Raw genomic sequence first — 66,748 nt, forward strand, 5'->3', positions numbered from 1 at the left:
ACAGATGACTCAGAACAGAACAAGCTGAATACCTCGTACTACTGTCAGATAAAGTAACTAGACAACAATTCAACGAATATTTGTCATTTAATGCATTTAATACGACCATTGGGATCGAATACTATACATAACTGATCGAGTCAGTTGAAGAAGGTTGGTGAAACGCATGAAACGAACAACCTACAATCTTCAGTCAGTTACGATACATTTCTAGATTATTTTCTCAGTTTACAGATCACATACTCAGCATTAAATTAGTGTATTTATTTGTAGCATTCAGGCTACCAGTTAGAGAAATTCAGTTAATCACTGTAAAAGTATTGACAGACAGTGTTTCAATTTGGCAAGTGTGTAAGACTAACTAAAGTGGATTAGTACAATCTGTTGTAATATATCAAATGCTTATAGTAAAAACCTATCCTCTTGATAGAACGGTGACGTAGGAGCATTTAAAATCTTCAAACATTCATAAAAATTCATGTGTTCATTTCAGCTTTATTTCAGTTTTATATTATATCATCCCTCAGTATTCAATCTATAATTCAGTCTATTTCCACACCACTATTATCAATTGACTGATTTATATCGACAAACAAGATTTTAGTATCAGTTCCTCAAAGAATTGATTCATATTTAAAAGGGAAACAAAAATCCAGAGTGTTTATTCAACCCCCTTCTAAACGCTTCAGCTACATTAATCGTTCCTATCAAGTGGTATCATAGCAGTTAATCTTGTCTTGAACACTCTTTCATGCTCAAACTATTACTGAAAATCATGTTATCATTCAACAAGATTCCAATGTTCTCCAAGGAAGATTTTGATGACTGGAAGATCAGAATGCAGTGCTCATCTAGCTGCTCAGAATGATGACATGTGGTATGTCATAACATATGGACTCACGAAGATATTGAAAGCCAACACAACTGTTGCTCTCACTGATAGAGTACCACATCGAATAGAAAAAAGCCACGAGATGAGTGGACTTCTATTGATAATAGAAAGGCTAATCTGGACAATGTTTGTAGTGCCCAAAAACTAATACACGTAAACCCCATGCATAATCATAAAATTTATTTTGATTAATTAATTATTTAAATGGTGCATGATACATGATTAGATTATTTTAAATGTTCATATGCTCATGTTTATATAATTTAAAACGTTTTCTCGAGTTTTAACTTTTCAGGCGCAATTCGATGTCGGATCGGAGAAAGGAGACTGAAGACGATTAAGGATACAAATATTTAAGGTTGTATTTTATTTTAAGCCAACAAAATAATTATTTTAAATGATTTACGATTTTAGTATTTTAAAGTATAATTTAATTTATTAGATGAATTATAAAATTTTAAGCGTTTAAAATATAAATTTTAAAAATTAGGATTTATTCCTTAAATTTGGGGTAAAATATTTTATAATGATTTTTATGTCATAATTAATTAATTTAATTATATTTAAGTTGGATTAGTATTTTAAGTATCTTATTCAACAATTTTCAAAAAAAGAAGAGATATAATCTTGCAAGCATTGGAGACTAGGATTTGTACTTTTTCTTGGTCCTATCATCACCGATCACTCACCCACATGTAGCATGGTGGATTCACGTCCCTTTTACGCAAGAAAAAGCAACCAAAATGTCGATCCGATCGCCCACCGCTTTCCCTGCAACGATATTCGACGGTTCGAGCGTTTAAAATCGCAAAGGCATGTCTAAACCCTTATTTAACGCATCAGTTATGTTATATATTGATATTTGATGATAAAAGTGCATGAGGAACAATTTTATATGGCTTCATATGAATCAAACGGTTTTAAAAAGATTTTGGACATTTGTGCTTGGAACTCACGTTTTCTTCCAAATCTTGGTGGCGTGTGCTTCGGCTGGGTTCCTGGGACATGCTGCTACTGTATGGGTATGATTTGGAGTTTTTTTAGACACTGTTAGATGGTCTGGAAAAAGGTAGGAGCCGCTGGTACAGTAAGAATCCGTGGGCTGGATAGGCTATGCGTGTTTCTGCATGTATGGGGCTGTAGGTGGGTTGCTGGTGTGGTTCAGTTCATGGACTCTTTAGGGGGATCTTGGCTATGGTTTAGGCAATCTCTAAGGGTCTTAGGATGAGTCTTTTTATGGCGGTTCATGGTCTGTAGTGGTAGCTAGGTGGCTGGAACTAGAAAACTATAGTTGCACGTAATTTGTTCTCATGTGAGGGGCTGTCATGGTCTTGCTGGTTCGGTTCAGTGCATGGGATATTTAGGGGCTCGTGGCTATGGTCTGGGAGGTGTCTTAGGGTCCTAGTATGAGTCTTGTGGTGACCAATGAGTAGGCTCGGGCCAGTGACAGTGCAAACCCGAGAATCGTGTAGTTTAAGTTATATTATTACTCGCGTTTTTAAACTATTTACTCGGAATTTTATTTATTAGTATTGGTGACTAGTAAATTAAATTTATAGTTTTTTTTAGACTATTTTAAAATTAAATTAGTAGTTTATGTATTTTTGGAATTAATTATATGTTGGCAATTTATTCTTAATTTTGAATGCGTGGAGATTCGTTATTTTAAATTTAAGAGCTCTTTTGATAAACAATTATTTAATAATAAAACTTTAAATATTTCCACAAATTTAAAGTATTACTATTTCAAGACACGATTCGTCACAATTGGCATCAGAGCGCAATGTTTCCTTATTAGGGTTTTTGCCACTGCTGGTTGCGAGAAGCTCATGAAATCACACTTCAAGTCTGTAAGTTTTTACGGTTTTAAATGCATTAAGTACCAAGTACGAGTTTCTTTAAACCGCATATTTAACTTAATAAATCTTTTTAGCATGTTATATGAGTAGTTCGGTTATGCATGTCGGTTACGTATAGGGTTAAATTGTGGAACAGTATGTCTCCTAGACGTGAGGATTGACCGCGAGAGCCGTGAGGCTTGTGATGAGCAGCAACTACGTCCACCACCAGACCTTCAGGCTCAGATGCTTGCGAGCATGACTCAGTTCTTTACGTAGTTTACAAGGAACAATACTGAGGTGGATAGAAGGACGAGGCCTGAAGCAGTATATGAGAGATTTCAAAAGAATGGACCCTAAGATTTTGGGGGTACGAATGATCCTATGGTGACTGAGGGATGAATAAAGTCCATAGAGGTTATCTTTACCTTTATGGAGCTGCAGGATACTGACGGAGTTAGGTGCGCCACTTATATGTTGAAAGATGATGCTCGACTATGGTGGGAAGGAGCATCAGTGTCGGTGAATCTGCAAACCCTGACTTGGGAAGGTTTCACGGAGGTATTCTACTCCAAGTACTTCACTGATGAGGTATGCTCCCGACTGACCAATTAGTTTACGATGTGCAGACAGGGAGACCACAATGTGGTGGAGTTCGTGAGGAAATTCGAGCAGGGGTGTCACTTCGTGCCCCTGATAGCTAATGACGCCAGGGAGAAACTGAGGCACTTTTTGGATGATTTACGGCCGATCTTGCGCTGTGATGTTCGCATAGCTAGACCTCCTACTTATGCCGTTGTAGTGACCAGAGCTTTGGCGGCTGAGCAGGATCAGAAGGACATCGAGATTTGCAAGCAGGGCAGGAGGCCCCCTCAGGCGCCACGGTGACAGTTTCAGCAGCCAGCTAAGAGGTCGTTTCAAGGGTATATCAAGGGAAAATTACAGCAACCACCAGAGAATAAGGTTGCTCAGAAGTCTGAATATCTGGTGTGCCCAAAGTGCAGCAGTAAAAAAAAAGAGTGTCTATGGGGTTCTGACAAGAGCTTCAAGTGTGGACCCGCTGATCATATGCTTAAGAATTGTCCACAATGGTAGCAGTCGACTCAGGGCCGAGTCTTTGAGATGCATGACGAGGAGGCAGACCCAGACACTACATTATTGACAGGTAATCTAATTTATTTAGCACCATATTAATTGTTAGAATTTATTATGCATGGTTTGAATTTTTAGGTATACTAGTAGGCTATTTTCGAAATTTGCGTGAGAACTTTAGGATAGTGGATTTAGCCTGTGTAGGAGATTAAGTTTAGTCCTTTCTGAGAATTTTTGGGTTGAGTGCATGCTAATAGTATCTCAGAGAGGATCAATATAGCGGGGTAGCCACAAATGCTCTACTAGATTCCGGGGCTACTCATTCTTTCAAATCAGATGGCTTTGTGAGATTTTTGGGAGTCAAGCACACTAAACTGGATGTGAGTTATTCTGTGACCGTTCCATCTGAAGAGATACTGTCTACTTCTAGTGTGGTAAGAGACTTGAGTCTTGAGCAACAAGGCCACATAGTCTACGCTGACCTTATTGTATTGTCGATGCCCGAGTTTGACATCTTTCTAGTAATAGATTGGTTGTCAAAGAATGGAGTGACAATGGACTTCCAATGAAAATCTGTGAGGGTCAGACCATAAGACAAGGAGAAGTTCGTATTCGAGCCAAGTGGACGCAACAACATGCCGCAGATGATAACATGTCTTCAAGAGAGGAAGCTTATGCTTAAGGTGTGCCGAGCATTCTTAGCGAGCATTATTTCACCCCTGCTGCTACCAGTCAGACAGTAGCAGACGTCCCAATTGCCAGAGATTTTCTCGATGTATTCCCTGACGATATCTTGGGTATTCCACCTGACCGAGAGGTTGTTTTTTCTATTGATCTTATGTCGGATACCGTGCCAATCTCCAAAGTACCGTATCGATTAGCACCCACAGAGAAGAAGGAGCTCAAACAGCACATACAAGAGCTATTGGATAAAGAATTCATACGCCCTAGTTGCTCACCTTGGGGCGCAACAATACTCTTCGTGAAGAAGAATGATGGAAGCATGAGGCTTTGCATCGATTACCAGGAGCTGAACAGAGTTACAGTGAAGAATAAGTACCTACTCCCTAGGATTGAGGACTTATTCGATCAATGGCAAGGAGCTTCTGTGTTTTCTAAGATAGATTTTCGCTCCGGGTACCATCAGCTCAGGGTGAAAGACGTAGATGTGAACAATACTGCCTTTAGAACTCGCTATGGACATTACGACTTCTTAATTATGCCGTTTGGACTGACGAATGCTCCAATGATTTTCATGGATCTAAAAAATCGTGTATTTCAACCTTACTTGGATTAGTTCGTCATTGTATTATGTTGGAATCTTAATTTTGGAGTTTGACAAACTGAACGTAAAAAGGTTGCAGAACTTATTAAGTCAACTGAAGATAACTGAACTGAAAACACGTAACTGATAGTTGTCCGAGCTGATAATTAAATGCGTATATATTCGAAGGCAACTAAAATGATCAAAGCTAATTGAAGCTTCGTAGTCAACTGGACGATCAGTTAAGACTGATTAGTTACACAGTAATCAGTTTATCCTATCGGCTATAAAGAGTCAACTGATAAACCAGCTTGGCACATCATCAGTTATGACCGAAGCCAACAACCGACAGTTTGTACAAAAACAGTCTGCAACTGATAGTGGGAGAGCCACATATCAGAATGCCTCAGTGTACGACTGTCAGAAGGATAATGACGTGTCCATACAAGACAAATCAACGGATATAACTATTTGAATGCATTCATTGTTACCGTTGGAGAACAAAGCCTATAAATAATGAGAAGATCAGTTGAGAAAGAGACTTTAGCGCGTACATTCATTCTTGAGTTAAATTTTTTTTGAAAGATCAATTACAAGAAGCTCTCACTTATCAGATTTATTCATAGCGTTAAGGCTATATTTTGAGCACCAACTTAAGCATTCATTATTATCTTATTCGATCTTCTTAGATTAGTTGTACTTAGAAAACATATCAGTTGCGTACTGATAAAAGTTGTAAAGATACTAAGAGTTTCAGTTTGGCAGTGTTAAGTCCAAACTGAAATGGGTTATTACAGTTACCTTAATTAATCAAAGTCTTTTAGTAAATCTCATATCCTTGAGATAGAAGGGGTGATGTAGGAGCGTTTGAAGTCTCCGAGCATCCACAAATCTTTATGTTCTTTATTCCTAAGTATTCAATCTGTTTTTAAGTTTGTTTCCACACTTTAAAGTTAACTGATCAACATTGACAACAAGATTATCGAATTCAGTTTATCACTAAATTGATTCACTCTTTCGAAAAGATTGAAAAATAGTCAAGTGTTTATTCAATCCCCATTTAAACAATTTTATCTACCCAACCGATTCTAACAAGTGGTATAAGAGCTTGAATCAATCTTGTTTTTGAATAATTTCTATATATACAATCTGATTATCATGTCATCCTTCAGCAAAATTCCAATGTTTTCTAGAGAAGAATTTGATGATTGGAAAATAAGAATGCAGGCTCATTTAGCCGCATAAGATGATGATATGTGGTACGTCATAACTGACGGACCAATGAAGATATTAAAGGGAAACACAACAGTTGCCATAACTGAAGGAGCTCCCCATCGCATAGAGAAACCACATGAAGAGTGGACAGTAGAAGTTAAAAAAAGCAAATCTGGACAATGTGGCTAAAGACATTCTGTACAAGACTCTGGACAAGATTACTTTCAGCAAGATAAAGATGTGCAGAATAGCAAAAGAGATACTAGAGAAGTTGATTCATCTATGCAAGGGCAATGAGGAAACAAAAGAAAATAAACTCTCAGTTGTTGTTCAGAAGTTTGACAACATTAAAGAAGACTAGAGAGTCCATGAATAAGTACGATGAAAGAGTTAGCGGCATTATAAATGAACTGAATGCACTTGGAAATGTATATTCAAACAAAGAATTTGCTGAAGGTGGTTAGAGTGTTGGAACACTTAATGTTCGCAATCTTGATTTTGATGATAACAAAACTTGTTATTTTGTTTATAATGATTTACCTAAGTGATCAAGAAGCTGGAACTGATCAAGGCTTCGAACTGATCAGTTAAAAGAGCCAAAACTGAAGCTAAAAGATGCAAACTGAAAATGCCAGCTGATTGCCCAAACTGAATCAGTACAACTGAAGTATCAAGAGGAGTTCAACTGATTGTCCAGTTGAAAGGTGGTTCAGCAGAAAGCTTTCAGAAGCCCGGCCAGCTGATTAAGTGTTCAACTGATGAAGAGTCCAACTGACTAGTTCAAATGAGTCAGTGAAATCAGTTCAACTGACGATTCAACTGATTTCATCTCACCTGATCAAGATCAGTTAAAATGACCAGTTTAAAGAATCAATTTGGAATTAATCAGTTTGCAGAACACGACAAACTTATCAAATGTGGAATCCAGCCGCGCACATTAAAGAAAGGTTATTGTACGACGAAGGTACAATAATGGACCTTGCAGTAACATTTAAAGACAAAATTTCAAGCATAGATGTCGAAAACTTCAAGACACGAATCTCACGTAACACATTCAAGCTGCAACAGATACAATTATTGAGTCTACCTGTACGATCAGTTTTCCCCCTATAAATAGAAGATCGGTGAAGACCAATATAGAACAAGTGAGTGAAATAACAATAGAAAAGGCACACTTATTGCATATCAGCTATGAAGAAGCAATCTGCCTAGACGGAACACTTCAACATGTTATCAGCTTAAGTTTAGAAGCACATTTCCCTCGGTGTGTGAGAACACCTTTCAGGTTATTTTCAGATATCAGTTCTCACATAGACACGCCACCCCTCAAATACAGTCTTGCACAAAGACGTAAAACTTGTGTATGTATTTTTTGACACAAATACGTTAAACAAGTGTTGGCTGGAAGGTGATGCCTTCAGTCTAGACTAGGAGTTCAGTTAGGCAGTGGGTAAGTCCTAAGCTAGGTGGGTTTGTACAAGATGTTGTATAAATCAAAATCTTCTAGTGAATCCTAGCCGAGGTGGTATAAGGGGTGACGTAGGAGCAGTTGAAGTTTCCGAACATCCATAAACATATCTTGTGTATTTTATAATTGTTTAACTACTGTTTTCAAACTGATTTGGTCAGTTAGAGCATCCGTCAGTTCAGTTTTCAGCATAACTGAACTGATATATTTCATAACTGATTCCCTTTATTTTCGTTATTCAGTTAAACATGATATAAATTATATAAGTATTTCTTAACGAAGTATTACTTCGAGTATTTTCGCTTGGTTTTAAACTAAACTCGATCTAATTCATCGGTGTACTCATTCTTAGAACACGATCTATTGCAGATCTTGGAGAATATTGTGTTTGAAGCACCTCTAAGGGTTCTAAGAAGGACATTTGAAAAAGACTAAAATTATTTTACTTTAAAATAGTTTTAAATGATATTTATAAGTACTTTATATTATTTTCAAAACTATTTGAAAATGTTTATCTATCGCTCATTGTGAAGAGTAGAGAGGATTGGTTCTAGAACTATATAGCCACTTCTCTCGACTCAGAGCTTCGGGGTTTTAATCAGCCTGCAGGGGTATGTGTCCTACCTGTTGGCTATTCAGCAAAACTGATCGGAAGACAAGGTTTCAGCTGCCAAACTACCAGTTGAAGCTGATCAACAGACGAATCCTAGCTATGTTGAGATGTTGGATGATTAAGGTGGAGCTTAATCATCAGTAGTATGCCGTAGTTTAACTGCCATATCATATCAAGTAGATGATCAATGCGGTTAAACATCAGCTGAGTCCAGTTTGAATCAGCCCAATCAGTTTGGCAACAGAGAGATCATGTCCAAGGCTGCTAGCTGTTTGTCTGGCAAGGAGACTCAAGATCGTTGCAACACTTCAAGAGTTCAAGGCAACCAGTTTTTGGTATATTCAGCTCTATCATGAATAAACTGATTAATAATTGATGTTGTTTAAAATATGCATTGTAGTAGGAATTTTCCCTTAAAACTGATGATGTACTTAAATGTCTAATAAAGGGAGATCTTATTGATTAAATAAACATCATGTTTATCCAATTATGTTTTTATGTGATTGAACTGAATACCTCCAGAATTTTTGTCTAAAATACTTGAATGATTAAAGCTACTAAATTTTGACGTAGATAATTATTTTTAAAGAAAAGTTTTCAATTCAGTTAGTGAGGGGGAGCTTTATTTCCCTCGAACTAAAAAATGTTTTAAACTCGTTTTTAACCCAGTTTTAAATTCAGTTATTGAGGGTGAGCTTTCTTATCCCTCGAACTGAAAATCAGTTCTTTCAGTCTTAAATGTTTCTGATTTTCACAAAGTGGGAAAATCGGTTTTAAAATTTTAATCGCTTTAATTGTTCATATTTTGTGATCATCAAAAGGGGGAGATTGTTTGAACATTTCATGTTCGCAATCTTGATTTTGATGATAACAAAACTTGTTATTTTGTTTCTAATGATTACCTAAGTGCACAGGAAGTTGGAATTGATCAGGCTTCGAACTGATCAGTTAAACGAGCCAAAACTAAAGCTAAAAGATGCGAACTTGAATGTGTCAGCTGATTGTCCAAACTGAATCAGTACAACTGAAGTATCAAGAGCAGTTCAACTGATTGTCTAGTTGAAAGGTTGTTCAGCAGAAGACCTCCAAAAGCCCGGCCAGCTGATGAAGTGTTCAACTGTTGAAGAGCCCAACTGACCAGTTCAACTGAATCAGTGAAATCAGTTCATCTGACGAGTCAACTGATTTCATCTCACCAGATCAAGATAGTTAAACTGACTAGTTGAAAGCATTCAGTTTGGAATTAATTAGTTTGCAGAACACGACAAGCTTATCAAAGGTGGAATCAAGCTGCGTGCATTAAGGAAAAGTGATTGTATGATCAAGGTAAAATAATGGACGTTGCAGCAACGTTTAAAGACAAAAGTTCCAGCATAGATGTCGGAAAGTCGAGACACGAATCTCAAGGAACGAATTCAAGCTGCAACGGATACAATTATTGAGTCTCACTTTATGATCAGTTTCCCGCTTATAATAGAAGATCAGCGAAGACCAATATAGAACAAGTGTGTGGAAAAACAACAGAAAGGGCACATTTATTGCATATCAGCTTTGAAGAAGTAAACAGCCCAGAGGGAACACTTCAACGTGTTATCAGCTTAAGTTTAGAAGCACATGTCCCTCAGTGTATGAGAAAACCTTTCAGGTTGTTTTCAAAGATCAGTTCTCACACACACACACCACCACTAAAATACAGTCTTGCACAAAGATGTAAAACTTGTGAATGTAGTCTTTGACATACAGACTGTTAAACAATTGTTGGGTGGAAGGTGATGCCTTCAGTCTAGACTAGGAGTTCAGTTAGGCAGTTGATAAGTCCTAAGCTGAGTGGGTTTGTACAAGGTGTTGTATAAATCAAAATCTTCAAGTGAATCCTAGTCGAGGTGGTAGAAGAGGGTGACGTAGGAGCAGTTGAAGTTTTCGAACATCCATAAACATATCTTGTGTATTAATTGTTTAACTACTGTTTTCAAACTGATTTGATCAGTTAGAGCATCTGTCGGTTCAGTTTTCAGCATAACTGAACTGATATATGTCATGACTGATTCCATTTATTTTCATTTATTCAGTTACACATGATATAAAATATATAAGTATTTCTTAACGAATGATTACTTCGAGTGTTTTCCGTTTGGTTTTAAAGCAAACTCGATCTAATTCATCGGTGTACTCATTCTTAAAACACGAGCTATTGTAACTCTTGGAGAATATTGTATTTGAAGCACCTCTAGGTGCGCAAAACACATTTCTTCAATTGGTATCAGAGCTAACTGTTCTAAGAAGGACATTTGAAAAATGACTAAAATTATTTTACTTTAAAATAATTTTAAATGCAATTTATAAGTACTTTATATTATTTTAAAAATCATTTGAAAATGTTTATCTATCGCTTATTGCGAAGAGTAGAGAGGATTGGTTCAGCAAATATGTTGCCACTTCGCTCGACTCAGAGCTTCGGGGCTTTAATCAGCCTACAGGGGTATGAATCCTACCTGTTGGCTATTCAGAAAAACTGGTCGGAAGACAAGGTTTCAGCTGCCAACCTACCAGTTGAAACTGATCAACAGACAAAGCCTAGCTATATTGAAATGTTGGATGATTAAAGTGGAGCTTAATTATCAGCAGTATGTTGTCATTTAACTGCCATATCAGATCAAGTAGATGATCAATACGGTTCAACATCAGCTGAGTCCAGTTTGAATCAGGCCAAACAGTTTGGCAACGCAGAGATCATGTCCAAGGCAACTAGCTATTTGTCTAGCAAGGAGACTCAAGATCGTTGCAGCACTTCAAGAGTTCAAGGCAGCCAGTTGTTGGTATATTCAGCTCTATCATGCATAAACTGATTGATACTTGATGTTGTTTAAAATATGCTATTGTAGTAGCAATTTTCCCTTACAACTGATGATGTACTTAAATGTCTAATAAAGGGATATCTATTTGATTAAATAAACATCATGTTTATCCAATTATGTTTTTATGTGATTGAACAAATACCTCCATACTTCTTGTCTAAACTGATTGAATGATTAGGTACTAAATTTTGCCGTAGATAATTATTTTTACAGAGGAGTTTTCAATTCAGTTAGTGAGGGGGAGCTTTATTTCCCTCGAACTGAAAAATGTTTTAAAATCGTTTTTAACCCGGTTTTAAATTCAGTTATTGAGGGTAAGCTTTCTTATCCCTCGAACTGAAAATATTTCTTTCAGTTTAAAATGTTTTTTTATTCTCACAGAGTGGGAAAATTAGTTTTAAATTTTAATCGCTTTAACTGTTCAAGTTTTGTGAATATATAAAATAGGGAGATTTTTTGAACATTTCATGTTCACAATCTTGATTTTGATAATAACAAAACTTATTATTTTATTTCTAATGATTTACCTAAGTGCGCAAGAAGCTGGAACTGATCAGGCTTCGAAATGATCAGTTAAACGAGCCAAAACTAAAGATAACAGATGCGAACTGAATGTGTCAGCTGATTGCCCAAACTGAATCAGTACAACTAAAGTATCAAGAGCAGTTCAGCTGATTGTCCAGTTGAAAGGTGGTTAAGCAGAAGACCTTTAGACGCCCGGCTAGCTGATGAAGTGTTCGACTGATGAAGAGCCTTATTGACCAGTTCAACTGATCAATGAAATCAGTTCAGCTGACGAGTCAACTGATTTCATCTCACCAGATCAAGACCAGTTAAACTGACCAGTTGAAAGCATCAGTTTGGAATTAATCAATTTGCAGAACACGACAAGCTTATCAAAGGTGGAATCCAGCTGCGCCCATTAAGGAAAAGTGATTGTACGATCAAGGTACAATAATGGACGTTGCAACAACACTTAAAGACAAAAGTTCCAGCATAAATGTCAGAAAAGTCGAGACACGAATCTCAAGGAACGCATTCAAGCTGCAACAAATACAATTATTAAGTCTCACTTTACGATCAGTTTCCCGCCTATAATAGAAGATCAACAAAGACCTATATAGAACAAGTGTGCGGAATTTTAACAATAGAAAAAGCACACTTATTGCATATCAGCTTTGAAGAAGCAATAAGCCCAGAGGGAACACTTCAACATGTTATCAGCTTAAGTTTAGAAGCAAATTTTCCTCAGTGTCTGAGAACACCTTTCAAGTTGTTTTCTGAGATCAGTTCTCACACACACACACCACTACTCAAATACAGTCTTACACAAAGACGTAAAGCTTGTATATGTAATCTTTGACACACAGACGTTAAATAAGTGTTGGCTGGAAGGTGATGCCTTCAGTCTAGACTAGAAGTTCAGTTAGGCAGTGGGTAAGTCCTAATGTGGGTGGGTTTGTACAAGGTATTGTATAAATCAAAGTCTTGTAGTGAATCATAGCCGAGGTGGTAGAAGGGGTGACGTAGGAGCAGTTGAACTCTCCGAACATCCATAAACATATCTTGTGTATTTAATTGTTTAAAGACTGTTTTCAAACTGATTTGATCAGTTAGAGCATCTGTTAGTTCAGTTTTAAGCATAACGGAACTGATATATGTCATAACTGATTCCCTTTATTTTCAGTTATTCAGTTACACATGATATATAATATATGAGTATTTCTTAACGAAGAATTACTTCGAGTGTTTTCCACTTGGTTTAGACCAAACTCGATCTAATTCATCGGTGTACTCATTCTTAAAACACGAGCTATTGCAGCTCTTAGAGAATATTGTGTTTGAAGCACCTCTAGGTGCCCAGTACACGATCCTTCATAGAGGTCTCCTTAAAGAATGAGATGTCAAGACCATGGCTATTAGAGAGTCAAAGGACCTGAATAAGGTTGAATTACCTAATTTTTTTGCTGATCTCAAAGCCTATGAGTTTGAACTGCAAACAAGATAAGGAGTGCCTTCTACCCCACAAATCACAACTGGCCCTTAGTGCTATCAAACTGGAACCTATTGGTTCAGTTGAGAAAACAACAGATCAGCTGAGCAATGACGTCATGTCATTATTTGTGAAGAAATTTGGTAAATTCATGAGAAGAAACTAGGGTTCATTCCAGAGGCAATATCAGAAAAACAACTCTAAAGAAGAACCAAATTCTTGCTATAATTGTGGCAAGCTAGGACACTTTATTGCTGATTGTCCTAAACCGAAGAAGGACAGTAGACATTCAACTGAAAAAGGGAAGAAATAATTTGAATGCAAAAGAAGAATATGAATGATAAGAGATCATTAAAGAAGAAGCATGAAGTCCTGCTAGCTGAAGAAAGCAAATCAAAATGGGCAGAGACTGACAGTGAAGAGTCAGAGGCTGAGAGCTCGAGCATTTATAGCGATGATGAAGAAGTTAAATGCTTAATGGCAGATGACGCAGAACTGGAGTCAACAAGTTAACATCTATTTGACTTCAGCTCTATTGATTTTACACGTGAAGAACTCATTTCCACACTGCATGATATGATAAATGAGTATCACAAACTTGCTCGCTATTTTGAAAAAGCCAAAGATGAGAAAACTGATCCCAAAGACAACAAAACTAAAACTGACGAGTCAGTTAAATTGTTGAGTCGGAGAAGGGAGATTGCAAAGCAAAAGGCTGAAATAACCGAGAATCAATCCTTGATTCAGCAGTTAAAAACTGAAATTTCAAAAAAAAAATTGATCTGATTCAATCATGGAACAAGTCATCAGTCACTCTGACTGAAATGCAGATTTTACAAAAATCAGTTGCTGATAAAACTGGTTTGGGCTTTAATAGCATTGATGAAACCTCTGCAAGTGATATCATGCCAAAGTTGAATGAGCACAAAGGGAAATACATTAACTTTGTGAAATCAATCGTGGTACAAGAAATCTTTGAATCAAGTAAACATATTGTCCAACAGATTGAACATAAGAACAAAGCTAAACAGTTTGGAATTGGCTATAGCCCCGAGAGTCCAACTGATTCACGAAGCTGGTTACCTAAACGGTTCAGCTACAAAAGTTATCACTATAGGAATGACTATTACAATTATTACAACTGTAAGCTATTTCAGAAGAGACATCGGTCGAACAATCAGTTGAAAATGGATAAAAATCATATTGTTTCATCTACAAACAACACACCACACACACAAGTCAAGAAGAACCATTTAAAACACAGCAACTGGTAAATCAGTTAGACTGATCCAAGTATGGGTTCCTAAAGGACTAATCAATTTAGGACCCAAAAAGATGTGGGTACCAAGATTATTTATTGTGTGTGATTTCAGGTGATATGTACAACAAAAAATCAATTTGGTACTTGGATAGTGGATGCTCGCGACATATGATAGGGGATGCTGAATTGCTATCGCAACTGATTAAACACTCTGGTCCAAACATCAATTTTTGAGACAACTCTAAAGGTGTGTTTGGTTGATGTGATTAAATAAGGATAGATGAATAATCACATACTTATCTAATATTTGGTTAAAATTTTAAGATATATTAATAACCATTTTGACCCGGTTTAAGACTCAATTTTATGATTAATTATTTGATTAATAATCTAACAAATTAAGTGGGATAAGTTATCAACACACCACAAATTACATTTTTATCATCTTATCTCTTATGAAAATAAATATTTATTAAATTCTAATTTATTGTGTTTAATGATTACCGTAATATTTTCAAATATATTTCTAATAAATATATTTAAATTAATTTTAATAAACATAAATTATAATTATAAATATTTAAAAATATTTAATTATTTATTTAATTATTTTAAGAATATTTATAATTATTTAAAAAAACAATAATATTATAATATCACTAAACTTTTTTAACATTAAAATTAATATTCAAAATATTACTAATATTTTAATTATTAATTATAAATATTTAATTATCTATCAAATTATTTTAAAAATATCTATAATTATTTTAAGAAAAAACAATAATATTGTAATTATTACTAAAACTTTATTTAACATTAACATTCAAAATATTATTGCTATTTTAATTATTAAAGTAAATGCATATTTACAAATTTATTTCTAATAAGTATATTTAAATTAATTTTAATAAATATAAATTATAATTATAAATATTTAATTATCTATCCAATTATTTTAAGAATATATATTTAATTAGTATTTGGGGCATTTTGGTCATTACAATAAAATTTACAAAATTAATCCATCATTTTAAAATCATACCAAACACCATGTTATTTATCCCACCATATTATTAATCCATATATCTCATTTTTTAATCGCTCTAATTATTAATCATTTACTTATCCTATCACACGTACTAAACGGAGCCTAAAGGTATAACTTGTGGGTAAGAGTAATCTTATCCATGGTAACATTATTATTAATGATGCCTTATTGGTTGATAATTTGAAGTATAACTTGATTAGCATCAGTCAGTTATGCGGCAATCATTTTCCAGTTCAGTTCAACAAACACACGTGCACAGTTAAGAACTCAACTGATGACATCATCATAACTGGAAATAGGTATAGTAACACTTATAAAGTGAGTTGGAATAATCAACCTAATGCACCACTGTGTTTTGTAGCTTCAAAATCTTCTAAAAACTGGTTGTGGCGTAAAAGGTTGAACCACTTGAATTTCAAATCCATTGCTCATCTGAATAACCATGATCTTGTAACTGGTCTGCCTAAAATAGATTTTTCAAAAGATAAAATTTGCTCGGCATGTCAGTTTTGTAAACAAGTAAGATCATCTTTCAAAAACATGGGTAGTAAATCTTCCACCGGATGCTTAGAATTGTTGCATATGGATCTTTTTGATCTTATACCAGTCATGAGTTTAGGGAGAATGAAATACACCTTGATAATTGTTGATAATTTTTCAAGATTTACTTGGGTTATATTTCTTAAATCAAAAGACCAAATTGCTGCATAACTGATTAAGCTTTTCAAAAGATTATTAAATAAAAAATCAGTTGGAATTGACAGAATAAGGTCTGATCGAGGGACTGAGTTTTTCAATCAAAATCTTTCTCAATTTTTAGAAAATACTGGAATTAAGCATGAGTTCTCAGCAGCTAGAACACCTCAGCAAAATGGTGGAGCTGAAAGAAAAAATAGTACACTTAAAGAAGGAGCTAGAACGATGCTTGCTGATTCTGTTATATCTCAAAGATTTTGCGCATAAGCAGTAAACAATGCGTGTTATACTTAGAACAGATCAATGATTAATAAAAATCATTTGAAGACACCGTATGAGATCTAGCATGGAAAAAAAAAGTGTGGTGTCCTACTTCAAATATTTGGCTGCAGATGTTTTATCCATAATAATGGTAAAAATCATTTGAAAAAGTTTGATGCTGAATCTGCAGAGGGAATATTTCTGGGTTACTCATCAGTTAGTAAAGCTTATAGAGTGTTTAACAAATGTACTTTGATTGTAGAAAAGTCAATTCATGTTGTATCTGATGAATCTGCACTAAATGATAAGCCAATTGATCCAGTTGAGCTAACTGATCTCTTTACTGAAATCAGTTTGGAGGATGATAGTGAAGAAGAAGTTCACATCAATCGATATATCCTTCAAACACCTGAATCAGAGATAGTGGATCAAACAGCTAAACATGAAACTGTTCCTAACACTCAGTTGGTGGAACAACGCGATAATATTCAAATCCCAACTGAAGCCGTTGCAACTGAAACTAATGTTCAATTACAAACTGAACCAGTTGCTGAAATTGATCTGACTAATCCCAACAACAGATGGAAGAAATCACATCCACAAGAATTGGTGATAGGTAATCCATTTGATCCGGTAAGAACTAGAAACCAAATGTTCAATTTATTTGTTCATTCATCATTTGTTTCTCAACTATAACCAAAGAAAACTGATGAAGCTCTTGTTTATCCTAACTGGATAAATGCTATGCAAGAAGAGCTAAATCATTTTACTCATAACAATGTCTGGACTTTAGTTCCAAGATCAGTTTCTAAAACCATTATAGGTACAAAGTGGGTCTACAGGAACAAACTAAACGAAGACGCTTCAGTTGTGCGTAACAAAGCGAGTCTTGTAGGACAGGGATATAGGTAAGAAAAAGAATTGATTATGACGAGACATATGCACCAGTTGCACGACTTGAAGCAATCAGAATATTCCTTGCCTATGACTCATTCAAAGACTTCAAAGTCTACCAAATGGATGTCAAGAATGATATCCTGAATGGTCAGTTGTAGGAAGAAGTCTATATTGAACAACCACCATGTTTTATTAATCACTCTCTTCCTGATCATGTTTATCTCTTGAACAAAACGTTGTATAATCTGAAACAAGCTCCCAGAGCTTGGTATGAGACTTTATCAAAATTTTTAACTGATCATGATTTTACTGTTGGATCATTTGATAAGACTTTGTTCAAATTTTCAAAGAGTGATCATATTTTACTTGTGCAAATATATGTTGATGATATTATTTTTGGGTGAACTAACCACAAATTGTGCGAGAAATTTGCGAAGTTGATGCAGGAAAAATTCAAGATGAGCATGATGGGTGAACTGATATTTTTCCTTGGTCTGCAAGTGAAACAACTAAAAACTGGTACTTTTATCGGTCAGACAAAATATACGAAGGAACTGCTCAAGAAATTTGTCATGGAGACATGTTCAGATGCAAATACTCCCATAAGCTCATCGATTAAATTAGATAAAGATGAAGGGGGAATATCAGTTGAGGCTGCACTCTACAGAGGTTTAATATGTTATTTATTATACCTAACTGCTAGCCATCATGATATTACATTTGCTGTTTGTATGTGTACTAAATTTCAGGCAGATCCTAAGCAATCGTATTTTTCAGCTGCCAAACGAATTTTAAAATATCTTAAAGGCACACAAAATGTGGGCTTATGGTATGCTAATGACTTATATTTCAATTTAGTCGGCTATTCAGATGCAGATTATACAGGATGTAAGCTTGATCGTAAAAGCACCAGTGGATCATGTCAGTTTCTAGGGGACCGACTGATTTCATGGTTCAACAAGAAGCAAACATCTATAGAAACTTCCACAATTGAAGCAGAATATCTAGCTGCTGCGCTCAACTGCTCTGGATTCAGCAACAACTAAAAGATTATGGAGTCATTGCAAAAGAATCACCAATCTTCTGTGATAATACAAGCACAATTGCAATTACATACAATCCAGTTCTTCATTTAGGACCAAACACATTGATGTAAGACATCACTTCATCAGAAATCATGCTCTAAAGAAGGAAATCATGCTGGAGTACATATAAACTGAACAACAAGCAGCTGACATCTTCACCAAACCACTTCCCCAAACTAAGTTTTCTTACTTTCGCAATATTCTTGGCTTAATTGATTTGTGTTAATATCATTCAGCTTGAATATTTTCTTGATGATATTTAGTTATTATCAGTTGAATAATTTCTTGTTGATAATCAGCTGTTATCGGTTGACCACATTCTTGTTATTCAGTTAGTACAGCTTGAATGCAGAATAGTAAAGTAGTAAAGCAATAAACAACAATGAATAAAATATAAATTTTATTGATAATAACATTCTACTACAACACGATTCATTTCTCTCTACTTCATCCAGCCAAAAAGACATCCATGCGAATAACCTACCGGTGGCAGTCCTCAAGAATTCTTCTGAAAAGGCAATCCTTTCCAAAACTCTTTGCTCCTTCAGAAGCATTAGAAATTAGAAACCTTCATCTGTGAAGATGTCTGAAGTATGAGCGACGATGAGATGTCTCTTATACTTATTTTCAGTTGCCAATCGTTTCCGAGTGACATTCAGTCCCAATTCTCAGAAGGACTGAAGATCCTGGATCTTTGTCCAGGTTGAAAATGTATTTTCAAAGACAAGGTTTTCTATATTTTTCTTCCGGGATGCTTCTATTTAACGTTTAAATTCTTAAGCAAGGTCTGGCTGTTGTAAACTGCTTGCTGCATCCATTTGCTGCTACTTTAACTTGTTTATCTGCTGATATTTTCAAGTGCTCTTGTGATTAACCATCTTACTCTTATTTATAGATAAGCTTCAAATCAACTGGAGAGTCGAATTTATTATCTCTGACGATTCATCTTCTAAGGATAAGATTTATTTTATGTTTATGCATATATTTAGGGGGAAGTTGATTTTTAAATTGGTTAATTGATAAGACAATTATTAGTTGATCTTCAATTGAACTGATTCAGTTCTCAACTGATCACAAAGTTATTGACCTAACTGATCTTATCATATAGGTTAACTTATTATCAATGAAATCCCACATTAAGTGACGTGACTGTTAAAATTACGCATTTAATTATGTCATTCATTGAATAGTGATTGGTAACGTGGCCCCACGTAGTCCAATCGACTTTTATTCACGATTACACTACACGTTCACACATTTTTAAGTCAATTAATCTTGGACTGACATGTGTCCAAAAATTTGAACAGTCACCAACATAAGTAATTTTGTCTGCTCCATTTCAGTTTCTTTACGAGCATTTCTAACTCTCAGATCAAATCAAACACTTAGAGCTTTTCTTCCTCGTAGATATCCAAATACTCAGAAATGGCAAGCCAAACACCCGCTTATATTCTTAATGCAATGGATATTGACTTCGAGTCAGTGCTTCCTGTAAAGGATTAAGCTGTTCGAAGCGTTTTTCTCAAATTGGAAGCTGCTGGACTGAAGAAATTTCTTGGGCTATCAACTCAGGAAATTTATCTCAAGGAGATTCAAGATTTGTATGCAAATAGCTTCATATCTTCTGACGGTAAAATCACAACAACCCTCAAAAGTAAGATGAAGACTCCTTCAGCACCATCTTCCAACTGCCTTCTGATGGATTAGCTCACTTTTCTGAAGCGAAGCTCTCCGATATTGAGAAAATGCAGACATTATTATCTGCTGATGGATGGAAAATCAAGATTTCCGATCCAAAGAAGGAGCTGAAGCCAGAAATTCAGTTGCTGGCAAACATTGTGGCCAAGGGTGTACTCGCCAAGGCAGGCTCGTATGCTGCCCTCACCCTTGAAAAATTTCAAGTTATGACTGCTATCATGACTGGACGAAAATTGTACTGGTCAGCTATAATTTTCAATATCTTGAAGAACATGCTTCAGTCCTCCAAACAGTCCAAAAGTTTTGCTGTCACTCAGCTACCTTCTGAAGAGCAAAGGTTTGGTGAATGACTCTACTAAGAAGTCGTCCAAATTCAAGGTCTTCACTGCCAAGAATGTTCAACAACTGAAGACGAAGTTGGACATATCTCATGAGCAGTTTATTAAAGCCAAAAAGGAGATTGGGACACTGGAAGCTCCAAAATCAGTTAAGAAGACCAAGGACTTGGCTAAGAAAAAGACAATCAAGAGGAAACTGATTGTCAATGAGACTGAATCGGAGAAAACCCCTTCTCCAAAAATAATGAAGAAGCCAAGGTCCCAAAAGATCAAGCAAATTGCTACTGTGGAAACTCTCCCAGCTGAAAGATTGAAGTCAACTGGAGCATAACAACCCCTCTGTCACGTAACGTACTTCTAAACATGCTTAAAATTTACGGAAAGTAAAATTTTTCTTAAATAAGTAGTCATCTTTCAAAATTCCATACAAATAAATTGTTTAGCAAAATATTTGGAATGTAAACGAACTTGCAACAAGTATTTTTTAAAAAATAACATAAGGTAATTCGTTAAAAAAAGATCAGAGTAAACAATTTTATCATGCATAAAAATAAAATCCTTGAAAACTAAGGCAGTCCTCGGGTTAGTCCACCACATAATCTGAGCCAGCTCCCCGATCCCCGCCTCTCGTCTCCTCATACTCGTCCTCACCTACATCGATCAAGTCTAGCGAGTCTAAAGACTCAACATGTATAAACTGAGAATAGCAAGTAACGTATAATAAAACCACATGCATTTTAAAGTAGCACATACATAACTTAACTTTGAACATACTTGCATAACATAGATGTGCCATAAATTCATAAACATTTTCATAAATGCACTTGCATCATACATACTTAAACACGCATAGTCATCATCATTTTGCGTAGCAATATGTTTCAAAGAAAGTGACTCATAACATAGTGCGCTTGATCAGACTAAACCACAGTACTGAGCTGGTAGGGATGTCCACTACCACATACATAAGATCACCGGTCATACTTTACCGGGTGGATTGATCCCTGATCATACTTTACCGCTTTCCAATCCTGATCAAAACCCGGTCATACTTTACCTGGGTGGAGAGGTCCCCGGACATGTTCTCCGGCTTCCAAACTCGTACATATTTGGTCACAAGACAATTATGGAAACGACCTCGATTTTTTTTTCTTTCTAATCTTAAATCATAAATTATAAATTACTGAATAATTTAACATAATCAGGAATCATAATAATTTAACAATTTAAATTCTCAAGTGCATAAAATAAAATCATAAATCATCGATTAACCAAAATTCCAAAATCGACCTTTAAAAAGATCAACTAACAATAAAAATAAAGCATAAAATATCTCTAATAAAAATTATTAACATAATATTTAAATCCTTAATCTAATAAGCTAGTGCGGAAACATAAAGGCCCTCGGGTGTGTACTGCTGCACTCGATCCACTCAAGCGTCAGCACCTCCCATAAATCATCTAAACCTGCATCATACAAACCTAGTGAGTCTAAAAATCAGCACGTTCTAAACATGGATATCAAATAATACATATACATTCACATGCATTAAAATCATATTTTTATTTAAAATATCTTTTGAACATAAATAAATCATTTAAAATCATTTTAGCATAATTAAATCATAAATCATAAAATCATTTTAAAATACTTTAAGCATAAATAAATCTTTTAAAAATCATTTAAAATAAGCTTTGAGCATAAATAAATCATTTTAAAACTAATAGCTTTAATCATTATCATGAATCATATATCATAAAAATAATTTTAATCATAAGCTTTCAATCATATATCATTTTAGGTGAAGTTTGATCTTTGAAAGTGACTAGCTTTTATCTTTTGGTCGACTGCAGTCTTAGCTCCACATGGTCCATGGGGGTGTGCACTAGGCTCCACCGTGGAAATATGATCGTCGAGGTCCTCTGGGGCCTTTTCCCATACACGGGGTCCCTCTGGGGCCTTGGCCCGTAAACGGGGTCCCTCTAGGGCCTTGTCCCTTACGTCATCCCCACAAAATCATATATCATATATCATATCTTTTATCACAGTCAATTCACATCACTCAAAAATATTTTTATTTTTCTTTAAAAATCAAAAAATAAGACAAGTTTCCAAAAATATCATTTTAAACAGTATAAATTACACCTTTACCATAAATCATAAAAAAACATATTATTATCAAAATCATCATTTTACATCATATAATATCATTTAACATACGTAATGATCCTTCTGGATGGTGCCAAGTGTTTTCGTATTTTCTTAAGTGTAAAATTACTGTTTTGCCCCTGGACGTAAAAATTCTCGAATTTATCCTTTTCTCACTTTTAATGACACGGGCTTACCTTAAATAATTATTTAAGCTTAAATATAATTTTTCATAATTTTATGAAACTTAAAACTAGGCTTTTCAATTAATTTTTTATTTAGCATTTTGTGCAGCGATAAAATCTCGGATAAATCCAAAACTCAATATTTTGATCCTAAATTTTAAACATAGCATTTTTATTATTTATTCTACCTTCCAAATCATGTGCCACACCCGTGGACCCATGGATTCAATGTTAGTTCTTAAATTTTCGAAATTGACACGTTATCGAACCACCTGAGCCATCTCCCAATTTACTCGAGCCACACCCGAGCCACCCCGAGCCACCTCGAACCAAACCCAAGCCAACCCACCTAGGCACTCTCCTGACCAAGCCCATCCCAAAGAACAAGCCCCTAGCTCGCTCAAACTCTCCTGGACAGATGCACCAACCTGCACGGTGGAAGGAAACTCACGCTTATAGGTTCCTAGCCCACTACGACTCTTCCAGCCCTTAACCACCGAGCCCCACCTGAACCTCGCCATCCGTGGACCACGCCCAGACGCAGCCCAGACTATCCCAGTCCCTGGAACTCCAAGCACGAAGCTCTGAATCAGAGAACACCAGCTGCGCGTCCCAAGTTCCCTCACGGTTCCATCTTTTTGTTTTTTTTTCTCGAGCCAACAGCGACCCAGTCGCCCCAGCCCCTAGCCCGACCCCTGCCCATGACCCTTTGACCCTGATGGACCTACCCTGATCCACCCAGCCCCTGCAGCAAGCCCCCTTGGCTGCTGTCCCTTCCAACAGCTCGCGCGAGGAGTCCCTGCTACATGGGACTCCTCCAAAGCTGCGCACCAGGGGTCCTAGCCACCAGGTCTCGAGGCGGGCTCGTGTTGGACGTGGGCATGCTAGGACCCTTCCTGACCCTGACCCACGTCCAACACGAACCCCCCTTGAGACCTGGTCGAACCCCAAGCCCCCATGCATAGTGATCGAACCACTTGAAGATTGCACAACCATGAACCTACGTTTCTAAAGTCTGAATTTTTACCCTTCGGTTCCAGCCTTGTTAACTCAATTATTTTGTCATGTCATGTTCATATTTTACCATATTTTATCATGTTTTGACAGCGCACTCGTTGGATTCAAAAACGTTTTTCATAAAAGCGTAAAAACATCGTATTTTTGAAAATAAACGTTCTACCGTAAAAATATTCAAATACCTATTTTTTCATGTATAAACAATTAAATCATGTATAATATGATTTGTATGATGTTTAAAAGGGTTTAGAAAACGTGCCTTTGCGTTTATAATGCTCGAATATACGATCTTTAGCGAGGGTGCGACGTTGGATGACCGGACGACGAAGAACACAAGCTTTTCTTCTCCACAATATTTTAGAAATTGATGTAGGTGTGTGCTTGGTGAATTCGGCTGATTGAAGGGTAAATTATGGTGTTTATGAAAGCCTAGGATACTTATTTATAATTAATTAACAAGTTAATGGGCTTTGGTTTCGGGCTTGCAAGCTTAAGGGTGATTGGGCCTAATTAAATTAATTAAATTGGACCCAATTACACTTAATTAATTAAATAATAAAAGTTTATAAAATTAGTTTTCATAAAATAATATTTTTTATTCTTTAAAACTCCTTTTTTGCCCAAAACCGACTTCCGGAGAAAAATCGAGCTCGACTCGTAAAATAATTCGAACTCCAACATTTTTAGGAAAATTAAATCATTTTTAATCATATTAGGAAGCCTTGCTTTTATTTAAATAAAAATACATATTCTTGTCTTGGTCGTCCCCGGTCTCCTTTCCCATGCCTATTATCGAATATTTAGGTAAAATCCTTAATTTCATGAAATCATGTCATATTATCATTTAATCATGCAATCCTATCATATAATCATATATTAAATATCATGCTAGCATTAAAATAAATTAAATAAAACAATTAAGCAATTAAAACAATTTTGCATGCATGTTGTTTACGTGAACTGATTTTTCGGACGTTACAATTCTCCACCCCCCCCCCCCCAAATAGAATTTCGTCCTCGAAATTTTCCTTGACTTGATGTTTGCAAAGCTTAGATTCCCTTATCCACCTCAACTTAACCTCCAACTTAAATCTTACTCTTCGATTCGGTCCTCAAAATCTTGAAAATTGAATTCTAACCCAAAAATTTCCCAAAGTTGACTCCTAAATCCTGCTCAAGTAGTGCATGCACCATATTCTTCTAAGTTCTTCAATATCCCAAACAATTCCCCTAACCCAATTTAACATTTCAGGCAAGAAAAGCATCGAAAAAAATGTTAAACAGCTAGGTTACCTCGAAATCAGTGTAATGCCGGCTCTGTCTCATCCTCCGCAGCTTGCATCACATAGACTCTTCCAGTGTGGGTTGCTTGAACGTTGGGCAATCCTTAGCCTTGTGTCCCAAATCTCCGCATTTGAAGCACTTGTAAGTGCCCCACATGCACTTGCCATAGTGTGGATGATTGCACTCCTTGGACAGTGGTTTCTCATCAGCCTTTGGAATGTTCCCTCTAGGTGGTTGTCCTTGTGGTTTTGGTGGTTCTGGTTGTTTTTGTGGTCCCACATAAGGCTTCTTGTTACTCTGACTAGCTTGCTAAGCACGATTCCTCTTTCGCTGCAACTCCCAATCAATGTCTTTGTGTGACTGCTCGGCTCTAAAAGCTTTGACAATGGCAAGTAGTGTAGTCAGTAGGATCTCTGAGCATCACATCACGCCGGATAGTCGGCTTCAAACCATCTAGGAAGTATCGTAATTTTTCAGCAGCATCGTTGGCAATCAAGGGCACAAAGTGACAGCCCCTATCAAACTTCTGCACAAATTCAGCAATAGATCAATCTCCCTGACGGAGACTCATAAACTCCATCTTAAGCCTAGAACGAACATCAGCTGTGAAATACTTGTCATAGAATACCCTTTTGAACTCCTCCCAAGTCAACGTCGTCATATTCACTCCTCGCTCCGCTCCCTCCCACCATAAGGAAGCGTCGCCCTTCAACAGATAAATGGTACATCGAACTCGGTCAGCGTCCGCCATGTCCATGTAGCGAAAAATCACCTCTAAAGATCGAATCCATCCCTCAGCAACGAATGGATCAGTAATGCCATGAAACTCATCGTGGTGCATCATCCTAAAACGCTCATAAACAGGCTCTGGTCTAACCCTCATATTATATATAAATGATAAATTTTTATATATTGATGATACAATGTTTTATTATTCAAATTTTTGTAAAATTTGAGTCAAATGTTAAACAATATACCATGCTGTTGAATAATAAATATGATAAATGGCACATGCTCAAATGTCATCTAAAGCATGAAAGCAAGAATCAGTTTGACAAATATAAAACGGGCCAGTTTAGAAATTTACTTACTGAGACTTATCCAATATATCAATTACAGACAGACAGTTCAGGAAACAGTAATACTATAGATACATAACAATATATTCAATCCATCAAGCAGATCATTATACATTTTGTACATCTAATTTCAAAATCAAGAAAATTTACTCAGAAGCAGATAAAAAAGGGTAGAAGATGATGATAATGATGAAAAAGGGTCTCGTCTATAACAAAAAACATACCCGATGACTACCTTGGCGATCAACTTCTATCATGGTAGCTTGAGTTGTTTAAATAAAATTACAAACATTATGACTGCATGACCTTATTTTGCTTAACAGAGGCTGTGGTTTTGAATGCTCGGCATTTCCATGTAGATGCTTCGACGACGGTCATCAAATTAAGCTTCTCTTTGGGGCTATTTTGATCCCTGATATTACAAATGCTCAAGGGAAGTTTTTTCTGCTTGATTCTTCCCCTCTTTTTACTGATACTATCCAATGATTCAGAAAATGAACTCTTTAAAGGAAGTGTCTCTGCTTGACCATTTTTTAACTTTAATTGGCCAGGTTTAATGGGTCGCCATTCTTCCTCATTACTCGCTCCCAGTTGCTTGTCTTTCTCAAATTTTGACAAGTTCAAATCCACCATAATCATGTCTATTTCTTTTATGGGACCTTCAGTTTCTACCCCTGATACTACTCCATTACCATTACTAGTCACCATACAAGGTTGACGAGAAAAAGCAGAGCTCTTCAGCTTCTTATGCTTGTGCATCAATGTATCAGAACCTGACGAGTTCTTCAAGATTCTTGGGGAGCTATTAATCACTTGATGCAACTTGCGGGCCAATTCCTCATCTGTTCTACACTTGGTCGTCTCTTGGTTCTTATTGTACAACGCTTGAACAGGGACGTGCTTCTTCATCTTGTTCTTTTTCAGACATTCATCTTCGTCAGCCATCTTATCTGAAAGAATGTCGACAAGTTCCAAGGCTAGCTTGGCAGCAGCCATAGCCTTTGCTGCTTTCGCTGCTTATATTCAGCATTAGCTCTAGCAGCCTGTGCAACCTTTGCAGCTTCTGTAGCAGCGAGTCTTGAGGATTCAACGATCTCCTCAATTGAAAGGTTAGAGTTAATCGACTGGGATCTCAACATGATATTAAGACTGGAATCAAATTTGTTCCCACCACTACTAGAAGTAGATGGCACATGGGAATTAACATCGGAATTTTGTCTCTTTAACTCGGCCAGGAGCCGCTTTCTAGGTGGCAAAAGTGCACTAGTATCCAAGTAATTAACATCACACGCATTCGCCTCCATTACCCTCTACATCCACAAGAAACGGATCGCTCCAGCCAACTTTTACACTACAATAATCAACAGACCGAAAACTCAAGCCTTCACCAAGTAATAATCCTCAGTCACACAAATCCCGGATTAAGATTTTTCAAACTTTCCCAAAACAACAAATCGGATTTGCGTAGTTTCCCCTAAAATAAACATAACAAAAAAATTAAATACAAGACGTTAGAATTAGATATAAGATAGAAAAATGTTCATTCGTAAACAGGATCTTTCCAACACCTTAAATGAATGAAAAATATTCATAATTTAAATGCATGCCAATATTAAAGAATCATAAAAAATCAGATTGAGCTACAAATTAGATATCATAACTGATCAAAATATAATAATCAAGAACAAATTAGATGCAATCAAACCTTAAATCTCAGCAATCCCTGATCTTTTAAAGTTCGATAGAGTTAAATTAGGGCTTCTAGAGGGATAAGATATAAGGTGCGAAGAAAACACTAGGGTTTCTACAGCAACCATGGATCTGCCTAAAAAGTTTAGCGCCAACCATAAAATTCAAAGGCAGATTTCCTGTCCGATGATGATACAAAACAATCAATAGACAAATTATAGATAGATCAAAAGAAGAAACCTGATTTCCATTCATATACCTTCAAAGCTCCGGAATCAAAAATCTACCCAGAAACAAACCGATTTTAAACAATCCATCCTCTTCATCCAGCGCTAAACTCTACCAAAATCCTGCAACAACAAAAAAACATTCATTTTTTTCAAAAAAGTAATTCGAACCCTGAATTCATTCAATTCCCCCAGGTTTCCAATTTCCATTCGAATCATAAAAACCACGACGTACGAAGAATTCGGGAAGACGCGGCTCCCCGCCGTGATTGAATCGAAGTACGGCGAACAACGGCCGTTTGATCATTTACGAACATTTGAGTCGAAATAATCCGTTCATCAATAATTAGGGTACGAAATCCGTAATTCTGTATATTTTTTCCTCGGTTTGAAAGATTTGTGAGAATTTTGAAGATTGTGTGATCAAGATGTGGAGGATTGATTTTATATCACCACGTATTCCAGGTAGTTTTTTGTGACGAAATTGCCCTCCAGGGATTGATTTGGTTGATAGTACCGGAAAAATCTGCCCCTTGCCCTAAACATCAACATCTCCTTCTTTTTTTTATCCCAAAAAAAACATCTCAATTTATTTATTGAAATTTTACTAAAAAAAATAAATGATAAATTCAAATTTATCCACGAATTTGTGGAGCCAAGAGGGCTACTATGCCACTCATAATCACATGAAAATTAAAGCACCACAATAAATCAAACTTCAAATTAGAAAAAATAGCCAAAATGCTAAATAAAAAAAAATGGTATCTTAAAATGTTGAAATTAAGTCCTCGTCCTAATAATTTGCCTTTTTCAATCTTGTGATCTAATCTTGCTGAAATAATGACATGATATTGGATCTTGATATGTTATAAGATATTACTGATCCTTAGTGATAAGATCGATTGAAGAAAATTTATTTGTTTAATGATAATTCAGTCTGATTAGGCGATTGTCAATATCAGTTGGCTAATAAAATATATGCGGGAAGAAGTCAAACTGACATATTAGAACAATTCAAATAATGATTTGGGTATGTAAAGAAATGGTAAACTGAAAATAAAATGAACGTTAATTTGTTTTTGTATGTTTGGAAAACTCAAACTCCTACGTCATCTCTTCTTCCTTTTGAGAAGGCTCACACTAGAAAGCTTTAATTTTTACAAGCAATTTGTAAAAACCCAGTTCAGTTTGGACTTAACACTGTCAAAATTGAAACTCCTAGTATACTCAACTGAACGAGAAAATTGTTGGAATTTATGAGTTTCAGAGTTTGACAAACAAATACGTAAAAAAACTAAAGAACCAAACTGATCGGACGTAATTAAGATATCGTAACCGAAAGAAGACTTATAAGATTTAAATGAATTAAAAACTGAACTTCTTATAAGAATAAATAAGTCTTAAAACCGATGACTTATAGCTCAGTAAATAGATTGAAAATCAGAGCTAAAGACATTGCCAAAATGAACTGAAAAGAGCTATATCAACTGAAGTGTTCAAACTGAGAAGGCATTAGTTAGAATTGATATAGTCCAACTGAACCGATCAGACGACGAGTTTAACTCCTGGTCAGTTAGCCATGTCACTATTTGTATCAGCAGAAAAACTGACAGTCTATACGAAAGCATAACAGATGAAACAAAACAATCTGATACATCGTAACACTGTCAGATAAAATCATCTGCATGGACTAAACGACGATTCAACGAATATTAATCATTAAATGCATTTAATATTAAACGTCTACTACTTAAAATACTACTAAAAATATTTTTTTTGTAAGCTAAGTCTTGAAAATATATAACCGTCGAGGTGATCTTCCACTAAGAAAGGTATCGTCACGACAACTTCAATTTGTCTGGTAAATTATTCGGGGCTCCTTCCCGATACTTCCCAAGGAAAATATCGAATTGGCAGATGCCTTTCATTGCCCTTAAAAAAGAAAAAAAATTCAAAAATTTCATCGGGTCAAAAATGAAAATTTCGGGAAATTGTTGGGCCAAAATGTAATTTTCGAAAACTTTAAGGGCCAAATTGTAATTTCTGAAAATTTTGGGGATCTAATTTGAAACTTTTGAGGAACACTTGGATTAAATCAGTAATTTTTTAGGATTTTGGGTTAATTTTTGGTAGGAAATTTCGTAAGTTTCAACGCGAACAGATTTGGTGGTATGTTTTGTCGCAACAATGATATATATTTCAGGTGTAGCCACGCATGCATTGCTGGATTCCCGAATCATTCGTCAAGCGACTAGGAATCATACCAGTGGCTATGGGTTCAGGATTCAGAGTATCGATTCCATCCGGAGATCAGATGTTTACCTCACAAATAGTGAAAAGATTGGAGCTTCGGTTGCAGAAGAATGCGGTGCAGGCAAATTTGATTGTGCTACCGCTGCTGGAGTTCGATGATCGGTTATAGAAGAATGCGGTTCAGTCAGATTTGATCGTGCTACCGTTGCCAGAGTTCGACATCATTTCGGGTATGGACTGGCTTTCTTCGAACGGAGTTTTCATAGATTTCCGATAGAGATCAGTATCTGTTCGACCGCCCAGCGGTAAGCCGTTTTTATTCAAGGCAGCCAGACATCAGCAGATGCCGCCTATCATTTCTTGCATCTGTGCGAGGAATCTCATGAGGAGAGGCTGCCAGACATTCTTGGCCAGTATTGTGACAGTGACCGAGCCAGTCAGTCAGAGGCTAGATGAGGTCGAAGTGGTCAGAGATTTTCCCAGTGTTTTCCTTGACGATGTTTCGGGCATTCCACCAGATAGAGAAATGGACTTTTCTATCGAGCTCATGCCAAGTACCGTGCCTATTTCTAAGGCACCCTATCGTCTAGCATCTGCAGAGATAAAGGAACTGAAGGATCAAATTCAGGACTTTCTGGATAAGGGTTTCATTCACCCTAGCTTTTCTCTATGGGGGCATGGTACTGTTTGTTAAAAAGAAATATGGCAGCATGCGGCTTTGCATTTACTACAGGGAGCTGAACCGTGTCACGATCAAGAACAAGTATCCACTGCCCAGTATCGATGATCTATTTGATCAGCTTCAGAAAGAATCAGTATTCTTGAAGATAGATCTTCGATCGAGATAGCACCAGCTGAAGGTGAGAGAGTCTGACGTGCATAAGACGGCTTTCAGGACGTGTTATGGGCACTATGAGTTTATGGTGATGCCCTTCGGTTTGACAAACGCGCCAGAGATCTTCGTGGATCTCATGAATCGCGTGTTTCAGCCATATTTGAATCAGTTCATCATTGTTTTCATAGACGACATCCTGATCTATTCGAAGAGCAGAGAGGATCACAATCAGAATTTGAGGACCGTACTGCAGACCTTACAGTACAGCGGCTATATTCCAAGTTCAGTAAGTGCAAGTTCTGGTTATACAGAGTGGCATTCTTGGGCCACATTGTATCCCGAGATGGAGTAGAGGTCGATCCCAGCAAGGTAGAGGCAGTCCGAGATTGGCCAGTGCCTAAGAGTGTGACAGAGATCCGCAGTTTTTTGGGTCTAGCAGGGTATTATCGGAAGTTCATACAGGGTTTTTCTTCCATCGCGGTGCCATTGACCTCTTTGACGAAGAAGAACGTGAATTTGTTTGGGGACCCGAGTGCCAGGAGAGCTTTGACAGGCTGAAGCAGGCGTTGAACACAACACCAGTTTTAGCTATGCCATCAAGGCAAGGAGAATTTGTGGTTTATACAGATGCTTCGAAGCTCGGTTTGGGCGCAGTTCTGATGCAGCATGACAGAGTTATTGCCTACGCATCCAGAAAGTTGAAGGTCCATGAGAAGAATTATCCAATTCATGACCTTGAGGTAGCAGCGGTGGTTTTTGCCCTGAAGATTTGAAGGCATTATCTGTATGGGGAGAAGTGCAGGATTTTCACTGATCACAAGAACCTGAAGTATTTCCTCACATAGAAATAGCTGAATAAGAGACAGCGGAGGTGGCTAGAGTTAGTGAAAGATTATGACTGTGACATTAGCTACCATCCGGGTAAGGCTAATGTAGTTGCAGATGCCCTGAGCAAGAAGACTTCAGTGATGACTCAGTTGTCAGTACAGAGACAGTTTCAATAAGAGATTCAGCGGTTTGAGCTTGCGGTATATGCCAGGGGCAGTGCCCCTAGTCTTTCTACCCTGCCAGTACAGTCGACATTGAGGGACAAGATCCGAGCAGGGCATATTTCTGACGAACAGCTGCAGAAGTGGAGACAAAGGGATGAGGCTAAGGGCCGGAGGTTGTATACAGTTGTGGATGGCATAGTCAGTTATCGTGACCGCCTGTGGGTTCCTAGCGATGATTCCTTGAGAGCAGATATCTTGATGGCTCCGTATGAGGAATTGTACGGGTGGAAGTGTAGGTCACCAGTGTACTAGGATGAGGTAGGAGAGAGGGCAAAGTTGGGGCCGGATATTGTCAGTCAGTTTGCAGAGTAAGTGCTCAAGATCCGAGACAGAATGAAGACTGCGCAGAGCCGGCAGAAGAGTTACACAGATCAGTGACGCAGAGATCTTGAGTTTCCCTCAGGGGATCATGTGTTCGTGAAGGTCGCACCGATGAAGGAGGTGATGAGATTTGGGAAGAAGAGAAAGCTCAGTCCTAGATACATAGGACCGTTCGAGATCCTGGAGCGAGTTGGGACACTCGCTTATAGAGTTGCATTACCGCCGAATCTGGCGGGAGTTCATAATGTGTTCCATGTCTCCATGCTACGGAAGTACATGTCGAATCCTTCGCATGTGCTGAAATATGAGCCACTTCAGTTGACACCGAACATGTCTTTCGTGGAGAGACCCACTCAGATATTGGACAGACAGGAGATGAGACTCCGGAACAAGGTGATCCACATGGTCAAAGTCAATTGGCTGAATCATTCCGAGGAGGAGGCTACGTGGGAGTTGGAGACCGAGACCGAGATGAGGAGTCGCTACCCGGAGTTCTTCGGTATGTTTTAAATTTCGAGAACGAAATTCAATTTAAGGAGGGGAGAATTGTAAGGTCTAGGAAATTTGAACTACATAACCCGACTGCATGCAATCTAGGATTTTATTTAAAATATGTGATTAACGATTTTTTTATGCGTTTCATGCATGATTATTGCATGGTTAGGGTTTATTTCATGATTAATGTTAAGTTTCACGCATTAGGGTGTTTATATGCCTTTCGTGCTAGAACGAGTAACGGAGACCGGGGGATAATCAGGAAAAATATTTTTATTGAATAATTAATTTTAATTATTTAATATGAGGTGCTTTAAGTATGATTTTTGAAAATGCTTGGTTGGATATTTTTACTCACCGGGTTATTTTTAACCGATACGCAAATTTTAGCGAATCGAGAGACTTTTTGAGGTTTTTGGCAATATTTTTAAAAATGTACCAAACGAAATATTTTTTGAGAGTGTGTTTGGGCTTGATGGGTTTATTTTAGTGCTTAGTGGGCCCAAAACCCTTTTAAATTTTTATTAAGGATCATTTATGCATGAGTTTCTATTTAAAACCTACACCATCAAACCCTAACCTTAAACCTAAAATTCGAGCGCCCCCTCCCTCTCATTCAGCAACATTCTCTCGGCCATTTCCAGCAGCCCTCTCGGTTTCTCTCTAGCTTTCAAGAAAAGTTTTCCCCCGCCTCACCTGTGCGAGTGCTACGTGTTTGTGGTTGAGTTTACGAGCGTTATTACGCTAAGGCATGCACAAAACCTCTCTTTTCTCATCTTTCATGCCATCATACATGTTTTTGATTGTTTATGCATGTTTCCTTGAGGAGCTAATGTTTTATGGATTTTGAATGCATGATCATGAAGAAAATCGAACCTCGTGGGTTGATATTCACGTTTTTATCCTCGGTGTTGAGGGGGCTGCCAGGATTAGTGTACGAGTCATGATTTATAGCAGGTTGGGAGTGTTTTGATTTGTTAGAACCATGTCTGGACGGGGCTGTGAAGAAACCAAACTAGTGAAGTGTTCTTGAGCACGTTAGGGTTCGGGTGATGTGTGTGGGTTCACGGCTGCGTGCGTGGGACTTCTGGCCATGATTGATTGGGTCCAAGAGGGTCTGTCGAGGTCCTAGGGTGGCAGGTGGGGTCTTGTCTGGGCTGGTGTTGGACTAGGATGGAACTAGGGCGTAAGTTGGCTTAGGGGTTAACTAGGGTTTCGGGTACCTTGGTGCAGAAAAATTACAGCAAGTTCCAGCTAGGTTTTAAGGTCATAAGTGGCTCGAATTGAGTGGTTGTAGGTCTGGTCTTGAGTTATTAAGTCATGGTTTAAGTTGGGAAAAATTTAGTTAAGTTTCGGGTTGATTCGGGTTAAAGCCGAAACCCCGGTCCAAATTTTAAAACGAATCGTGTAAGTATGAAACATGCTCGATTTTACGTGAAAGAAATGCATATTATTATGTTTTTATGTGTTTTAAGGAGTTTGGTTGGATTCGGGTCGAAATTTTTAGGTCCAGGGGTAAAATGGTAAATTAAGGTTTCCAGGGGCAAAATGGTAAATTAGGTTTCCAGGTGCAAAATGACCGGCAAAATGGTAAATTAGGGTTTCCAGGGACAAAATGGTCATTTTGCATCTGGGTCGAGTTTTTAGCCCCGGCAGCGCCCTAAACACATTTTGACATGTTTTAAATATTTATGTTATCATGAATATGACTTTTTATTAAAATATGAAAAATACGCTGCATGCTTGATTTTAAGAAAAATTTACGTATATGCATGATTTTATTAAGTGATGAATATGATGACATGTTTTGAAGGACGGGAGTTAGTTGTGACTAATACGATAACACGATGACATGTAAGGTCACGATGACATGTAAGGTCAAGGCTCGGTGGACGGGTAATGTTGTTGCTGATGTCCCCGTCGCCGGGTACCACGGTTACACGTAGATAGATCTATCGACTGACACGATGATACGAAAGTCACAAATAATGAACGAAATTCAAATTAAGAAAAACAAACACGTATATGCTGATGTGATGTGATATGTTACGAAAATATTTATGCTTCGACAGGTTATGATTATGCATGCGACTTTTTACGATCAGGAAATGTATTTTCATTACAGTACTTTTCACTATTGTTTGTTATGTATATGTACTTGTTATAACGTTACAGGTATGTTGAGTCTTTAGACTCATTAGGTGTGAATGATGCAGGTGAGTATGTTGATCAGGAGATTGGAGGTGCCGAAGAATGAGTAGGCAAGGCTGGATGTGCGCACGCTAACCCGATGACCTTACTTCTTCCACACATCATGTTTACGATATAGGAGTGTTTTGGATATTTTCAAACTATGTATATTTTTTATGTTGATGATTCGTCAGGAGTTTTGAGAATATTTTAACTGCAGTGATTTTCAGTATCGGATTTCTTTTTTTTTTTAAAATATGTGATTTACTGTAGTTATTGCATGCATGCTTGTAAATGTTATTTTCGAAAAGCAGCTTTAAAAAAACAAAAAAAAATTATTTGACGTTTCAATGACGGATCTATCTTCAACTACATTCATCCTTCTTTCATTTATTAGAAATGGAAAGTTAGTGTTACTCACATTCACGTTGGCTAAGTTGAGAAAAAGATCTTCATCCACTATCCTTATTTTTTCATTGGGGAAACTTCATAGTTCCCTTATTGATCCTTTCCTATAGGACATTTTTAAACGTCCAATAATCGTTAGTAATATGGTTGAAAGAATAATGATACTTACAATAGTCTATTCCTTTCATTTCCTCTCTAGTTAGTAAATTATGATCTAGGGGAAAAAGTTGTGAACTTCTCCTTAACCAATCAATCAAAAATTTCTTTTGCCTTTAAAGCATCAAAAATATACAAAATTTTAAATGGATGAGCATTTTTCTTGAAAAATTCCTCACTCTCGCACTTTAGTAACGTGAACGTGCGTGATCCAGAATTTGTCACTTCTACAAAGGAGATTTCCTCAACTTCCTGGAAATAAAATCCTACAATGGATTTTATTTTATGACTTTCCTGAAGCAATAATTCTTCATAACACTACAAGAAAATCTACATTCAACCACACTCCAAAGACAACACTTTTACGAAAAACTGTTGTATTTTTTTCTTTTAACAACGGTTTTAATGAAAACTGTTGTTTTTGTGCTTTCAAATACAACAGTTTTTAAAAAAACGTTGTCTTTTATGGGTCAAAGACAACGATTTTTCAAAACTATTGTGTATGAACGGATTTTTTTGGTAGCTACAACAACGATTTTTAAAAAACAGTTGTCTTTGAGCGGGTTTTTTTAGTAGCCTACGACAACGGTTTTGAAAAACAGTTTTAAAAAACCATTTTCTTTTCACTTGAAAAGAAAGCTTAAAAGGGGAAAAAATAGGAAAAACCCATCCCCGATTATCATTCCAGAACAAAAGCTACTACCGTTGGCTCTCTCCCTCACCACGCCAGCTCCTACCGATCGCTGTCCAGACCACCGGACAAGAAGCGTCGAGCTCAGTAATTTCTTCCCCAAGCCCCTGCACCTCTTTTCTGTGTATTATTGGAGATCTTATCCACTGATTTCCATATAGAGTGATAAGGGGGTTCGGCTGAGATATACCATAAATTGCTTGATGATAAGTCATTTCATCTACAGAGGTTATTTGTTGCGCAAGAAGATGATGTAACGAAGTCTTCCTGCCTCACTACCCCCTCCAAAGTCAAGTAATGTATTCTTTTGCTACTTCATTAATATTTTCATTTTGATCATAATTAAATTCGTTTCTTTCTTTCAAATGAAAAAATTTAACATTTTATATATTTACTTCTGCAGCTTTCTCGTGAATAGGAAGGGAGTGGAGAACAGGACTACTAGTTCCATGGTTGGTTTAGACTAATTTTAGGACACCTTTATCTTTAAGCTAATTGTGTTGTGAAATACTTGTATTCCTTCTCTCAACCAGGACACAGGACCTCAAATCCCGACAGATGTGACACATATGCTGAAATACGGGTCGAATATTCTTCAAGCTGTGGGTGAATTTAGTGGTACAAGCCTCAGGTTTCATCTATGAAATTTTTGTTTTGTAGTTTAATATGTAAAGGCATTTACTCCCAAAGTTGATATTTGTGAAGGGAATTGTACTATAGCACTTGCTTTCATGAGTGAGATGCAAAACCTTGAGAGTAGTGCCCTTCAAGATTATGAGCAGCATGGTCTCACAGCTGTGGATTCAGGTGCCATTAGTAAAATTTCTGGAACTTATTTATTGCTATCAAGTTGACTATTGTTTTACTACTTTTTAATCGGAACAACATTCATTTTAGAATAACATGCACGGTAAGGTCTATTCGTTAGTGGAATGCATGTGCTCTTTAACTGCTCACGCTAGTTTGCTTGATTTTCCTTTGTAGATTTTGAAATAATTGAAGGGCCCTCAAGGATATTGCTAAATTGTCCTATTAGGTAAACCTTGATTTTGGATTGCTCAACTCGATTATGTTTTTTTAGCATTCATTTATGCACCATTTGCATGGAACTTAACAGTTTTACCGGGCACTTCATTCTTTTATTAATATTTATTTATCGACAAAGCGAAAGATACATTGTGATGTCTGGTCACAACACAACCAATCATTAAAAACATTATGAGATATATAATCTACATTTTTAGTCTGTGATGTTCATCGGTTCTGAAATTTGGATTTTGACTTCAATTCCAAAATCTACCTTCATCTTTCTCGTTTTCACACTTTCCTTCATGTTTTAGCTGGCATTTTTACCAACCACATTTGAGTAGCTGCACCTTTTTTACTGCTGATTTCTTGCATCCATTTTAATCTTGAACAGCTTCAAGTAAATTAAAACTCTTGTCAAAGGATATTCATGCAAACATATTCAGGTATTTATAAGTATCGGACAGTTAATTGAAAGAAGTAGCATCTATTGTCAAACGTGATTACACATTTAGTTGAAAGAAGTTGCACTTACTGACGAATGTGATTACAAAGACTGCCTTTTTTTTTCAAGTTGTGTGATAGTTTAATGTACAAATATAATTTATCTACTCTAATCCCATTGTTACCCCATGGATACCAAATTTTCTTTTTATCACATCATCTGACCACTACAGTATTGGTCTAGCTTCTAGTTTGACCACCAAATTTTATTAGATATGATGTACCATTTACAACTTCTGATTTACTCGTAAGACCAGTATGCAACTTGTAACATACCGTATTTTTAAACTAATTGAAATTTGCGGAAAAAATAAAAAATTTCTTAAATAAATAATAAACTTTCAAAAAACGATAAAAATGATATGCTCGTCTAAAATATTTGAAATAAAACAACTACAACCAAAGTTTGCAAAAGCACTTGTTTAAACATCGTAAAGTAATTCCATGAAAATCAGAGTATTTGATACATGCATAAAAATTTCTTAAAACGTAAGCGGTCCTACGTTCCTCGGGTTTAGCCTCCGCGCAGTCCGAGCCAACTCACTGATCCCCTCCTCTCTTCTCCTCGTACTCGTCTTCACCTGCATCGATCAAGTCTAGTGAGTCTAAAGACTCAACATGTATAAACTGAGAATAACAAGTAATACATAATAAAACCACATGCATTCTAAAGTAGACCACACATGCTTAAACTTGAACGTACATACATAAACATAGACGTGCCATCGTTTCATAAAAGTTTCATAAACATACTTGCATCATACATACTTGAGCATACATAAACATCATCATTTTGCGTAGAGATATGTTTCAAAGCAAGTGACTCATAACATAAATGCGTCTTATCAGACTAAACTACAGTATTGGGCTGGCAGGGATGTCCACTACCACATACATAAGATCTCCAGTCATACTTTACCAGGTGGATTGGTCCCTGGTCATAATTTACCGCTTTCCAATCCTGATCAAAATCCGGTCATACTTTACCGGGGTGGAGAGATCCCCGGACACGTTACTCCAGGCTTCCAAACCCGTTCATAGTTGGTCACAAGACATTTAGCATGCCTCAAAAATTAAACACTTTTTTTGCACGTCGAACACACTTAAAAAACATAGAGGGCTTCGTTGGAATACTCTGGACATGCTACCCTAACAACAGCAGCAAAGATTCAGGAGATCCAACGAAGTCTGCAACCAAAACTTGAGAAAACGTGAAGAACATGCACAAATTTTCACAGCTTGAGCGGTTTACAATAAAAATCACATCTCTCTCAGTTCTTATCAGAAAATTACGAATTTGCTATCGAATCGAAGATAACACAGAGTACTACAAATCATATGTTGAAAACATTTCCAGGAAACCAACCTATAAGTCGTAGAATTCAAAATAACAGAGGGTGACTGGTTTTCGTGACACAAAAATTTCACAGTTTGAGCAGTCCCACAAAAATAATCCTAACTCACTCGTTTATTTTCCAAAAATTACGAATTTAATGTCAAATCGAATGTATCAAAAAGTACAACGTTTTATATGTGAAACTTTTTCCAGACAGTCGACCAAAAATTCAAAATACTCGAAATTACAGCAGACTCGGTTTTGAGATCTAAAATTTTGATCAAAAATCGTTTCAAACTTTTTTTGCTCAAAATTTTGCATAACATACACAGATTTTTCATACAATATACATCAAAATACTTATTATGACAAGCTCGATGCAAAAATAAAAGAATATACATGCCTTTGATGATTAAACTCACGAAACGACAGATAATTACGCGAGGGAATGCGAGACTCGATTTGTGACGACTTGTGGCACAATTTTTTTTGCTAAAATCGGACGAGAGTTTGCTGGAAATTTTCGAAGGGGATGGGTGGCTGCTGGTGTAGCTCAAGAACCCTAGCTATTCCTCTCAAAAATGAAATGTGAGTGTGTGTGTGTGAGGCGTGGGTGTGTGTGTTAGGTGAAAATTTGCTTAATTAATTAACTAACTAACTAATTAGGGCTAAATGTGCTTAATTAAATAATCAGTAATACAAAATAATACTACTCTAATTATTCAATACTACATAAAATTAAATAAAATAATTGAGTATCAAGTTTCAAGATTAAAATCTCCAAATTTTCAAATTGGTATTTGAAAAGCTTAAAATATTAAAATCACTTAATAAATTAAATTAGGCTATAAATGCTCAAAATTTCGTAAATCATTTAAAATACTAATTTTCTTGACTTGAAATAAAATACCTCATTTTTAAAAATTCGCCTAAATCGTCATCAGTATCTTTCCCGATCCCGCATCGAATATTCTCCGGAAACACAAAACTCTAGAAAATATTTTAACGCGCATCACAACAGCATGCAATAATTTAAAATCATGCAAAATAACCAATCATACCCCGCTAAAATTATTTTAAAATTAAATAAATAATTTAGCAATTTAAATAAATGCAAGTGTTTACGTGTACTGATTTTGAACTCTACACAACTAGTGGTTGTTTGATGTTTTTGTATATTTGATTTGTAACTTTTAAAATGTGAATGGTAGTTTGACGCATTGATAAAACTAGATTAATTACATGGGGGAGGTTAAAACACATTCCTATTGAGTTAAGAAAATTTAAATTATCGCAATATCCCGTTTCACTGATATACGCATTGACCGAAAGATGGTCAATGCAAGTATATTATCTTCATTTTTATTGTATTCTGAAGTTTTATTCTTAGGTCATGTTTGGAGGCTTTTCAGATCTTGGAAGAGGTTGGAGCAAATGATACCGAGGCAATTTTTGCCTCAGGTGGAATATCCTAGAACATTGCGACGAGAACTGATGACTCTATACAGAAATTAGTAGACTTATTTTGGATCAAAATATTCTAGATTATGGCACGTTTATGCGGGTATCATTTTAGTTTTACTTTTGAGTTTAATTGTTTGAGAATAATTGTATGTCTTTTAGCTTTTATTAGTTGTAATTTCAGGAATTTTTAATTAGTGTTTTTATAAAACTATTATATATATATATATATATATATATATATATATAATAGAAAATAGTTTGTAAAATCAATTTTTTCCAAAGACAGCGGTTTTTCAAAGATGTGAAAAAATTAAAGACAACGGTTATAAAATGATTCAAAACCGATTTGCAAACGACATCAAAGACGTCGTTTTTTAAGCTTTGCAAAATCGTTGTCGTAGCTCACATAACACAATGTTTTTTAAACTTTACAAAACCATTGTTTTTGTTACCTAAGACAACGGTTTTTATCCGTCGTTGTTGGCTGGGTTTTTAATAGCAGTGATTACAATATCAGTTGTTCAGCCTAAAATTCGTTGTCTTTTAGCGTTTTTCTTCTAGTGTAATCTAACACTTAGGCTACAAGTTCATAAAAATCACGGAATTCATCACTTGGAATTTATTTCTAAGTTCAAAATCAAATCTTCGTTGTGTCATCTTCACATATTCTGATTTAGGGAACAACACTGTGCACCTATACTTCATTTTCTTGAGCCTACATATGAATTCATTCGTAGATTCTCCCGGTTTTTTGGATCACCCTTGATAATTCTGCTATACTAATATCAAACACTGTTCTGAAAAATTGTGTATGGAACTGGCATTCCATGTTATGCCAAGTCATGATGTAATTTTGAGGTATTGTTACATACCATGTAAAATCAATACAAGTCAAGGAATTTGGGAACAATCGTTGCTTGTAGTTGGCCAAATTATCCAAATTTGCTAATTCACCGCATTGAATTGTAAGCCTTACCACATGTTTCAGGCTGGACTGCCCATCTTCCTCAAAGATACAAAAATCGGTGATTCCTCTAAATGGTGAGCTTCGCCTCTTTGACAATTCCTCGATCATTGGCCTTGATCCACGAACTATTTACTCTCAGCGTATTTGAGTTTGTCATCCACTGATAGTTTATTATCCCCTTTTGAGATCTCCTACACTCTCTCATATCTGCCATAAAAGTTTGTCATGACAGTAGTAAAGACATCATTCATTCCTCTGAGTTCAATGCGTATGTTTTTCTCCAGAGACATCATAATTTTCACGGGAATTTCCTTGCCAACAAAAGATGCAACTCTTTTTTTCACAGCTTCCTCATCGAACATGTGTACAATTTTTTCGACTAATATTCTACCACCGTCGTTATCTTCTACCTATGAACGATGGTCCTTTCTCTGAGATTGACGAATTCTTTCATGCTTCTCAATACGCTTTGGATGCATTGTATCCCACCAGGTGTGCAAAATCTATTTGCACAAAAAACATTTGGGGCATGTCAGGCACATAATCATGCCGAGTTTGTGATTAATCCGACTTCTTCAACCAAACGATGTGGATCCCAATTCGGTTCTTAGTTATAACTTCACTCACTACGCCATAAAACTAAGAATTTAATTGAATACTATGATGAAAATTTGCAGAAAAATCCATGAACAACATCTAATTTAATTAGGCAGCTATGAATTGTAATAACATTTTTACAATAAAAGCTGGAGGAATATAATTAAAATGAAGAAATTACGCTAATGGAAATTGAAATAACCGAACTTAAATTCAGAGAATTTACAGAAGTTTTTTTATTATATCTTTTGTTGATGAGTTTGTCGAGAGTTTTCTTCCAATCTTTACGGCTAGTTTTTGTTCAACTCCTCCGAGCAGTTTCAGCCATCTTACATAATCATCGATCATGGATCGTGGGTCAAATTCCTTGGTCATGTGCACATCGGTCCTTTAAACCGCTCAACTCTTCAAACTTTATGGACTTTAACCAATGAGCTTTCAATTTTATTTGAGATGGCAGAATTCGGGCCAACAACATTATTATATCCCTTTAGTTTCTACTTTTTAAGATATGTCCCTCGAAATTTTGACATACCATTTACGTCCTTCATATTTTAATTCTTGTTCAAAAAATGTCCCTTCCAGTCAACTCATCTGTCAAGGGGTAACAGAATTCTCACGTGCTCTACAGGTGAGTCAGGGAACCCCATTTGTAACCCTGTCATTCCTATTTTCGTACAAACCAACCCTAATCCCCAAATTTGGTCGTCCCTTTTGTCCCAATCTCTCTCGAAGCCGGGGATTTAGCTGCGACACCGGTCGAATATGACAAGGAGACACTTCATAATCCTCGTTCGACCACTATAAATTCACACGACGACTCATGGATTGAAAAATTCATGGATAATGGTTTTTGTGGATTTAACCTTGAAGTTGAGCTTGAACGCTTCTTGTTAATTAGAGTGAATGAATTAAAATTTTTCTCCATGTACGTATTAAATACTCTCACTCTTTCTACCTACTCCGATATGACTTGTGGCAAGTGCAGCTAAATTTGTTAACTTGAACTTGTGTACCGGAGTTTCTTCCAATAAAAACAACATATATCTTATCCTATACTATAATAGAAAATAAAAAGTATAAAATTGTATAAAAATACATTGAACCATCATAAAGATAAAGCTCACCATTTTAGCAAATTAAAATCAAGCTCAAAATCTTCGTCTTCTCCTGATCTGTTTGAATCGATTTAAAAATATTGGACCAGAAGGATCATGAATATCCACAATTGCGTAAAATAATACAACATCGGACTGCAAAGTTTGATCATAAAAAAATTGCACGAGAATTGAATATTGATTGTAAAAATTCAATCTTGGACTGTTTTATTAAATAATATACTCAACTTGTAACAATAGGAGAGAATAATTTTATGCAATGCAACTAACATAATATGAATTTCCAACTGTGAGACATTACTATCATGCACTTACAGAGGTCGAACGAGGCTTATGTGGTGTCTCATTGCCATCTTAGACCGATATCGGAGAAAAAACGCCAACTTTGAGAGAAATTGGGGCAACAGAGACATCCGAATTTGTGGATTAGGGCTTGTTTTAGGGAGAATATGATGTTAAATTGGGGTTCCCCCGACCTACGTGCATAGGATGTGAGAATTTCGCTAGTCCTTGACTGATTAGTTGACGTGAGGACATTTTTGGGTAAAATTTAACATATGAGTGACATCAAAGTTTATGTGAAAAGTTCGATCAACGTAGTTGTGAAAGTGAAAACTAGAAAGATATAATAATATATTAAATCTAGGGTTTTAAATTGAGCTTCTCTGACACAAATGAGAATTTCGTTACTCTTGACGGATGAGTTGATGACAAGGATATTTTTTCGGACAAAAAATTAACAAATGGAGGATGTAAATGACACATGAAAAATTCGAATGACATGGTACTGAGTTAAGCGTACATGAATGAAGTTAGTATAAAAATGAGTGGATTCGTGGGAAGGTCTCGTGTGGCAAGTTATTGATGTTCGCTGCTTAATCGGTTGGCTAAGTGGACTATACAAGAGTGACATGAGATCATAACGGGTAATACTGTTTATGCCGGGGACATGACCGACTGATGTAAAAAGGGACAAGAATAATCTCTAAATGATATGAGCCAACACCAGCAGATAGATACACACATCTCCGAAATCATAAATCTAACAACCCGACCTATTAACTCCAAATAATTACACTACCTACTTTCACAAGCATAAGGAAAGCAAAGTTATGTCTTAGCTACAACTATAATTTTTTATTTAATGTAAGTGTTTTATCTTAAACGTATTTATGAAAAATTGGTTATATAATGTATTATCAGATGATAATAATAATAATAATAATAATAATAATAATAATAATAATAACAACTACTTATACTAAACTAGTTATTGTAAATTTTTTTTTTATCGTTATCGATGGACTAAAGTGTAATTTGACAATTTATGAAGTGACTAAATTGATTTTTGAATTGTTGGAATAAAAAATAAAAATAAAAGTATGTGTTGAAATTTAAAAAAAAATAACAAAAAACAAAAATGTAATATTAATATCATATAAGAGTAAAATTGGAGGAAAAAATTGATATCCTACTATGTAGTTATTTAGTATCACGTGCTCAATATTATTAAAATAGAATAGATTATTCGATATTCACTCTAAATTAAAAAATCTGCCAGAAACAATTCTCGATTTCATTCTTTCAAAATCAAATCAAAGCTACAAAATTGAAAAATTCCCAAAGTTTCGAGAAAATCGAGAATTCGATAATAATTTTGATTCGTTTCTCAGTATCCCCACTTCTCACAATCATTGTGTTGATCTTGATATTCCCCAATTTGAATAATTGCTGTGAAAGTCTGTAATAATTCATTCACACTAGCCCTAGAGTGTTTGATTGATTAATATATATCGAATCCCGCATCCATCGACCACTGTATGCGTGCATCAGGAGAGTTAACCGAGTGGCCGCGTACTGTTTTTGGGGGATTAGGATTTAGGGTTTTGAAGTGTGGGCGAAATTGAGTTAAGAGGATGTCGGAGGTGATCCTCCATGTGTACGATGTGACAAATAGCGGTAATGAGAAAACGAACAACACGATCATGCAGATCAATAAGATCTTCAAGGATGGAATTGGCCTTGGTGGCATCTTTCATAGTGCTGTTCAGGTTTCGCATTTACTTTGTGCACTTGTCTATTTTTTCCAGTTATTATTTCTCTGTGTGATTTTTTTTTTACTGGCTTATTTTCTCAATTGGATATGGATTGTTATGCGCTAGAAAATCTTGGATTCCTGAATCAGATTTTATGTGAAAGAGGATCTTACATGACATTTTCTGGTTTATTTCATCCTACCCATGTGGGCATTGGCCCCATGATAGGATGGATGGCCAAGATTTGTCCATGCATATGTAGGACCCACTTTTTTTTTTGAAATTGCATGTGTGGCAAGATATCCCGTTGAAATTGAAGTGAGGGTAGTGCCTACATATGTAGGATGTCATTAACCACATTTTCCTGAAGATTGGGAAATGGCCTTTTATAGTTGAAGTATATCGGAATAATTTCGGTCGTGATTCATTTATTAGTTTTGAATCCACGTGTCAGTCATTGAGCCCTCTTCTATTGAACAGATTATTTCATGTTTTGTTGTGATTTGAAATGGTCGCAGATGTTCATCTCTACATGACGTTGAGTGCTTTTTAAAATCATACGTTTCTTTCAAAATAACTTAAATGAATCCATATTTAATACTTGTATTCTAGATTGCTTTCAAGCCCATCTTCTCTCACTGTTTCTCTCTCTTTCAAACACTTGATTTATTCTCTTCCCACTTGATTTGTTTTCTTCTCTCTGACTACGTATTTTGTCCAGACATTTTAGGAGCTGGAGCTTATACAATGTTTAATGTAAGTTTAGCCAAACATATCACTTCTTTGACAGGTTTTTGGGGATGAAGAATGGTCATTTGGGTTCTGTGAACAAGGTACTGGAGTATTCAGCTGTCCATCAACAAAGAATCCAATGTATACATTCCGTGAGAGCATAAAACTTGGCTACACATCCTTCTCTGTCTATAAGGTTAATCAGATTCTGAGGGAACTCGGTAGAGTGTGGCCAGGGCACTCCTATGATTTGTTGTCCAAAAATTGCAACCATTTCTGCGATGAGTTCTGTGAAAGACTTGGTGTGCCAAAGCTTCCTGGTAAATGACTCTTTCTCTATCACATTGATGTCATCGTTATAATATAATTTATCCTGCGTATTCATGAGAGTTTGGGGTTCACTGACAAACTGTTGCTCAGAAATTTGCATTTTAGGCACTCTTTTCTGCGTTGTAAATATTCAAAAATTTATAATATATTGACCTTTAGTCGGCTCTGCAGAATTTTTACCTCGGTTCTTCATATTTACTGGTCTAATGTGCCCAAAATCTGATTTGAGGAATTTTATATTATCTATTGGTTTCACTATAGAGTTTTGAATCAGTTTTGAAGCTTCTTAAAAGTCTGAAGAATAAGAGATCAATGCTGAAGAAGGAATAACGTTTGTTTTGGTCATTTACACAGAATAACTTGATGGTAAATTATTATGTCCCTTTTGCTTGGACACTGCCCCCTCTCAATATGAGTACTCATGGAAATTAATGTCATAGCTATTTCTATGACTAAAATATTCATGCCAAGCCATGTTTTATGATAAATAAGTAGTGTTGCCGTTGATATGATAGTAATAATAATAATAATAATACATAAGTCTGCAAGATGAGTTGCATTGGTTTGGTTCTCATATTATTTTGGTGTAGTTGTATGATTGACTGCCATATGGAAATGTAGTTTTCAACTGAAATATTCATGCCAAGCCATGTTTTATGATAAATAATTTGTGTTGCAGTTGATATGATATTAATAATAATAATAATACATAAAGCTGCAAGATGAGTTGCATTGGTTTGGTTCTCATATTATTTTGGTGTAGTTGTATGATTGGCTGCCATGTGGAAATGTAGTTTTCAACTGAATTTTGGCTTATCAGGGACTGAGAGTGGATGTACTTACTGATATAGAATCATATATACCACTTATAAGATCCATTTTTGGGAGATAACAGTCAGTCATATGATTTCCATGACTTGAAGGATATCTTCCTTGCACCTTTCCTTGGTTTTCTGCAACAATAATGTGAACATTTTTTCACAGGTTGGGTAAACAGGTTTGCTCATGCTGGCGACACTGCTGTAGAAATAGCTGGAACTACTGCTTACAGAGTAAGATTTTCTTGTTCTTTTGTTGTCACCATAATTAGAATTTTGTCCAGGAATTTATTACCGATAGCTAAAGTATACATCTCAGTATCCTTTTTTGAACTTAGTCGTCAAATTATTTTGGATTCACCATTTGCAATTGGGACAATGTTCTAGATTATGAACTTCAATATTTAAACAGGAAATATGAGTTTTATATCGAATGCATGCAGACATTTCGGCTTTTTTACATTTGCTTATCATAAAGGAACTTCATTTCTTACCAGTTTCCGTGACTATAGAAATGCTTGTGTTTATACTTACTCCCCCTCCCCCAAACATATTTATAACCTTCAAATTTGGCATGTATGAGGTTAGATAGCTATAGGGAGGATTGGTCAAACCAAGGGCAGTACCAATACTTCGTGAGAGCACAGGTGAAAAGGGCTGGGCTTGGTGGGTGGGTGGCATGCGACATTTAATGTTTTAACAAAATTGTATATAAAGCTTGAATTATTTTCATCACCACTTTTGTATACGCCCTAGGTTCTGAGGTGAGACCTAACCCTGTCGATTCTTGGGAAAGAGGTGACACTGGACAAAACCTACTTTTCCCTCAACCAAGACCTACCATGCCTCTCACCCACCCTGAACAGGATATATTCCGATTTGTTATTAGAAAATTGGAGAACATATCTGGCCAAAGTTCACGTTTTATTACCATGTTTAGCTTCATTAATTCACGTATGGACATTCATATAATCATAGAATGTTTTTGGGGACCATATTATAATCTGACTCAAACCCGCCAGGGTTGAAAAATTTGTCCCTTGAGAACCCAGATTAATAGACCAAGCACACACACTATGTGAGAAGGCGACAATGTTGTGATACTCATTTCTATGTTTCTGCAGTTTAGGCAGGCTAAAGATGAAATTGTAAGTGCTAGCAAGGCGGCCTACCGTTTTCTAGCAGGAGTTGCTTCAAACAATTCAGCTGTCTTTTCAGAGTCTCCTGGCGACTCTACCAGAGGAAGTCCTGGATTCCAAACTTCCTGGTTTAAGAACCTTGTACCGTCTGGTGCTAAACCATCAGGAGGTAGTTTAGAACTCGATAATATGGACGAAGATGCAACTCGTCAAAAACAGAGGCAAGATGTGGAAACATCTCTGAGGTCAAACTCTCGTCATGATGCCTGAGCTATATTTGTCTGTATAAGCCTCGTTGGCTTTCTGGCTACATTCCTGGGCCATGTATTTGTAGTGTTCCTCGTGTATTGTTGTTGTACGATGTTTGGTTTTGTTTAAAAGTGGATATGTTGATTATGTTCATTACTGGCCTAAGTCTGCTGCAATCAACAGTGCAAAGCCAGTATCTGTATAATTGTTGGTTTCTTTGTTGCAAAGAATATTGTTGTTTTGTTACTAACACAGATCACAAACTGGTTTTTTGTTACTAATATCAATAGGGTTGACTTGTCTCACAGATAAAGATTCGTGAGACCGTTTCACAAATTTGTTTTTCTTTGAAAATTTCGGGATTTTGAAAGATATCTATGAAATTGTGTGCACACATGTAAACAACACATTTTAAAAATATTAACGTTCTAAAAATAGTGCTAGGCGATAACCGACTGCCTAAAAAAAATATTAGTCGACCAACCTAGATGACAAGGCCACCTAGACGGTCCTAAGCAGTCCAAGGCCATTAGAGATTTATTTTTTTAAAAAAATAATAATAAGAGGTTTTTTTTATATTTAAGTTAAAAAAAGAGGTTTTTTTGATATTTAAGTTTAAAAAATAAAGATATTTTGTTTATAGTTCCTAAACAAAATTATAAAAATAAATATGATTTGTTCACTATCAAACGTCATCTTCATCTGTAATGTCTGCTATCTAGATCAAGAAACTTCGCGAAGATGATTTCCATTTGAAGAGGATCATAATAATGACATTGAATTAATTTAAACAATGGTTTGATATAATAAAATAAAATAAAAAATCATTTTATTTTTTTACTAGTCATGTTCTCCATCTCTGTATCAAACAATGATTTCATATACTAAAATAAAAATAGAATAAAAAATATTTTAAAGATATTATATATAATGTTACTAAATATTATAAAAATTAATTTAATAAAACAGCCTACGTGTTAGATAATCGTCCGCCTACCGCTTTTTATAATACTGAAAAATATGCACTAGGAATATATTTTGAAGGCTTCTGTACATTATGTATACTCTAATGCATCCAATGTTACATCTAAATCAATAATTAATCGAGCCATTTTATAGCTATTAACATACTCTCTTTTTTTAAAAAAAAACTCTATAATTTGAATATCAAAAAGTAAGATACAATTTTAAATGTCAATTTTGTACAAATAATTTAATATAGTTCAACCTTCATTGATAACAGAAAACAAAAAAGTAAAGATGACCACAGTGTGATGGATATATATATCAACACAATATATCCAATAAATAGATGTCACTGAAATAGATATCACTTCAGTGAAACTCACATTGTGATGGATACATATCATAATCATATATTCAATAGATAAATATCTTCGATGACATTCACATAAATGCTCACAGTAGATGTGCAATGTATCAAACATCAACTCTCTCTCTCTCTCACACACGCAAATATACATATATTTCCAGGAAATGTTTCTAAAAAATGTTGGAAACATAACGAAACGTACACAATTTTCTTTAAAAAATATGCATACTGCATGGTAATATGGTCAAGTTTGAGCACACACTTGGTAAGCACCATATTCCAATCACATTGATAGAACCAAATTATCCATAAATACAGATTGAATTATTAAATATTTTTCTCGATCTCAAATATATATTCTACAAATTTAATTTAATCTAAAAAATATCTTTCCACTGTTTTCAAAAATGGTGCGGTCTAGTTATGCAGAAGCTCCCAATATCACCATTGAACGGTTTCCATTGACGCAGCTTGATCTCATACAGCTTTGGCCATAGTTTTCCTGTCACTGCGCAAAAAGCATAAATGAACAATGTTGAGAATATGGGAGATTTGCTCGTTAGATTCATGTGAAACGAAAAAGTATGTGTTACCGAAAACCCGGTTTTTTTCTTGATCCCATGCTATGCCATTTAAAACATCGATGCCCTGAGAAATTGTCGAGTTTGAATTAACAGACATCCACAAAGAAATCTCCTGACAACATACACAATAGAACCATGCATGTCATCTATTTTCTTAATCAGATTTCATCTCTGTTTCATAAATATAGATGAATAAAGTTGTGCCGCCAAAAAATTTCAAAAAGATTTATCTCCTACGGAACTTCATCTACATCCATGTTATAGCAGCATAGAAGATCGACAGTGTAATCATGCATGTAAATAGCAATATCAAGCATTTTACCCGTGCTCCTGATGCTAGCAACGATTCCCTGTAATATCAAAGTCAAACGATGAGCTGATTATTAGAGAGAATAGCTCATCTTTAATACTGAGAAAAGCTAGGCACAACCTCAAATTTGGAACGAATAACCATCCCAAGACCGCACCATCTGTCACCGATATTCTAGCGATGCAATCAGTCTATGAAGAAAGGATATATATACACAAATAAACACAAGGAAAATGAAAAAAGAAAAACAAAAGCATGGCACAAGAATAGCACATAGAGGTCCTCTGTCATACCTGCCAAACATTTGCCCACACTTCACCATTCACATACTCCAGTTCATTTAGGTTGTATACTTCGTGTCCGTTGAACTTCACGATTTGTTTAATAATAACTGAGTGGATTCAAGAAAAGCAAACCGACAATATAACCTTATAGCAATTCCAAAATGGTACTAATGAATGCTGACTTTAAAATGACATATACCTTTAAATGTTTGAGGGTCGATCTGGTACAAGGTAGAGCTTCCATCACTGCCAAATATAACTTTGCCATCAGTTGCTAACCCCCAACCATCTTTCATTTGATTAATAAATGTACCAATCTGCAGATGATGCAGATAATTAAGTTACGCAGACCTCGCTATATCAAGAAATTAAGACGGTGTAAATGATCTTTTCTATAGTTCGAAATTTACAAATGAATCGCACGAGAATGGAGGTCTAGGAATAAAACAAGATCCAATACAGGGTCACAACCGTTGATTTGGTTAGAATAATTGTCAATGAAAAAAGTTTATTACTGAATTCATGGATCAAGTACTTAACCTCCATTTAACAAGAAAACTAGGATATGAACATACTGCAGAAAATGAGAAGGCTGAAATCATAATGCCACCACAGATTTATTGAATGCTAGCCTACATGAAAAAAATGACCATATAAGCAAGGATGTATCATTATTTACAATTACAGCGTTGAATGCATGAGAAATTCCTAGGAAATGTAAAATGTGGAAGCATCAGTTATAGCTGCAAACTTTACTAGTCGGGCTGCTACTGAAATTTATAAATTTTTCAACCCATCCACTCGGTAGTGGCATAATTTCACATTCAAAAAAAAGTCCAACGTAACACTGAAAGACATGCTTGGAGATACTTCAAAAGTAGAAACAAAATAGCACTAAAATATATTCTAGCCTTTATCCTCATTTCAAAAATATCAATTTAAATATACAAGCATATAAGACACAGAAAAAGATTCAGAAAAGTAGAAAGGTGAAGAACAAACTTGGCTCAAGTTATTTCGGTCGTATACGAAACCAGTATTCTGCAACCAAGTAACCTGAAACAACCTACAAAGTACATTGGATTACTATATCAGAACTAGGAACTCCATGTAAAAGTAATAAAATAAAATAAAACAAAAATTATGTTCACATAATCGATCCCAGGCTAAAAAAAGAGAGAAAAATACAGTTAATTCAGAAACCATCTCTAACATTGATGATATATAATAACCTGAGACAGTGTTTATCAGTATATGAATTTTTTGTGTTTTACAACCAAACTTTTCTAATACTGATACTTAGATTATTTATTCACAAAATAAAGGTAAAATATAAATAAAACACAGGGGGTTGGTCACTAACTTTTCACCAAGAAGAGTCAATCCTTCTCCAAAATAAGAATATTGCAATTCATGAATGGCCTCAACCTGCAACACTCAAAATCAAGGACTATTATTAATCGTCTAGCCAGATAATGTAGATATTGCACTATGCTTGTAAAATTCAGAACATCCTAACTTAATTTAGGTAAGCATGGATTAAAACAAAACTAAATGTATTGTTTCTGTATTCAATCTCTATAATATTACCTTCCCTGTCCCAAGAGCAACCTTTCGAACAGATGACTGCAATAGAAATAAGAATAAGAAAACAATAAATTGCACAAAGCAAAAATTCACAGTGCTGTTTATGTACTCATGGCAAAGAGAATGTAAATAAATTCAGTTGACCTACACAGTAGTTATTGTAAAAAATGTCACGTACAATGTCTACAGCAGTATGCAATGGATCATCCATACTGTGCCTCAGTTTCTCCAATAAATGGCATGGTAGAATGGCATAAAATGTGATGGTCAGCACCACTTTGTACATGAATTGGAATCAAGCTTTTAAGGGCCAGTTTGGATACAGATGTAGATTATAAAATACTTAAATATTTAAGTGCTGCTTTTAAAATAAAAACAGCAGTTTTAATGTTTGAATACCACGGTAAAAGGATATTTTCCTTTCATTTGCTTAAAATAGGCTTAAGTAAAGGCCCAAGAGCCACATCTTAGCTCTTCCAGAAAGTACTTTTTTTAACCACTTTTTAAATGAAATCTCAACTATTTTTAGTTTTTTTTAGAGGTGGTTTTAATAACTTAAAAGCTTCTAAATTCAAATGTTATCTGTCAAAATAATGAACTGTTACAATATTTTTCTATAAATTGATACTTTTGTTGCGAAACTCTGTGATACTAGCCAGCCTAGGTAATGCATATTATCCTTTTGTTCAACATAATGATATTTAGAGGCTTAAGTGAAACAATTTTCAGATACTTGTACAATGTTTAGCTTAATGTGCTTGCCCAACAATGATTAGAGTATCTTTTAAAACATATTTCGTTGCCAATACTTTTAAACACAAACCTAGAATACCAAGATGGTGAACACATTATAACAGTATTGGGCATATATGAAAACATGATGCTCAGAAAAAACTTGAAAATAAGAGCGACATGCTGAACAAGCATAAATGTATTGCCCAGACTTAAGACCAAATCACACGATAACTTACACGTCCATTGAGCCCAGTTGATTCAAAAAATGTATCATTTCCTGCATACAAAAGCCCCTGCAAGCAAACCACAATCTTAATCTCATGAGGGGAGCAAAAGTTTTCAGCACCTCACAAACACTATAAAATAGAATTTACAGTTTCCCAGAAATGGAAAGGAAACTTGAGGAGAATTTCTCAACATAAAACAAGTTCTATTGTGAACAAAGGCTGGTTAGAAGGTCGAAAACAGGATTCTCTTTGATTTAAGACAGTAAACCAGAAAATTATCAGAATTTCCGGTCAAACATAACAACCCCCACAAAGTACAAAGGAATACAAATCGAAACCAAATAACGTTCCAGAATCGTGCTTTCAGTAAACATCATCAAGATTAAAACATCATAAAGAGCCTATTTCCAATCTCTATAATCACATTAAACAGCAGAAATTGATCGACCCCCTCAATTTCTTGGAAAAACATTAAATTGACAAGAAAATGACCTGAGTGAAGGCACTGGGATCATGAGGAAACGCACGCACCACTTCAGCAGAGTAAATCCGATCCGAACGATGGTCTGAACCGAACGAACTCCGTATGTTCCATGAAATGCTTAGCAGAACAAGAACACATACAAACAAAACAGCTGAAATGAAGAAAGAGGCCTTTCTGTACGTCAAACGCCACGGCGGGGAGGAGGAGGCCATCGGATTACTTTGAAGACTGATGGAATTCGAAGTCGATGACCGCCGGTTGAACTTTTTCCTCAGCGATCTGGTCGCCATGGCGGAGATAGAGAACTCATCAGCGGTAATTCGGATGCGACCGCTGGTTTAGGTTCCTTGCTGAACGTACGATTCAGATTTGACTCGAGTGACTCCCATATATTGCAATACTAAATAAATATAAAAATTCTTATGAAATACTTGTCAATTTTGATTCAACCTACTAGTAAAAAATTCATTATTTTTTATATAAAAAATAATGATTTTTTCTCACAAATAAAGATTAAACTTATATATTATATGAGATCATTTTACAAAATATATTCATTAATTAATTATCGGATTGTATTTTAATGTAAAATAATTACTTTGCATGATACACATGCACTTGAGACAAGTTTTTGTTGTAGGTAAATTATCTTGCGAACTCAATGATAAAGATTACAAAAAATGTTGTATTAGGTTAAACTACAAAAAGAATAATCACGATGCTACAGCTAAAAGCACTGAGATTTTTTCAAACAAAAAAAGAAGCGCGAAACGAAATGTGATTTGGTAAACATATCAGCTATTTGCAAAGAAGAATGAACGAAAGGTAACGCGATGGTGCCAAGTTGGAGATGATAACGAGTGATGTGATAATCGATCTCAATATGTTTTGTCCTCTCATGAAAAACTGAATTGCGTGCAATCTGAATAGCACTCTGATTATCATAATATAACGAAGTAGGATGACGAAGAAGAATACTGAAATCTGCAAACAACCAACGTAACCAAACAATCTCGCAAGTGGTTGAAGCCATAGCACGATACTCGGCTTCGGTGGATGCTCTAGAGATAACAACTTGTTTCTTACTTTTCCAAGAGATAAGAGAATCTCCAAGAAAAATATAGAAGACAGTGGTCGACTTATGATTTTTTGGTATTGCCAGTCCAATCAGTATCAGAGTATGCACATAGCTCCAAGGAAGAAGTATAAGGAAACAAGAGACTCTGAAACTGAGTGCCCCAAAGATACTTGAGAATGCGAAGAACAGCAGCCCAGTGAACTGTAGTTGGTGTAGTGACAAACTTACTTACTACATGAACATCATGTGCAATATCTGAATGAGTCACAGTGAGATAAACCAAGCTGCCAACAATAGTACGATATAAACTAGGATTTGGCAAAGGAGATCCATCCGACAAAGAGTACCGAGCATTAGTCTCAAGAGAAGTATCAACTATCCTATTATCAGTTAGACGTACACACTCAAACAGATCTGCTACGTACTTTGAGTGGGATAAAATATAACCTTTTAGAGAATAGGCAACATCAATTCCTAGAAAGTAACGTAGCAAACCTAAGTCCTTCATAGCAAAGCAACGAGCTAACTCAGAATTTAAAGCCTCAATACCATCAATATCATCATCAGTGATTATCATGTTATCAACATATAAAGACAAAAATATACGACCTGCACGAGTACACTTGACAAATAATGTGGAATTATGATTATTAGGAATAAACTTAAGTGAAATAATCACTATAGAAAATTTCTCAAACCAAGCACATGGAGCTAGTTTGAGACTACAAAGAGCCTTGCGAAGTCTGCAAACTTCAGCAAGTTGGTTAGAAACACCAGGAGGAGGTGCCACAAAAACTTCTTCGTGAAGATCACCGTTCAAGAAGGTATTTTTGACATCCATCTGAGAGATTTTCCATTGACGAACAGAAGCAATGTCAATTAGAGTATGAGCTGTCGTCATTTTAGTAATGAGGACAAATGTTTCCTCATAATCCATGCCATGATTATGAGAGTAACTTTTAGCAACAAGACGAGCTTTGTATCGTTCAACAGATCAATCAGATTTGGTTTTGATCTTGTAGATCCAATGCGTGCTTTCCTGGTGGCAACTGAACCAAATCCCATGTATGAGTCTAATGAAGAGCAGTCAGTTCCTCAGCCATAGCCTTATGCCAAAGTGGATTACCAACGGCTTCGCTATAGGATAAAGTCTTAGAGAGACGATGAACATAGGCAACAAATGAAGCAAAAGAGCTAGAATAACAAGAGTAAGCAAAATCAGGTAGTTGAGTAGACTTACGAACGCGAGTGGACTGGCAGAGTTGACGATTATCCGCAATGCCAGGAGATGATTGGAAATTCGTAGGAGAAGTTGGAGGAGCAGGAGTTTCGGGCGTTGTCGTGGGCAAGATTTTGTTGGTGTTGGAGGTAAAAGGGTCGGTAAATAGGAATAAGATATGCATGTGTCATATTATGCGAACTAACAGGTAGTTCAAGGAACACAACATGACGAGAGACGTACAGTTTTTGACTAATTGGATCAAAACAACAATATCCTTTTTTTTACCAATACCACAACCCAAGAAAACACACAGAGCAGAACGTGGAAGACAACTTATTGCGCTCAATGTGTGGTCGGAGAACAAAAAAGGTAAAACCAGAAACACGTAATGAAGAATAATCAAGAGCACGACCATACATTTTTTCAAAGGATGAAAAACCTAAATTGTGTGAAGTTGGAATTTTATTGATCACATGAACAACAGTAAGAATTGCTTCATCCCAAAATACACTAGGAACATCATAAGACAATAAGAAAGAGCGAGTTGTTTCAATAATATGTTTATCTTTTCTTTATTCAATACTATTTTGTTCAGGGGTTTCTCTACACGAGGTTTGACGTATTGTACTATTTGAAGCAAACAAACAAGAGAAATAGTTAGAAGTCTATTCACCCCCCAAATCACAACGAAAGCACTTGATGACAGCTGAATGTTGATTTTTCACAATAGCTTTAAAATAATTGAAAATAGCAAGATAATCAAACATATGTTTCATCATATAAACCCAATAATAACGAGTGCAACCATCAATAAAAGAAACATAATATCTTGACCCCCCTTTCGTGGGAGCAGGAGATGGTCCTCACACATCTGAATGAACAAGATCAAATGGAGTATGAGAAAATGAAAGACTTTTATACAAAGATAAAACTGAAAATTTTGCCAGTTTACAACCATTACTGTAACATCTACTAATTTAAAATGCGGATTTTTTTTTTTTTTTGTAACAGCTCACATTTTCGAAAATAAACATCTAAATTTTTTATATGCATGCAACCCTATTGAAAAATATACCATTTAAAAATAATCGTAAATATTTGACAATTTAAAATAGTGCAGTTTAAAATGGTCAAACTCGTCCAACAGAATATACATACATAAAAGAGTAAAAATCCTAGTAATCATCAATGTATCAAAACTAATGTATAAAAATGTTCAAATCCTCTCAATTCTCATAAAATTGTAATGTGCGGAAAATGAGGTCCTCGGGTCATGTGCGCACACCCAGCCCTGCCTACTCAGACTTCGACACCTCCAGCCTCCTCATCAATATGCTTACCTGCATCAATCATGCCTAGTGAGTCTATAGACTCAATACACATGTACCATTATAGCAAATACATATATATAGCATACAACAGTGAAAAATATATTGTGATCAACATACCTTTCACGAACTTAAAAAAAACGAAAATGTGTCATACGAAATCATAACGTGTCAAAACAGCTCATTGTATCATCAAATACTTATGTATTAACTTTAATTGAATTTAATTCATTAGTTGTGACCTTCGTATCATCTTTATCGTTTCATCATTGTACGATAGATCCATGTACATAATACCGTGGTACCCGACGACTGTCGGACATCAGCGGCAGTATTACCCATCCACTGTGTCTAGGCCTCATTATTAGCATTTACATATACATCCTTAGTCATAACTAATTCTCATTCTTCAAAACATCATGATTTTCATCACTTATAAAAATCATGCACGTACGTAAATTTTTCTTAAAATCGAGCATTCAATATATTTTTCATAATTTCATAAAAATCATATACATGATGCATAAACATTTAAAAACATAACAAATATGTGCTCAGGGCGCTTCCGGGACTAAAATCTCACCCCATGTGCAAAATGACCATTTTGCCCCTAGAAACCCAAAATGACCGTTTTACCCCTGGACCTCAAAATTTCGACCCGAAGGTTACCAAAATCCTTCAAATATCCCAAAACATATTTAAATATAGTTTTTAGAAGTAAACTCGAGCTCGTTTCAAAGCTTATTTGATTCGTTTTAAAACTTGGACCGGAGTCTCGGTTTTAACCTGAATTGACCCGAAACTTAACCATTATTTCAAACTTAAACCATGCCTAAGATACATCTTACAAGCCCCTAAACCACACATTCTAGCCCACTAAGACCCACAAAATGAGGCCACAAGCTGCTGGAATTTCCAGCAATTGCCAAGTTCGAACCCTAATGCAACCATGCTCCATAATTTCACATCTAGCTCACGACCATGAGGACCAGCCCCAAACCCGTCTCACCTTGATCACCCAAGGACCCCTCTGGACCTGCTGAACCCATGATCACAGCCCCATGCAAGCCGTAACTCTTATACACTAGCTAGTCACCAAGGAATGCACAAGGGTGGCTCCAGCAGCATTTGAGCCATCCTAAGCCATGTCTCAGACCCACCAGGGTCTGATCCAAGCCTTAGATCGGCCCTTGCACCACCAGCTCAAACCCCTTTCACGCGATCTCCCCAAAACCGAACCAAACTTGGCCCTACGACTCACGGCCTCCAGCGTACAACACCAGATCTCGACTCCAGCCTAGTGACAGCATACTCCTCGACATATTCAGCCCCTAAAGACCTTTTCTCGTACGCTCCTTGCACCATGGTAAACAAATAACGTGAGCTGTGAAAGGAATAAGCGTTTATATATGCAAGATCTATAACATTTCGACCATGGCACACATGCAACAGGTATATAGCGTGAATTATGCAAAAAAAATAAAGATACATGGCATGCCTTGATGATTTATGAACGAAAACTTGAAGAATTTCACGTCGAGGAGGCGCCAGAGGAGCGGGGGAAGACCTTTTCTTGAATGACAATGAAGGAGCATTCTTGCTGCTGGTTTTTCTGACGTGGAGGCTGCTATGAGAGGGGAGGGACGTGTAGAACCCGTAAATCAGTAGACGTATAAGCCATGCATAATTCTAGATTTTTAAAATTTAGTTGACTTCATTGCATGATTATTTTAAATGCATTTCTTTGAAGTTAATTATTTTTTTTTTTCAGTTCAGTAGTTTGATTTTTAGCATTTCAGTTATTTCATTGTGGCCGGACTGGAGTTGGAGTTTTGAGATAGAATTTAAGATTTGAGAAATATTTCCAGAAGTTAATTTAGCTAGCAAGTAAGTTCATTTAAGTTAAAAAGAAGGTGTGAGGATTTAATTTAAGTTGCTTGAGGTGATTAAGAAATAAGCCCATTTAAGTTGCTTAATTAAGGGGTTAGCTCACTAAATTAATTAAAGGATTAGTAAGGCTTTTAAGGATTATTAGTTGACTAGATAATCAACATCTCCCCTACCTTTTTTTTTAAAATTTCGGCCCCCCTTAGATTTTTGATCAACTCATTTGCCAACTCACCCTTGACCAATTCTTTGCCATCTTTTAGCATGCTAATAATTCCAATTATCTATCAACCTCCATTTATTAATTAATTAGCATGATCCTAGTCTAGATTAGGATGGAAATAATCGGCCACTACAACTAGCAAGCACCAACAAATCTTTTGATATCAAACTAGAATTCAAAATTCAAATGAGAAGACTTAGTCTTGATATGATCCTATTATAGTGCACCCTTCTCCTCACCTTCATAACCATCATTTCTCCCCTCTCCTTTTCGAAATTTAGACTGTATTCAGATTAGAAAATCGTGAGCCATATCTAGGGAGAAAGGCAAGAAAAATCGAGAGCCAAGAAAGGTAGAGAAGCAAGCAACTCCGTCTCCTCCGCGCCGTCTCGTCTCTTCTTTTCGTTTCTATTTCAAACGATAACCAAGGCATGTCTAGATCCTTTCAAAACCTAAATCAAGTCCTATTATCATATTTTCAATGTTACATGATCATCATTTTATAGCATAACCGAAATATATCAAGAATTTTCAGAAAAATACAAAGTGCAGATTTCGGCCCCTTCATGATGCTCTTCACGGTTGTGCTTGTTTGTGTATATTCAGGTGGATGGTTCGACTCCAGGCTCCCAAGGCGACATCTATACACGTAATAGGATGCATTAGGATCAGATTTGTCCGTTCGTTCAAGCCCCTGGTTGTTGGAAATTCAGAAATGGACAGCAACCTCTCATTTGGTCCATTATGAGTTTCAAAATTCAGTTTTAATGGCAAGGAAGAAGGATCTGATCTTGGCTGCCCCAAGGGCCTATAGCCATGGTTAGATCACTCCCCTAGCATGTCTAAGACGTGACTAAGTCGCTCTTTTGGTGGCTTGGTCCATGGCTCATCGGTTTTAATAAAAACATCACAACAGCCCCATGTCCCTTCGGCCCCTTCAAATTTCAGCATATGCAATTCGGTTTTGGGTTGCTTGGTATGGATCTTCTTTGGCCTATGGCCCATAGCCATGGTTCATACCATGCTCTTAGATGTCTAGATCGTGCCATGGTCAATCAAATGGCCACTGGAACGACGCAAGACATCGATCAAAGCAAAACACTACACACGCATGCACGTTGGTTCTCGGTTGGAGTTTCGGTTGAGTTATGGTGTGACGCGGATTGTGGCTGGCCTAAGGCCCTTAGCCATGGTTCAAATCACTCCTTGGGATGTTGGTAAGAGTCTCTGGTCGGTGGTTCATGCCCCAATGGCCGGTAGTCTCGAAAACTACACAAGTTACACGATTCTACAGTTGCTGGAATTTTACAGCAAGTTGTGGTGTTGATTCGGTGGCTCGTTCGAGTTCTCGGTTGGCTTTTAGCCTATTTCCTTTGACGGGACAGTGCCCCTTTGAGTTGGGAAGGTCATGTTTTAGACCGTTTGTGATTCGGATCATTTTTGAGGTCGTACGAGAATTTACGGTGCGATGTGCCAAATTGACTCTCGAAAGAGCGTTTCGTGTTTTGACCTCCATTCCACCTAGATTTCGACCCTATCATTTTAGGAGCATTATTTTATGATTTTTTTAGCATATTTTAATCATGACTATACGTCGGTTCAGTGTCGGTTCAGGTTGGCTCGGAGTCATGATTAAATACGAAGTCATTAGGCATCATAGTCGCATCTTTTGAACGTAAATTGCATAGTTGGTCAAGTTTAAGCTATTGCATATTCTTCATGACAGTTAGGTTGCAGCGAGCCTGGGGACGATCCAATCCAATCCAATTGGTAACATATACAGGAATTTTCATTATGCCAGTTAATTATTTTACGTGCATTAAATAGAAAATGATTATTTTTGAGATTTATGCGATATGGCTTGTGGTTCATTCACTATGTGGGAGTATTATTTTATACGGTCGCCAGTGACCGCTCAGTTCAGTTTGGTACCACCCGGTCGCCAGTGACCGGCCAGCTCAGTTCATTTTCAGACTCCCCAGTAGCCAGTTATCGATCAGTTCAGCTTAGTGCAGTGGCCACAGGCGTAAAACATAATCTCAACAGAAAATTTTACCAGTTATTTCAGTACAGGCTCCAAAGAGCAAACATTTTTTTTCTGTGATTATCAGTTCAGTTATGCACGTATTATAATTGCTCAGTACAGATTATTTTCAGCATGCCTCAGGACAGAATATGTTATTTCATGCATATTTTAATTCAGATTTTTACTCGTTACCTGCGATATATGCATGCTGAGTCTTTAGGCTCACTAGACTTGATTGTTGTAGGTACTGATGAGGCCAGGGCCGAGGGCGGGGACCAGTGAGCCAGCTTGGGTCGGCAGTAGTGGCACCCGAGGACCTCAGAGCAGCAGTTGTTATTTTATTCCGCAAACATTTTATCAGTCGTTGGATATTTTTAAATTGTGATTTTTGGTAAACTTTATTTTCTTCCGCTGCAATATTTTGAAATATTGAACTTGATTCACCAGTGATTTTATGAATGAGGCCATTTAAGTTCTTTTAAAAAGAAAATTTTTAATTTTCCGCAAATTTTCAAGCAAGAAGTTCTAGGGCCTTTGCAATTGGTATCAGAGCGGTGGTTCTGTATAGGGTTACACTACTACTGACCACGAGAAGCTCACGAAGCCACGCCTTCGGTCTGTAAGTTTTACAGTTCAGCATTTTATTTATAGCATGAATTATTTTGACAACATGCTTCCATGAAATAATTTCAACCAGATTTTCAGTATTTCAGTGTTCATTCAAAATAAATTATGGAATTATGCATGTTAGTTACGTATGGGTTATGTTGGAACAGTATGCCCCCTAGACGTATTCTAGAGCGCAATAGAGAGGAGGAGCCTCGCCGAGAGGACAGAGAGGAGCATAGACAGGAGGGAGACCTACCACCTCCTCCACCGCCCCCACCGGACATGAGTGCCCAGATGCTAGCTGGGATGACACAGTTCTTCGCACAATTTGCGGGGAACAATGTGGTGGTGACTAGGCCGACAGGGCCAGAGGCTGTTTACGAGCGATTCATGAAGATGCGTCCAAAGGAGTTTTCTGGGACGTCTGACCCCATGATTGCCGAGGGATGGATCAAATCCCTCGAGGTTATCTTCGAGTTTATGGAGCTGGGAGATGCAGACCGAGTCCAATGTGCCACCTATCTGTTCACTGGAGACGCCCGCTTATGGTGGGAAGGAGCGTCAGTAGCCCTGACCTTGGCTACACTGTCATGGACGCGCTTCACGGAGGTTTTCTACTCCAAATATTTTGCCGAGGAAGTGCGCACCAGGTTGACCACTGAGTTCATGAGCCTGAGACAGGGAGATATGACGGTTACGTAGTTCATCTGTAAGTTCGAGAGGGGCTGTCATTTTGTGCCCCTGATCGCGAATGATGACAAAGCCAAATTGATGCATTTCCTGGTGGGTCTACGGCCGATCTTGCGCTGGGATGTTAGGGTGTCTGACCCTGCTACTTTTGAGATTGCTGTCTCCAAGGCCCTAGCCGCAGAGCAGGATTTGCGGGATATCGAGAGGGATCGCCAGGGCAAGCGCCCAGTTCAGGTACCACACCGCCCTCCTCCTCATCAGCATCAGCAGCATAACAAGAGGCCATTTCATGGGCCGCCTAGAATCAAAGGCCAACAGCAGCAGCAGCAGCAGGGGCGCCCAGCCCCGAGGACTTTTGAGCACCCAGTCTGCCCCAGGTGCTCACGCCGCCATCCTGGAGCATGTAAGTCTAGCTCAGGAAAGTGTTTTAAGTGTGGCAGCCCAGACCACATGTTGCTGCAGTGCCCTCAGAGAAATCTTCCTACTCAAGGCAGAGTTTTTGCTCTCCACGCCGCGGAAACCAACCCGGAGACTATGTTGTTGACAGGTACCTTTAAACTTTAAGTTATTATTTGAATTTCGTGTTTTGGGAATAAGGATTAAGATTGAACTTAGAACTGTGATAGGATTGCATGCTCTACTCAGTAGTATTTTGGAGATTTAAGTTAGAAGAACTTTGACCATTGCATGTCTATAAGTTTAGTTCTTGTAGCTACTGGATTCAACTTAGAGCTCCGCTCTTTCAGGGAGAATTTTTATATCTGGTTCCGCTACAAAGGTCTTGATAGATTCAGGGGCCACTCACTCGTTTATTTCGGAGGTCTTTGCAAACTTTCTCAAGATCAAGACCATTGGGCTAGACATAGCCTTTTCAGTAGTGTTGCCGTCAAGCGAGGAGATGGCAGCCACCAATGTTATCCGAGATATAGACCTTGAGCTGCACGGTAATCTTGTTTATGCGGATCTGATTGTGCTACCGATGCCGGAATTTGACATCATCCTAGGGATGGACTGGCTATTGAGGAACATAGTGTTGATAGACTTCCAGCGGAGATCTGTTCTTGTCCGACCGCCTGGAATGGAGCAGTTCTTATTTGAGCCGGACAGGTACTTTCCTTTACCGCGCATTATTCCTTATGTTCAGGCCAGGAAGCTCATGCATAGAGGGTGTCGGGCATTTCTAGTGACCTTTTTATCTGTCCCCGAGGAACCCAGCCAGTCAGCCTCAGATGTTCCGATTGTCAGAGATTTCTTAGACGTTTTTCCCGAAGATGTCTCTGGTATGCCACCCGAGAGAGAGGTGGAGTTTTCCATTGAGCTTATGCCAGGTACGACTCCGATATCCAAAGCGCCGTACCGACTAGCACCGACAGAGATGGTAGAGCTTAAGAAGCAGATACAAGAACTTCTGGACAAGGAGTTCATTCGCCCTAGCTTCTCACCTTGGGGCGCGCCAGTCTTGTTTGTTAAGAAGAAGGATGGCTCTATGAGACTTTGCATTGACTATCGGGAGTTGAACAAGGTTACAGTGAAGAATAAATACCCACTTCCGAGGATTGAGGATCTGTTTGACCAGTTGCAGGGAGCTTCGATTTTCTCCAAGATTGATCTGTGCTCTGGCTATCACCAGTTGAGGGTGAGAGATGCTGATGTTTCCAAGACTGCTTTTAGGACTCGTATGGCCACTATGAGTTCCTTGTGATGCCGTTCGGACTGACGAATGCGCCAGCGATCTTCATGGATCTCATGAATCGCGTATTTCAGCCATACCTCGACCAGTTTGTGATAGTGTTCATAGATGACATTCTCGTCTACTCCAAGAGTCGGGAGGAGCACAGCAGACATCTGACCACAGTGTTGCAGACATTGCAGAAGCACAAATTATTCAGAAAGTTCAGTAAATGCGAATTCTGGTTAGAGAATGTGGCGTTCTTAGGCCACATCGTTTCTAGCAGTGGTATTGAGGTAGACCCAGCAAAAGTTGCAGCAGTCAGAGATTGGGTTGTGCCTCAGAATGCATCAGAGATCCGCAGTTTTCTTGGCTTAGCAGGATATTATCGGAAGTTCATTAAGGGGTTCTCTTCGATTGCAGTTCCACTCACAGCACTGACCAAGAAGAATGTGAAATTTGTTTGGAGCGAGGAGTGTCAGAAGAGCTTCGATACTTTGAAGCAAGCTCTTATCTCAGCACCAGTTTTGGCCGTGCCGTCAGGGTCCGGTGAGTTTGTACTGTATACCGATGCTTTGAAGCTCGGTCTTGGCGCCGTATTGATGCAGCATGGGAAGGTAATAGCTTATGCTTCTAGACAGTTGAAGACTCATGAGAAGAACTACCCTACCCATGATCTAGAATTGGCGGCCGTAGTTTTTGCCTTGAAGATTTGGAGGCATTATCTGTATGAAGAGAAATGCCAGATCTTTACCGACCACAAGAGCCTCAAGTATTTCTTTACGCAGAAGGAGCTAAACATGCGTCAGAGGTGTTGGTTGGAGCTTGTGAAAGACTACGATTGTGACATTAGCTACCACCCGGGTAAAGCTAATGTAGTTGCGGATGCATTGAGCAGAAAAGTCGCAGTGATGGCTCATTTGACGATTCAGAAACCTCTTCAGTTTGAGATACAGATGTTTGATCTCGAGACTTATCCTCGAGGTAGAGTTCCTCGTCTATCTACCTTGACCATTCAGTCTTCCCTTTTGGACCGTATTCGCAGTGGTCAGTCAGCAGATGAGCAATTGGCACAGTGGAAGAAGAGAGATGAAGCCAAGGGCAGTGTCTTGTATTCAGTCAGTGATGGTATTGTGAGATACCGAGACAGGATATGGGTTCCTAGCAGTGATTCTATTCGAGCAGATATTTTATCAGAAGCCCATACGTCGCCGTACTCTATTCATCCAGGGAGTACAAAAATGTACAAGGATCTGCAACTATTGTATTGGTGGCCTGGTATGAAGAAGGACATCAGACGTTTTGTGTCCGAGTGTCTGACCTGCCAGTTAGTGAAGGCCGAGCATCAAAGACCAGTAGGTTTGCTCAAGCCTCTCCCTATTCCCGAGTGGAAGTGGGAGAATGTTACCATGGACTTTGTGACCGGATTGCCGAGGTCAGCCAGAGGATCGAATGCCATCTGGGTGATTGTAGATCGTCTTACCAAATCAGCGCACTTCTTGCCTATTAAGACGACTTTCACCATGGTTCAGTATGGAGAGTTGTATAACCGGGAGATAGTCCGACTTCATGGTATTCCAGTTTCGATCGTATCTGACAGAGATCCCA

General features: G+C 36.9%; 3 protein-coding genes and 1 pseudogene across 4 annotated transcripts; 2 read left to right on the forward strand and 2 right to left on the reverse strand.

Annotated features, from left to right (window-relative positions):
* Nucleotides 1-26,179: 26,179 nt before the first annotated feature.
* On the reverse strand, nt 26,180-28,603 carry LOC142532692 (uncharacterized; annotated as a pseudogene).
* Nucleotides 28,604-36,521: 7,918 nt separating this feature from the next.
* LOC142533271 (E4 SUMO-protein ligase PIAL2-like) lies at nt 36,522-38,315 on the forward strand. The gene is made up of 7 exons (XM_075639980.1): nt 36,522-36,635; nt 36,775-36,842; nt 36,952-37,000; nt 37,082-37,166; nt 37,254-37,364; nt 37,533-37,584; nt 37,969-38,315. The coding sequence occupies exons 3-7, from the start codon at nt 36,998-37,000 to the stop codon at nt 37,976-37,978; spliced, it is 261 nt and encodes an 86-aa protein (XP_075496095.1). The 5' UTR covers nt 36,522-36,635; nt 36,775-36,842; nt 36,952-36,997; the 3' UTR covers nt 37,979-38,315.
* Nucleotides 38,316-45,105: 6,790 nt separating this feature from the next.
* LOC142533272 (deSI-like protein At4g17486) lies at nt 45,106-49,134 on the forward strand. Its single transcript, XM_075639981.1, has 4 exons — nt 45,106-45,611; nt 46,387-46,648; nt 47,643-47,710; nt 48,601-49,134. The coding sequence occupies exons 1-4, from the start codon at nt 45,477-45,479 to the stop codon at nt 48,883-48,885; spliced, it is 750 nt and encodes a 249-aa protein (XP_075496096.1). The 5' UTR covers nt 45,106-45,476; the 3' UTR covers nt 48,886-49,134.
* A 1,329-nt stretch (nt 49,135-50,463) lies between these two features.
* Nucleotides 50,464-54,788, reverse strand: LOC142533422 (glutaminyl-peptide cyclotransferase). Of its 2 annotated transcripts, none has more exons than XM_075640176.1 (11): nt 54,417-54,788; nt 53,934-53,990; nt 52,966-53,001; nt 52,739-52,803; nt 52,378-52,441; nt 51,575-51,692; nt 51,385-51,482; nt 51,212-51,282; nt 51,104-51,131; nt 50,791-50,893; nt 50,464-50,705 (listed from the first exon to the last, which is right to left on the reverse strand). In XM_075640176.1, the coding sequence occupies exons 1-11, from the start codon at nt 54,696-54,698 to the stop codon at nt 50,599-50,601; spliced, it is 1,029 nt and encodes a 342-aa protein (XP_075496291.1). In that variant the 5' UTR covers nt 54,699-54,788; the 3' UTR covers nt 50,464-50,598. The 2 variants fall into 2 exon arrangements, with proteins under 2 accessions (XP_075496291.1, XP_075496292.1); XM_075640177.1 differs by having other exon boundaries at nt 50,791-50,845; nt 54,417-54,787.
* Between the last annotated feature and the right edge of the window lie 11,960 nt (nt 54,789-66,748).

Source organism: Primulina tabacum, chromosome 18 (genome assembly GCF_025594145.1).
Source record: "Primulina tabacum isolate GXHZ01 chromosome 18, ASM2559414v2, whole genome shotgun sequence".
NCBI classification, from domain to species: Eukaryota; Viridiplantae; Streptophyta; class Magnoliopsida; order Lamiales; family Gesneriaceae; genus Primulina; species Primulina tabacum.

What these genes read in the sequence shown, in the direction of transcription:
- LOC142533271 (XM_075639980.1), top strand. An exon ending in AGCTGTGGGTGAATTTAGTG is followed by an intron (nt 37,167 to 37,253) that starts GTACAAGCCTCA and finishes ATATTTGTGAAG; the next exon opens with GGAATTGTACTATAGCACTT. An exon ending in TGTGGATTCAGGTGCCATTA is followed by an intron (nt 37,365 to 37,532) that starts GTAAAATTTCTG and finishes TTTCCTTTGTAG; the next exon opens with ATTTTGAAATAATTGAAGGG.
- LOC142533272 (XM_075639981.1), top strand. Translation starts at nt 45,477, where the DNA reads ATGTCGGAGGTGATCCTCCATGTGTACGATGTGACAAATAGCGGTAAT. An exon ending in TGGTGTGCCAAAGCTTCCTG is followed by an intron (nt 46,649 to 47,642) that starts GTAAATGACTCT and finishes ATTTTTTCACAG; the next exon opens with GTTGGGTAAACAGGTTTGCT. An exon ending in CTGGAACTACTGCTTACAGA is followed by an intron (nt 47,711 to 48,600) that starts GTAAGATTTTCT and finishes ATGTTTCTGCAG; the next exon opens with TTTAGGCAGGCTAAAGATGA.
- LOC142533422 (XM_075640176.1), bottom strand. Translation starts at nt 54,698, where the DNA reads ATGGCGACCAGATCGCTGAGGAAAAAGTTCAACCGGCGGTCATCGACT. An exon ending in TTGCTCTTGGGACAGGGAAG is followed by an intron (nt 52,804 to 52,965) that starts GTAATATTATAG and finishes TGAGTGTTGCAG; the next exon opens with GTTGAGGCCATTCATGAATT. An exon ending in AGAAAAAAACCGGGTTTTCG is followed by an intron (nt 50,706 to 50,790) that starts GTAACACATACT and finishes CTTTTTGCGCAG; the next exon opens with TGACAGGAAAACTATGGCCA.